The following is a 70072-nucleotide window of genomic DNA, read 5'->3' on the forward strand; positions in this document are numbered from 1 at the left end:
TTAAAGTGGGATCTCCCTGCCTGTCCCTCCACTCCTGAGGAATCCAGGGAGATGTTCCCACCACGGTCCTGCTGCTGCTGCCCTGGGAGAGGCTGAGTTGAGTCAGCACAGGAATGATTCCTGTGGAAATCAGGGGGAGGAAAAGCCCAGGTGGGGAGTTCTTACTTCATATTCTAATTGAGCAAAGCCAAACAAAGCCCCATCAGTGTTAACAATATCCTTTACAACAAAAAGGATGTGAATTTTCCATGCAAGACAAGCTGAGTAAAAGGGATATTATAAATCTAAGTGAAGCCCTCAGAGTTGAAAAAGATATAAATCTAATTAAAGGGGTATCAATCTAACAGAAGAAATACACTGTAAATCCAGCCAAAATGATCTCCATCTAAGGAAAGCAAAGGAAATGCACCAGAAACACCATAAATAAAATCAAGGTGATATGGAAGATGTAATGGAAGCAACCAGACCCCTAAATCAAGGGACAGAAATACAACAGAATGAGCTAAAACTAATTAAAGTGATTTATAAAATGGACATTTGGAGAAGAATCACAGCCCCCAGAAGATGGGAGGAGCTGCACAGGGACCAGGAGAGCTTCAGGAGCAGTAGGAACACCTGCAGCTGCAAAGAATAAAGCAAAGGTTGCAGAGGGTCAGGAAAGCTCCTCTCCCAGCCCAGCACCAAGTCCCAGTGGCTCCTGCCCCACATTCTGTGAGTGGCCAGAGAGCAAAGGGGGGATTGTTTCTGCAAATAATGAGTGGGAGCCCCAGAGTCCTCCAGCCCTGGGGGCTGCTCAGCTGAGGGTTTGGGGACCTTTCCCACCCCTCCATCCCCTCCCATGTTTAAAGGCCCCAAATCTGCTGGGTTTGCAGACAGAGACAGTCGTGGCTGGCTTTGTCTTAAACTGGAAAAATCTCACTGGTAGTTTCCATTTTCATCCACTTGCACACCAAATAAATCCTTAAGGGTCTTCTGGGTTTGCTTTAGTGATATAATAATTGACATAATAATTGAAATAATTGACCTAATACAGCCACAATACAAATAATTAATCAGCCTGTTTGTCTTTGGAGAGAATAAATTTCAGAAAATAGCCAGATCTGCTCAAAATTCTGCCTTCCTTTAGCTACAAGGAAGTATTGACATTCTGAATAATAAAACATCCTCAGTTCAGCTTTACAACTGTGCCTTTCCCTTCCAGTCCTACTCCAAAGCAAAGTGCCATATGTTTTATACTTACAATTCCAACATTTTCCTGGACTTGAAAGTCATTTGGCACTAGAGAATCTGAATTCATTTTTTCCAGGGTAAAGGAAAATATCCATTTTGTGGAAACTTACTGGAAAGCATCAACCCCCTCCCTGAGCCCCCAACCCCAACAATTTCTGTTAGAAATCAGCCCAGAGGGAAAGGCAAATATTTTTCTTGCAGATTTAGCTGGAAATATTTCCTGTGTTTTCCTGAAATATTTCTGCAGAATTCAGCAGCTGCTGGACTTACAAACCCACTGATCAAACTGCCATAAAACCCCAAGTTAATTAAAGTGTCTCTTTGCTTTGTCTGTGCACAGCTGGACACCCGTGGACATTATTCATGTCAATGTGTCTTAAAACTCATTGGAAATAGTTTTGTAACTTATAGGGGATTATATTCTTCTCAGAGTGATGGGGATCAGGTTGAAACCTGGTTGAGCAGCTGGAGGTGACCAGGACAGTGACCAAAGAAGTCACCAGAGCTGTTTGTACCCCAGCCCTGATCCAGGTTCCTCCAGCCAAACCCCCCAGAGCTCATTTCCTGCAATCCAGCACTGGGCAGACCATCTAAATCCAAGGCTGATTTAGCCCAGGAAGGAATGAGACACTTGGAATTAATGAATGAGCTGGAAATTGGGCAATAAGGCTGTGAGTAACAGCTCCAAGTCACGCACCAACCCCAGACCTCCCTCCCCATCGATGCCTCCTGCTGTCCCTTGATAACCCCCCAGTTATTTGGGAGCAGCAAAAAGCCTCAGCTCCAGCCTGTGCTGATGGAATAAATCACACAGGTCACCAGAGTTATCCTTCTGGGCCAGATTTCTGCACCTTTACACTGAGAAGGGTTTGACCTCTGCAATATTCCTGGCCTGAAAGGAGATGGGAGGGACAGTCCTGGTCTGTGGGGCATGGGGGGTACAGGATGTGGCTCTGAGGATTCCCAGAGGGCAAACCAAAGCTGGGTACAGGATCTGACTCTGAGGATTCCCAGAGGGCAAACCAAAGCTGGGTACAGGATCTGGCTCTGAGGATTCCCAGAGGGCAAACCAAAGCTGGACCCAGCCCTGGGCTGAGCAGATCCTGCCCCAGACTGCTCCTCACAGAGCCAACCAAAGCTGGACCCAGCCCTGGGCTGAGCAGATCCTGCCCCAGACTGTTCCTCACAGAGCAAACCAAAGCTGGACCCAGCCCTGGGCTGAGCAGATCCAGCCCCAGCTGTTCCTCACAGAGCCAACCAAAGCTGGACCCAGCCCTGGACTGAGCAGATCCAGCCCCAGCTGTTCCTCACAGAGCCAACCAAAGCTGGACCCAGCCCTGGGCTGAGCAGATCCTGCCCCAGACTGTTCCTCACAGAGCAAACCAAAGCTGGACCCAGCCCTGGGCTGAGCAGATCCTGCCCCAGACTGTTCCTCACAGAGCCAACCAAAGCTGGACCCAGCCCTGGGCTGAGCAGATCCTGCCCCAGCTGTTCCTCCCACTGCTCTGCTGAGGTGGCTGCTCTCAGCATGGCACAGATGCTGCAATGATCCTGGGATCAGTCAGCAAACAGGAGCCCTGAAGGCATGAAACACTCCCTGGACTGTCACCAAGGCCTTGCTGGTGGCTGCAGGAGGACAAGTGCTGTCCAGAGCAGCCTGAAGCACAGTGAGAGCTCCTCAGGGCCAGGCCATGAGCAGCTTCTCCCCTGAGCACAGCTCCTGACTAACCCTGGCTGTAAAGCTTTGCTGGGTGCTGCCAACAAGCCACCAAACCAGAGAGAGCAGAATCAAATCCTTCTTGTGCCTATTCCTGCAGTCCCTCCTGCTGCTCCAGAACTCTGCTGCAGCTCCCAAATCCTGTTCCAGCTCCCAAATCCTGTTCCAGCTCCCAAAGCCTATTCCAGCTCCCAAAGCCTATTTCAGCTCCCAAACCCTGCTGCAGCTCCCAAATCCTGCTGCAGTTCCCAAACCCTGCTGCTGCTCCCAAATCCTCTTCCAGCTCCCAAATCCTCTTCCAGCTTCCAAACCCTGTTCCAGCTTCCAAACCCTGTTCCAGCTCCCAAAGCCTATTTCAGCTCCCAAACCCTGCTGCAGCTCCCAAATCCTGCTGCAGTTCCCAAACCCTGCTGCAGCTCCCAAACCCTGCTGTAATTCCCAAACCCTGCTGCAGCTCCCAAACCCTGCTGTAATTCCCAAACCCTGCTGCAGTTCCCAGACCCTGCTGCAGTTCCCAAACCCTGCTGCAGTTCCCAGACCCTGCTGCAGTTCCCAAACCCTGCTGCAGTTCCCAGACCCTGCTGCAGTTCCCAAACCCTGCTGCAGTTCCCAGACCCTGCTGCTCCCAAAGCCTTCTCCAGTTCCCCACTGACATTATCCCAACACTGAGCTCCTGGAAACAGCCCACACTGCCTCATCTCTGTCCTCCCAGCTCAAGGTCCCCCTGCCTGATGTCCCCAGGGCAGGAGATGGAGCCAGGCCAAGGGACAGTGTGTTCCTCACTGAGGTCATCCTGCAGCTCTGCTGATGTGGCGTTTGGGGGATGGACCAACCCAAACTACAATAAATGATCTCTCTCCTCCTGGCCTCGTTTCCAGCCCTGCTGGGGCACTGATAAAGCTGCAGAAGCACAAGGCCAGCAGAGGAAACCAAACTGTTCCAGGTGACCCTTTACACACCCCTGTGCTGCTCCCAGACAGGGTGAAAAGCCACAGACTCACCAACCAGGCACAGCACCAGCACTGCAGATGAATATTTTGTGTATCCCTTCTCAGACTTTCCAATTTTCTCCCTGTTTTTCCTCTCTCTCCCAGTTATTCAGAGCAGGGGCTTCCCCCAGCCCTGCTCCCCAGGGCCCCCCATGCTGAGAAACTCTGTCTCTCCCCCCTTCCCTCCAGCCCAGCAGAGCTGCTGTGTCATTTTGATGACCCAACTCAGGCAGTTTCTCGGATTCTGGTGAAAAATCACAGCTGTTTGAGAGTTCCCTGTGGTTCTGCCTCCCCTCATTCTCCCTCCCCCCAGCAGGGAGGTGGGGGAAGCAAGAATGCAAAAGCTGGGAGGTTTTTAGAGCTGGGAATTTTTTTTCTTCTCTCCAGGGCTTCAAAGGCAAGATGCTTCTGCCTTCCCTCTCTGTGGCATGGGAGAGAAATCAGCAGCACTTCTGGAGCAGCTCTCCAAAACACCAGAATACCCAAATCCCAGAGCTCCCAACTCTCTCTCATCAAAGACCTGGGCTCGGAATTTTAAATACCCCAAAGGCTGGAGAGGTTTGGCTTGAGCTTTACTCTGGAGTTTGGGACGTGTCTTTCAGTCACACTGAGGAGTAAAACCAGAGTGTACTATCAGTCAGTGAGTCAGGGAAGCAGAAAAGCATGAAAAGCATGAAGGAAGACAGCAAGGGGGCACAAGAGCTGGAGGAAGACAAAGCTGCCAGTGGGAAGTCCCTTTTGTGAGCCCAAGGCACAACTGAGAGCTTGGCTAAGGACAAAACAAGATGCTCCTGCCTTTGGCTGCCCTGCCAACCACTTCCAGGCTGGGCAGTCTGCAAGTGGAGAGTGCCAGGCCTGAGAGAGCCCATCCTGCTGTTTGTGGGGCGCTGCTGGAGGGAAATCTGCAGCCCAGAATTAATTGAGCAGCTCCTCTCACTGCGGGAGAAATCCCATTATATTCCCCTCATAGCTCAGGGGGCAGGATGGTGAGAAAAAAGGAATTCCTGCCTGGGATGGAGCCACAGAAGGGGCAGGCACTCCTGGCTGTATTAGCAAGGAAAGGGATACCTTTTTCTGGAGATCAGAGGCACTAAGTAGGAGGGAGGGGGCACTGTGTGCTCTGCAGAGCTCCAAGGCTGTACCCTGGAGGGGCACTCAGAGGGGCACAGGTGCCAAACATGTTTGGGGCACCTTTAGAAGCAAAGCTGGGCTGTGGGAAAGACATCTCCCCTTCACTCCTTCCTTCCTTCTCAGGGACACCCCTTGCAGCTGCCCCTGGGGAAATGCCAGGAGGTGAGGACTGGCCCCAGCTGGGCAGCTCCAGGAGCCCATCCTGCTGCTCCTGAGGCGCAGGAGGGAGGAGTGTGGAGGCTGGGACATACATGTAGGGTCTTGCATGCTCATGCCAGCCCAGGATGGAGCAGGGGGGGCTGGGAGGTGCAGGGGGATGAATTCCCCTGGATGAGGAGCTCAGACAGCTCAGAGTGAGCACAGGGGCAGCAGGGGAGGGAGAGCCAGACATGGATTCCCCAGCCACGGGACTCAGCTGTGTCCCCCCAGCACCAGCCCAGGAGCCACGTGGACCGTGGAGCTGCTCCAGCTCTTCACTCCTAACCCTGCACTGCAGCCCTTCCCCATCACGTGGCAGACGTGGCTCTGCTTCAAGGGACAAAGTGCAGGAGTTTCTCATTAACAGGGAATGAATGAGCAGGGCCTGCCGGGATGCAGCTGCAGCACCTCCCTTGGAGGAGGGGGGAAGGAGGTGAAGAAAAAAGAAAATCAAACAGGCACAACTGAGCCAAGAGCTCTGGGCCTCCTGCTGTTGCCCCTACACTCCTTTGCCCTTGCCCCCTGCTGAACCCCCTGTGTGCCATGGGGGAGAGGACCTTGTCCTGCTGCCCAGGCCTTTGGGGGGAGCACAGCTGTGATGCCCCCCAAAACCTCTGTGCACACCCAACACCCTGCCCTGCCCTGCCCTGCCCTGCCCAGGCACCTTCAGCCCTTCCCAGGATGTCAGGAGTGGGGAGCAGGAACTAAACTGCCTTCCCAGGGTATTTAGGAGGAGAGAACTGGATAAGGAGCAGCAGGAGAGAGGGAAGTGGTTTCTCACTGTTTGCGTCACCCCCTGCTCTGCCCCCAAAAGAAATTTCCCTCAGGCAGCTCCCAAATAATTCACCCAACATTCCAAGGAAAAGGCCTCTTTTTTCCCACCTACAGTCTTGGCTGCAAAAGCAGCTTCTCACTCTACAAGAGGAAAAAAACCCATATTGTTGGTGAGAGCCCACTCTGCCAAACAGAGTGACCCACGTGGGCTGGGGCTGGGAGTGGGAGGGACACAGGGAGGGAATCAAGGGGCTCTTTATCTGGGGGCTGGGGGGGTGCAGAGGCAGCAGAACTGGAAAGGTCAAGTTTCAAAACAGCCCAAGGAGAGGGATCTTCCTTCTGGGGGAACTGGAGGAGGAATTAGGAGCAGTATCTGGTCACTGAGAGGATGGGAGAGCTACCAGCCATTCCTGGGCAGCAGCACATCCCCAGGCCCTGGAGATGAGGGAGCAGAGATGGAGCTGGCAGAGATGGGACACAACAGGACAGAAGGGAACCACTGAGGGTGGATAAAGTGGGCGCACTGTTTTCCTTCCACTGCTTTGGCTCAGCACCAGAGAAACCCAGTCCCAGGGAAGCTGTTTGGGATTGGTCATGGAGAGGAGAAAGAAGCTGCTTTCCTTTCACCCACCACACATTCCCTCACTGGATCTGAACTGAGAGAGGACCTGCCAACATCTGCTGCAGCTTCCCCATCCTCCCCTCGGGCAGTCCCAGCAGGATCATCCCTGCCTCGTCCTCCCAGCAAAGCCTCTGCCTTCCCCCAGCAAGGGCTGGGGGTGGTGGCCGGGGTGCCATCCCCTTCCCTTCCCTTCCCACCTCCTGGCAGAACCTCTGGTGGAGGGTGAAGGGCAGGTTGCCGGAGACAAAGCCCTGATCCTATTGCCATGGAGATGTTAATTCAAGCTGAGTTCAAAGGGAATTGTTGCAGCTAAAGCTCACAAGGCTGGCAGGAAAGCCCTGCTGTCAGCTGAGAGGGGCCAGCTCCTGTAAAAGGGGGAAGGAGGGGGGTCAGCAGAGGGGCCCCGCTCCAAACACGGGCTCCAAACAGGCACAGGGCTGTTCCCTGCCCTGGGGCAAAGCCTCCTGTTCCCTGCCCTGGGGCAAAGCCTCCCAGAGCCACAGCCACCAGCTGGGGGGCACAGCAGCAGGAGATGCCAGGCAGCACTCCTGGCATGGCTCTGGTGTTAATGCACCGTGCCAGAGCCAGGGCAGGGCAGAGGAGGGCAGGACGGTGCCCTCACTTGGCACAGAAGTCACTCAGGGTTTACACAGCCTGCACAGTTCAGGTTTTGGTGGAAGTGTTGCATTTGGTGTAATGATTAATCCTGGCAGGGCAGACTTGTTGGCTGGTATTAAACCTTGTGTTCAGACACGTGGTTCAGGGATTGCTTCGTCCCTGAGAGCTTTGGGTGAACATTCCCAGCCCCTCTGAGGATGGGTGATGAGCTGGGCATTATCTGGCACTGCTGGAGGGCACAAGGGCCCATATGGAGCCCCTGGAGAGGGGGCAGGTGTGCTCTGCCCACAACACACCCTGAGCAGTGACCCGTGGGGGGCAGAAAGGCAGAGGCCACGGCCCGAGGTGGACAGGAGAGAGTGCAGAGCTGCAAGGTCAACAAACACCTTTGAAAGAGGTGATGAAGCAACGAGGTGCCAACCCCCTCCCCTGCCCTGCAGGAGCACTTTGAACGTCTGCCCTGAGTCAGAGCAGGAGCAGACCTGCTTAGTGCAAGATCTGGAGAATTATGAGCAGCCCAGCTTAGGATTGGAAGACATTAACTGTGGTTAAAAAAAAAAAAAAAGAAAAAAAAAGGAAAGAACAAAACCCCAAAGTCAGGAAAGACTCTTCCAACTGAGTGAGGAGATCTTCCCATCTGCTCCTGCGGTGCCAAGAGGAGATGCAGCTCTGGAGCTGAGCTGCTCCTGCCAGCCAGGGCAGCGAGGGGAAGGGGGGAAGCTTTATCTGGAGCAGCAGCCCTGGAGGAACTTTGCCTGGCCAAGAGGGAGTCCTGTGCAGCCCCTGGCCACTGCTGGTGCCTTCAGGGTTGCAGAGAACTGCAGCAGCACAGTTCCCTCCCACTCCACCTTTCCCTCCTTTCCACCCCCCCTGCCCTCCCTGCTGCTCCTGTGCAGCCGTCCCTGTGCTGCAGGCTCAGAGCTGTGGCCAGGGCAGCAGCAAAGGCTGCCAGGCACTGAGTGCTGTGGCTTTCACATCCCACTGCTCCAGCAGGACTCGGGCCCTGACCCTCCTCTTCCTGTGCTTTCATCTTCCCCTGCTCCCAGGCTGGAGTTTGGGGCTGCAGCTGCTCCAAACCAGCAGAACTTCGCTAATGGACAGCAGGAATTGCTCACAAACCACTTCCCCCGGCCCCTTTTCAGTTGTGTATCCTGAATTAGGTGCTCTGGTGATAACGCTGAGGCGACACAGGACTGTTAAAAACCCTGGAGAAGGACTCCACTGTTCAGAACCAGAGGGAGGAAGGGCTTTTCCTACCTCCTCCCTCACCAGAGCGTGAGCTGTGAATTTTGTTTTTCCCAGGAACTTGGCAGTGTCCCTGTCAGACCTGTGCCTTCACTTGCCCTGCACTGAGCCCTTTTCCCCACTGCTGATTAAGCCCTTCTGAGGCAACACTGAGACCTGCCTTAATCTCCACCCCATGCTGATTGCAGAGCATCCCCAGTTCCTCCTTCCTTCCTTGCTCTGTTTGTTCTGCACCTGAAGAACTCGGGGCTGGTTGTTTCAATGCTCATTGCAAGGTTGGTCAGCCTGGCTTTTGACAGCTCTGATTCCTCTAAACTGCTGCTCTCTGCTGCTCTGGCCTGTCTCCCCACCCCTTGCAGGCATTCTGATGACTGTTAGCATCCTTTTGAGGTGGTTATTCACCCAGCTGGGGCTGGAGCCTGCCTGGGAAGGTGTCCTCACCCCCCACCTCTCAAACGTTTTGAGCTCTGGTTTGGTTTTTCCTTAGAAAAATCACAATTGCTCCTCTGAGCTCCTGAGTCCAATTTTCATTCCTGTGGATTTCTCTGAACCAACAAGGATGTGCCTGTTTGAAATCAAGAACCTTATTTGCAGGCTTTGTTTGCCTTTCCATGTCATTTTAATTGAATCAGCAGTTAATCTCTGAATGCAGGGCTGCTGTCTCAGTACGGTGCCCTCTCTGTTAGCAAAGCCCAGGCCAGGGCAGTACCTTTGCTCGCTGGTTCAGTGAACACTGGGGAAGAAATCCACCCTCTCTCCCATGCCAGAATATGTTCCCTACTGTTATGAGTGTCACTGATTTCTCAGCCTGAATAAGGGACTCACTCCCTGAGTAAAAACCCACTTTCTCAGTCTGCAGCAGGTGGATAATTTTGCAGGATTCTGTCCTTGTCCCAGCGTGACCCTGGGAAGGTGCAGCTCAGCCCCTCACAGTGCCAGGACCAGCCCAGCTTTCTTTCCTCACTGATCTTAAGCCTTAGAGATTCTTTTAACAGCATGTCAAGACTTGGAGGATTCTCACTCTAAAGCTCTGCATTGCCCCTTCTGCTCTGTGCACCTCCAGGGAACTGGAATGATTTCAGGTCTGGCCTCAGAGCAAGGTTTTCAGCTCTCCTGCTGTTCCTGCACCTCAGCAGAGACATTTTGCATCTCAGGGTGTAACATCCTCTGCCTGGAAAGCAGCACAGGCTGCAAATGCTGATTAAACACAATTCCCTGAACTAGAGAGCTGCTGAAATGAGGATTCAGCCCAGAAAAGACAAGGCTTTACCTTCTCTCTCACTTTTGATTCCTTCAGCTCCAAAAAACCCAAACTTAACCCCCAAGTAACTATGCTTAGATGGTAGTTGCTATTTAATTTTCCTCTCAGTCACCGTAACAGCAACTGCTGGGCAATTACCAAGAGCTGAAGTGGACAAGAGTAGAAAGCATCCTGTGCACCAGCACCTTGTGTTAATGTGTGGCAGGAGTGATAAAATGATACAGAAATTGGCTCCAGCATCATTTGCATCACTTCAAGAAACAAACCAAAGCAATCAATGCACAAAGGGGATTTGCTTTTCTCTCCTTCTAATCTGGATTTGAGTTCCTCTTTTCAAAACTCTGCCCTTTCACCTCCTGATGTTTCTCCCTGAGCTTTAAGGCTTTCTCCAGCCTGCTCAGGTGGGCACCAGGCCAGGCTGCTCAGGGATCCTGTTTGCTTAGCTCAGCTCTGGCTCCTGTCAGGAGCAGCCCTGCTGGCTGAACACACTGTTTGGGGCCATATGTGGTGTTATTTACATGGGGAAGGGAAGGAAAAATGGATCTTTGTGAAATATGAGTCTGGAGGGAAGAGGGGGAGAGATGGGAATGTGCCATGTGAGACAGACACCCAGCCCAGCCCCTGGAATTAGCACAGAGCTCCTGGAGAACAGCACAAACATCCTGGGAGGGTCTGCAGCAAACCTGCTGCTGGGAGAGTGGCTGGGCAGGCTCCTGGGGTTGCTGCAGGGAGGCTTTGCTACCAGCTGGGAGACTAATTTGGTTTCTGTTCTTTTCCTCCCCATCCTCTTTCTGTCTCTGAATAGGAGAGGAAAGAGGCCAAGGGCTCTGCTCCAGCCAGGCTAGCTGGGGTCACTCAGAGAGGAGGAAACGTCAGGGAGAGCTGAAAGGGCTTTCTTAGGCTGGGCCTGAGCTAAAACTCTGCAGAGGAGCACAGGAACAACTCCCAGACAGGGCCTGGCCTGGCTCCATCACTACCTGTTGTGATGTGGAGCAGCCCAAAGGGTGCTCTGAGTCCCACAGCAGCTGGGACAGGGAATGGACGAAGGCAGAGAGAGGGGCTGAGGAGATCAGGTGTCCTGGCACCTCTTGGCACAGCAGCTCAGGTGTTCTGGCACTTCTTGGCACAGCAGCTCAGGTGTCCTGGCATCTCTTGGCACAGCTCTGCTCCCTGCCTGGTGCCCACAGCAGCCCCACAGCTCTGTGAGCCCAATCTCTTCCCAGCACAGCCCGTGTCAGTGCCCAGCCTGATGAGAGAGAGCTGCTGTGCCACTGGAGGTGCCATCATCCTTCAGAGTAAGATGTAAACCCAACTGCCTGACAGCTTGGACTATAAAAACGCTCCCTTGGCATCTCCTGCCTGTGTTATCTCCCTCCCTCAGCCAATTCCAGGTTCGAAGCTGCACAGAGCAGCAGTGAGGAGCTGCCAGGCTTTGATGAGCAGTTCCCAGACACCTTCCCAGCCTGCCTGGGATGAAGCTGCAGCAGCAGCAGGTGCAGGGGGAGCTCCACAAAGGAGCTCTATTTACCTCTCACTTGTTCAAACAGCAGCAGGTACAAAAAGCCTCTCTCAGAAGCATCACTCAAAGCGGGGAAGTGGCTGATCTGGCAAGGAAATTGTCGTCGAGAGCAGTTTGCTGGGGATGTTTACACGGTGCTTCTGAGGGTATAATGAGTGTGCTGATAAGATAGGGAAGGATCCAGTGAGTTCAGCGAGGAGGGAAGAGGATGACAAGGAGCTGCTGCTGTATTCAGCCAGGAGTTTGGGAAATACCCTGCAGAGGGAATGGCATTCACTCTTGGAGCGTTTCTTTCAGGCCGTTTCAGGAGAAGGTCTTTCCAGGTCAGAGACACAGCACTGGAAGAGCTGGGATTTCCAGGATCATGGTTTTTTTTCTCCTGGGATGGAATCTGGGGTGTTTTCCATGCTGTAAACCCAATGATCCCTTCCCAGAATCTGGGGCATTCCAGCAGGGAGGAGGAGGGGAAGAGGAGCTGTTAACCCCTCAGGGAGCTGCTGCCAATCGATGCTGAAGGCGCAGTCCCTGCCAGGGAGCTGCAGGGCAGGCATGGCCAGGGGAGCAGCACAGGCACAGCTGCCCCAGCACAGGCTCCTGCCCTGCTCTGGGGCTGCTTCAGCAGCTCTCCTGCTCCCCAGGGCTGGGCTGCAGTGGCAGTGGATTTACCTTTGGCAAGGCACTGCAAAGGCAGGAATATTGTACCCAGTAAAGCTCCAGTCCTGTCCTCTGCCCCCACTGCCCTTTCTCACTGTGGGCACAGGGAAGGCCTTTCCTCCCAGGGACACCAGGGATGGAGCCAACCCCTGGGATGCAGCTCTGGGCAGGTCCAGACATCCACCTCAGCACCAAAGATGTGGGATGGAGGTGGCACCCCCCAGCTCTGCTCAGCCCCGGGCACCCTCTCCACCCTGAGCTGGCACAGGCAGGTGGAGGGCTCTGTCCTGGAGGCATTTTCCAACATGCCCAGGTTTTTGGGGCCCCTGACACTTGTGTGTGGGCCACGGAGGACATCTAGTGGCTGGCAAACCATGCGGGGTGCCCTGCCCCACCACACCCCGTCTGCTGGGCACAGCTCTCCATCCTCATCTCCCCCCTGCATCTCCCCTGCTGCCCCTCCTGTCTTGCCATGGCAGAGGTGGCCCTGGGTGGCAGAGTGTCCCCCTGGCACGGGGAGCTCACGCAAGAGGGCAGGATCACAGAGGGTACAGAGGATTGAAGCAAAGCTGAGCATGCCCTTCCCTGCCCCAGGAGGGAGCTGCAGCTTCCTCACCAACCTTCCTTCACCCCTTGGCTCCCTCCCTGGGTGCCAGCCAGCCCCAGGACGCTGTATTAGGCTGTGCTGGGACTCGATGGAGACTTGCACTTCCATGCAATTAGTGTAATGAAGGCCAGCGAGGGGAGCGTGCCTGGATCCCGGCGGAGCAGCAGCTCCTGTGCTGCCCATGCTCTGGGTGCTCCCTGCCTGTGCCTAGCCAGCAGCATCCCTCCTGCATACCCTGGCACTGCTGCCCATGCTCCAGGGGCTCCCTGTACTGCCATCAGCATCCCTCCTGCATGCCCTGGCACTGCTGCCCATGATCCAGGTGCTCCCTGCCCAGCCATCAGCATCCCTCCTGCACGCCCTGGCACTGCTGCCCATGATCCAGGTGCTCCCTGCCCATGTTCCAGGTGCTCCCTGCCTGTGCCCAGCCATCAGCATCCCTCCTGCATGCCCTGGCACTGCTGCCCACGCTCCAGGGGCTCCCTGCCCATGCCCAGCCATCAGCATCCCTCCTGCATGCCCTGGCACTGCTGCCCACACTCCAGGGGCTCCCTGCCCATGCCCAGCCATCAGCATCCCTCCTGCATGCCCTGGCACTGCTGCCCATGCTCCAGGGGCTCCCTGCCCATGCTCCAGGGTCTCCCTGCCCATGCCCAGCCATCAGCATCCCTCCTGCGTGCCCTGGCACTGCTGCCCATGCTCCAGGGTCTCCCTGCCCATGCCCAGCCATCAGCATCCCTCCTGCATGCCCTGGCACTCCTGCCCAGCTCAGAGCTGCCTGGGAATCCACCCCAGGATTTTACCCTCTTTCCCAACCACCCCACCTCCAGGGAGGCCTCGCTGCTGGGGCACAGGCTGTGCCAGGAGGCAGCGAGGTGGGAGGCAGGAATGCAGCAGCCTTGGGGCGCTTCCCAAAGCTCACATGCAGCTGCAAAGGAGTTCCCCAACCTGCCAGGCCACCCTGTGCTGCAGGGCCAGCAGGCAGGGAGGGTGGCAGTGCTGCCAGGCACACAGGGAGGGTGGAGATGTCTGGCCTCAGGACGTGCCCCTTGCCCTGCTCCCCTGCACCTCAATATGGGCACTTAACTCACCCCACAGGGCTGCTGCTACAGTGGCAGAGCTGCCACCAAGTCCAGAGGAGAGCTGGACATGGAAAACCCTTCCTGAGGGGCCATGGACAGGCAAGGATGCAGCAGATGGGAATACCTGTGCCACCAGGAAGCTCATTCTCTCCCCTGACTTTGAGTTAAGTCCTGCTATGGGGGTTCCTTGAGCTGCAAAACCCCTCAGTGGTTTGTTTTGGTGGGTGGGGAGCAGGGAAAAGCTTTTTCTGCCCCCAGCCCACACAGAAATGAAACCAAGAGCCCCCAGTGCAGTTGGCAGGATGGTGAAGGCTGGTCACAGGGTGGGGATCTGGGGGGCAGCTGATCCTCTGGGCTGTCCAGATGCATCTGGAGAGAGGCAGGAGCTCGGGCAGAGCTGGGGGAGCTTTCTCAGAGGTGAGGGCTGAGCTCTGCCATTCCCCAGTGGGGCTTGGGAGAAGATCCAAACAGGTGCTGCAGGACCATGAGCTCAGTGCCACTGACGTAAGAGCTGCTGTGCCCTGCCTGTCCCCACACACTTTCCAAGGCAAACAGCTGACATTTTCCATAGACACTGCTTTCCTTGCATGCCAAATTCACTCCCATCTCTGCAAGCCAGGGCTGGTGTCCACACGCTCCTGTGGGATTGCAGATCCCTTCCCAAGGCTCAGACACCGAGAGGGCCTGAGAGCAGCAGATGAGGGACCTGGGAGGAGAAGCTGTGTCAAGGACTGCCTGGTCCCATCCCACCTGGATGCCCTCAGCCAGCACCCTCTGTGCCTGCAGAGAGCAGCCCTGCTGGTCCTCCTTGCCACCCTGCTGGCCCTTCCTGCCACCCTGCTGGCCCTTCCTGCCACCCTGCTGGCCCTCCCTGCCACCCTGCTGGCCTTTCCTGCCACCCTGCTGGCCCTCCTTGCCACCCTGCTGGCCCTCCCTGCCACCCTGCTGGCCCTTCCTGCCACCCTGCTGGCCCTCCTTGCCACCCTGCTGGCCCTCCTTGCAGCCCTGCTGGCCCTCCCTGCCACCCTGCTGGCCCTTCCTGCCACCCTGCTGGCCCTTTCTGCCACCCTGCTGGCCCTCCCTGCCACCCTGCTGGCCCTCCTTGCCACCCTGCTGGCCCTCCCTGCCACCCTGCTGGCCCTCCCTGCTGGCCCTGCTGGCCCTCCCTGCCACCCTGCTGGCCCTCCCTGCCACCCTGCTGGCCCTCCCTGTGGCCCTGCTGGCCCTCCCTGCCACCCTGCTGGCCCTCCCTGCCACCCTGCTGGCCCTCCTTGCAGCCCTGCTGGCCCTCCCTGCCACCCTGCTGGCCCTTCCTGCCACCCTGCTGGCCCTCCCTGCCACCCTGCTGGCCCTCCTTGCCACCCTGCTGGCCCTCCCTGCCACCCTGCTGGCCCTCCTTGCCACCCTGCTGGCCCTTCCTGCCACCCTGCTGGCCCTCCCTGCCACCCTGCTGGCCCTCCTTGCCACCCTGCTGGCCCTCCCTGCTGAGCCTGCTGTTTCCACCTGCAAAGGGCATGGCATGACATGGTTGTTTTTCCCAGGCAGTTGCCACCACCCTGAACCCAGGGGGTGGGATTGGGCTGCAGAGGGATAATGCTGACCAAGGCCAGGCAAGCCCAGGCAAGGCATTCAGTGCTGCTCCTGCTGAGTAAGAGTGGGGGATGCTCCAACCTTCCCCCAGGTCTGTCCTGACCCTCAACCTGCCTCGGCTTCTCACGTTATCCTGAATTTGTTGCCCTGAGTAAGGGAGGCTCAGGCTCCAGATTCACTCCCTTATCTACATTTTATATTTATCTCAGAATTGTTCTGCTTTTTCTCCCTCTTTCTCCCTTCTTTTCCCACTATTTTCCCTCTCAGTCTCTCCTTCTTCACCTCTGTCTCATATTTCTTTTGCTGTCCTATTTTTTTCATTCTGTATTTACAGTGGAAGGGGAGAGGGGAGTAAATCAAGAGACACACATGCACACTCACACTCTCACACAGGGGCTGGATATTTGTCTTGTTCAGTCACAGGGTGAATAAGCACCCTTGTTCCAACATGTTTTCCCATTTAACTTCCCAGGGGCTTTTCAGGATGAGAATTCCTCTGAACAGCCACACACAAGGGCTGAGCTCACAGCCATCTGCTGTGTGTGGTGGCCTCATTCCTCAGGCTTCCCCCTCCCACTCCTGATTTCCAGGAACCCAGCAATGACAGGGAGCCCACCCACGGCCTCCCCACAGCCTCCCTGCAGCTGCCCAGGTGCTCAGCTGGCCCCTGGCAGGACAAAGCTGGGCCAAAGCCTCTCCTGGAGGTCCCTGAGCAGGGCAAAGCCATGGGAAGCTGGATCTTGGCTGCTGGGGTTCTCCACACCCATGGGATGCTCAGCCCTGCTGCCCTGGGTGGGTGATGCCTCCCCAGCCCTCTGACCTGTCCCAGGAGCCTGAGATCCAACTGGAGAGCTCCTGAGATCCAACTGGAGAGCTCCTGAGATCCAACTGGAGACTCTGAGGCTTTAGCAAGAGGTGAAGAAACATTTGCCCTCAGCAGTGAAGACACTGAGCAGGGCCAGAGCTGATACCACAAACCCATGACCTTGCCATCATCCCTGGACCATGAGCCAGCACAGTGGAGGGGGAGGAAGGACCTGCCCCCTCCTCAGCCTCACCTGCAGTGCTCTCTGCCCACCTGCAGTGCTCTCTCAGGGCACCAGTTGCCCTGTCCTGCCCTTCCTCCCTGCTGGGCTGCTTGGTGACCCTGGATGCCTTGGGAGGGACAAGCCACAGGTCCTGCACAGGGCAAGGAGTGTTTCTCCATGCACAGTTTTCTTCTCCCCTTGCCAGACCAGTGCCTGGAGGGAAGCTTGGCTTGATATTGCCAAATACAGAGGATTTCAGAGGATTTCATGTGTTAGGGAGTCTATTAATAGCTCTGTCCTTTTTCTTCTTTCCCTGCCTGTCCTTATTCTGCTCCTCTTTATCCACCTGTGTTTCCCCCCTTGCTCTCCAGGCACTGAGTCACACACAAACCATCAGCTCCATTTGCTCTAATCCCAGAGCTCAGCAGTGACCTGGATCTTTGGAAGGCTGCACTGAGAGGGAAGGTGGGAATGCTGCTGCCCTGGGAGGGCACAGAGGCTTGGAGAGGGAAGTCAGGGAACCACAGGACCACAGAGAAGGGAGGACCTTTAGAAAGACACCAAGGAGCAAGTAGAGATGTTCCTTCCAAGGACCTCTTACCACCCATCATGCAGAGCTTCCTGCAGCTCCATTAGCACACAACTCCTGCCTATCAAGCCTGATTTACCAAGTCTCTCCCATGACCAAGTGGTACCTTCACTCCTTCTCCCCCAGTCTAGGACCCCAGCATGAAAATCTTAGTCAGCACAACTCTTCAGAGGGAGCAAAACTGTCCCTGTGCTCAGAAACCTCCTCAGTGGCTCAGCTGCTGGGACTGTATCTCACAGACCAGTAAAATGAGCTCTAGAGGGGAAATCAAGTTTTCAAGCAAAGGGACAGGGACAAAAAGGTCTCTGGTTGGGGCTTTCCAGTCTCTGGTTTTCTGAGAGCCCAATCTTCTCCAGCTTTGGCAGGTTGTAGATTCCTGAGGCACAAGATGGAGATGGCATTCCCCTGCTTTGGAGAGTTCAGTGTAGAGAATTCTTTCCTGAGATACAAACCATGGAGAACTAGAACTAACAAAGGAATTCCTTCTTCTGGGGACAGCTGAAATGATGCTAAAAGTTATCATTTCCAAGCACCAGGGAAAACAGAGCACCCTCAAGGAGAGTACACAGAGATCTGGGGGCTCGAGGCTGTTGTTGGAACCTGCACCTCAGGGCCAAACCTTTGGGGGGAAGGAGGACAATGTGTTGCACTATCCAGATATCAATACATTCAGTTCTGCCAGCTGCAGAATAAATAAAACATAAATAAAATGGAATGTTTTATTCTGCCTCTACAGCCCCCAAACCATAAGATTATATAAACTATCCATTTCACATAAGTAATATCTCTGTTGCAGCTTGTTTTGTTCCCAAGGAACCCAGAGCACTTCAGGAGATTAGAAACAAGCTGAAGCAGAGGAGAATCACAATCTGCCAAGTCTGCACGTGGACCCACCCATGAAATCCCACCTGCACAGTTAGTGAGGCTGAAAACTGCCAGTGCCCACGTTCCCAAAGAGGATATGCCATCCCACAGCCCATGGTAGGGAACCTCCAGCAGTCCTTGCCAGTCCAGCTAAGGACTGTTCCTTCCTGGTCCCAACTCTGGAGCTGTGTTTAGTGCTGAGCAGGCACCTGAGAGGTGCTGCAGCCCCACCCAACTTCCCCATGGCAGCCTGGGCCAAGGGCATGAAAAGGAGGTGGAAAAGAAAACAAAAACTGAGAACCAATGACACAGAAACCAAGTTAATCATCAAAGTGGGGGCTGGGGGGAATCCTTCCTGGCCTCTGCAGGCAACAGGCAGAAGCCTTGAAACACAGGCTTAATTAATTAATTAAACCCCATGTGAACATGGTGCAACAAGCCTCGTAAGCACATTGAAGGCATGCAGGATCCTCTGCACAGTTATGCAACGTGTTGATGACTGTAGCAGGCTCAGCCTGAGTCCAGTTCATACTCTGGTGTCCAAGGCTGTTCCAAAGGCCATCCCTGAACTCTGCTCCTGTGATGCTCTTCTAATTTCCAGCCTGTGTTTCTAATGACCCAACTTACCCCACTGGATCTGGCAGTACCATTGTCCTCTCACTCAACCTTCCCTCTTCAGCTGGGACTCCTCTCCCTCTCCTCCACACTAATTTAATGCTGAGCTGTCATTTCCCACCCTCAGCCTTTTCAAAGTTGCAGACTCAGCCCAGCCCCTACAAAGGGGTCCCAGCCAGGCAGCAGATCCCCTGCAGTGGCTGTGCTGGTCCTGCCACTCACCCTCTCTCTGCTCCCTGAATCACCCTCGTCCTGCACCCTGTTCGTGTTACACAACAGCCCTTTATGGCCTTCCTGGAACCTGGTCCAACAATTAAGACTCCCCATGGTCCAGCTCATAGCCTGCAGGCCTAACTGAAGCCCTGGAAAGCTTGTCTTTGGCCAGCATGGTGCTCTGGAGGAGCTATTTGGATGCTCACACCACCCTAAACATCCAGGTCCTTTTATCTGGAGTTCAAACCCTGAGCAGAACTTGAGCAGAACTCAGTTCAGCGTGTGCCCAAACAGGAAAATGCATCCCCCAAGGATGATCCTCCTGAGTCAGTTTTCCTTCCCTTCATCCCAGTGTGATCCTCCTGAGTCAGTTTTCCTTCCCTTCATCCCAGTGTGATCCTCCTGAGTGAGTTTTCCTCCCCTCCATCCCCTGCTCCAAGACACACAGCTGATGGTCACAGGGGGGCAGTGAGTCCATACTGTCACCTGAGCTTCACTTTGTGCCATATAAATTGAGTCTATCTCATCCAAACTCAGCATGGGGAAGAGAAGGTGTGCTGGGGTGGCAGAAGGCTTCAGGGAGACCTCATTGGGCTGCTCTAGGGAGACCTCGCTGGGTCTTCCAGCACCTTAAGGGGCTTACAGGGAAGAGGGAGAGGGATGTTTCAGATGGGCAGACAATAGCAGGACAAGGGGCAATTGTTCTAAACTGAAAGAGAGGAGGTTTAGATTGAATCTTAGGAAGAAATTTTTTACCCAGAAGGTGGGGAGCTCCTGGCACAGATGTGGCTCCCTCATCCCTGGGGTTGTTCAAGGCCAGGTTGGACAGGGCTTGGAGCAGCCTGGGCTGGTGGAAGGTGTCCCTGTCCATGAGTTCTCAGGTCCCTTCCAATCCAAACCATCCTATGATTCCATGAAGTCCAAGCTCAGAGTATGTGCAGGGCTGCTCGAGGCACCCCTGCAGCACTGTGGTTGTCTGCCCTGTGCTCTCTCTGCCAGGAGAGCCCCACTGCTCTCCCTGCACGTGTTGCTGACTGAGCCTGATACCTGTGAGAGCAGCACGAAGGCCTGGACTCGTTCTGCCTGCTCTGCTGTATTGGGGACACCCTTTCCTGGGGTGATGTAGATCAGCTTAGTGGTGGTCAGAGGAGGCAGAGACAGCTCAGGTTGCAGGAGGATCACAAGGCTCACCTAAGACAAAGGACTTGATTTGAAGTAACACCTTCTCTTTTATCTACTCCTGTATCCAAGATGCCAGCACACCATTGGCCAGCAGTTCACCTCACACACATGGAAAGATCCTGCTGGTTACAAGGCATCTCACATCCTACAGGTGCCTCTCTGGTCCTTAAGGATGCACCATCAGTCACCTCAGACCTTAAGAGAGCCACACACACTGTCACCCCCACAGGCAGGAAAGTGTTTTCCAGATCTCATGGGATGGGAGAAGGGGCCTCACAAGGCACAGTCTGTGGCCTTTCCCCTTCATCCCAGAGATCCCAGAGCCAATTCTCCCAGCAGAACCAGTTCCTGGTACATCTTCCATCCCTTCATGAACAAGACACAGCAGCTCATGAACTGTCTGCCCACAGAGGCTGCAGAGCTGAAGAGCTTTAGGAGCCACCAAACCAAAGCATCATCTCAGAAGAGGTCCCCAAATCAGCTGGAAAAATGTGTGTCTGCTCCAGACAGATGTGTTTGGAAAGAGCAGATGTGGCTGCTGGGGGGTCCCAGTCTGCACCCAGAGAGGGGATTTGGGAGCAGAGGGTGGGATGTGCTGCAGAGCACGTGCACACACCTGAGCATCCAGACCAGTAGTGGGGACGTGCTCAATGAAGGGACTGTGACACTGTCACCGGACACTGGTGCCCCCCTGGGAGCTGCTCAAGGCATGGCCGTGGCTCAGGGGGCCCCACTGGCTGGCAGGTGGATCTCTGTGCCCTCGTGGAGCACAAACAGCCTGGTTGCACCTCAGCGTCACATTTTCTGGGCTGTGCACTTATTTTATAGAAAGGTGGAAGAAATGAGAAAGGGCTGAAAGTATGTAGGATGTGAAAGCAGAGTGGATTAGTGGGTAGAGCACAGTAATTAGCAGACAGGCTCCCTGCTCCCAGTTTGGTTGGAGTTGTTGTGAGAACTGGGGCCAGTGAATCATGGGCTGGTTGAGCTAATTCTCCCTGACTCTCCATGACTTCATCACTCGCTGCTGTTTGAAATTCTCCTCTGGAGCCTGTCTAAAGGAATGCCCCGGGCTTGGTTTAACTGTTTCTATTCTACTTACTTTGAAATGGACCCAATATTTTCACTTTTTCATCCTGGGGAGATTTGTTTTCCAGGCACCAACCCATGAAGGGTTTTGGGCAGCACATTGCACGGTGAGAACACTTTGGTACAAGCAACAAAACACCCAAGATCTCTGGTACAGTTGGGAAAATGATGTTCCAAACAAGAACAGTGGCATCATGGGATATTAAATATCCAATATTTTTCTAAAATCGGGGATTTAGAGGGGTCAAAATCAAGAATAGTAAGAGAATGATAAACCAAAAAGGCTGCACAGAAATTTCAGAGGGAAAAAAGCTCATTTTGCTGAAAAATGTGTTGGCTCCACAGGACGTGCCTCAGTTTCCCTCACTGCCACCTGGGTTAGCAACCCAGACCTATTTTGCAAAGGTGTTTTCAAGTTTAATTTGTGAACCTTTGAAAAGCATTTCGAGTTCTGGAGATGAAAGGCCCTGCAGATGCCGAGGGTGGGTGTGTGCTCTGAGTCACAGGCACAGCCAGGGCTGTGATGGGCCCTCACAGGGCACTGAGAGCAGCCCCGTCCTGTGCAGGCAATGGGGGAACCGGAGCAAACCTCACAGGGGGTGTCACACAAGTGGGAGATAAAGAGACAGCCAGGCTGGGCTGCACTTTGGCTTCTAAAGAGCCTGGAAGACGAGTGTGTGTCTGTGTCTCTGTGTGTCTGTGTGTGTGTCTGTGTGTCCATGTGTCCGTGTGTCCGTGTGTCTGTGTGTCTGTGTGTGTGTCCGTGTGTCTGTGTGTGTGTGTGTGTGTGTCTGTGTCTGTGTCTGTGTCTGTGTGTCTGTGTGTGTGTCCGTGTGTCTGTGTGTGTGTGTGTCTGTGTGTGTGTCCGTGTGTCCGTGTGTCCATGTGTGTGTCTGTGTGTGTGTCCGTGTGTCTGTGTGTGTGTGTGTGTGTGTCTGTGTGTCCGTGTGTCCGTGTGTCCGTGTGTCCGTGTGTCTGTCTGTGTGTCCGTGTGTCCGTGTGTCCGTGTGTCCGTGTGTCTGTGTGTCTGTGTGTCTGTGTGTCCGTGTGTCCGTGTGTCTGTGTGTCTGTGTGTCTGTGTGTCCGTGTGTCCGTGTGTCCGTGTGTCTGTCTGTGTGTCCGTGTGTCCGTGTGTCCGTGTGTCCGTGTGTCTGTGTGTCTGTGTGTCTGTGTGTCTGTGTGTCTGTGTGTCTGTGTGTCCGTGTGTCTGTTTGTCCGTGTGTCCGTGTGTCCATGTGTCCGTGTGTCCGTGTGTCCGTGTGTCTGTGTGTCTGTGTGTCCGTGTGTCCGTGTGTCCGTGTGTCTGTCTGTGTGTCTGTGTGTCCGTGTGTCCGTGTGTCTGTGTGACCCCACCTGCCGCACTGGGCACAGCTCTGGGGCTCCCAGCACAAAGAAGGATGTGCAGCTGTTGGGCCAAGTCCAGAGGAGGCCACCAAGTTGATTTAGGGGGACTGGAGCAGCTCCCCTATGGAAAGAGGCTGGGAAAGTTGGGGCTGTTCAGGCTGGAGGTTGTGTGGAGACCTCAGAGCCCCTTCCAGTGTCTGAAGGGGCTACAGGGAAAGCAGAGAGGGATTGCAATGACAGGACAAGGAGGAATGGGGTCAAACTGACAGAGGGGAAATTTGGGTTGGATATATGGAAGAAATCCTTTCCTGTGAGGGTGGGCAGGCCCTGGCACAGGTGCCCAGAGAAGCTGTGGCTGCCCCATCCCTGGAAGTGTCCCAGGCCAGGCTGGACAGGGCTCGGAGCAACCTGGGACAGTGGAAGGTGTCCCTGCCCATGGCAGGGGGTGGGAGCAAGGTGGTCTTTAAAGTCCTTTCTGACCCAAATCATGAGACTGATTTACTCCAGATTTGCATCAAGATCTAAAAATTCCTTAACAAAGCACCAGGAAAACAAGAGAAACCGAGGCCACCTTATCCCACATTAGACCTCTCCATGGAGATGTTTTTTGTTCCTTAAGTACTCAGTGCTGGTTGGAAAAACTTTGCTGAGTCTTCTCTGCACACGTGAGAACAGGAGCCTCCACCCTCCAGTATTTTTAATTACTTGGAGATCTCTGGGACTGTTGATGTTACAAAGAACAGCTCAGCCCAGAAGGCCAGAGGGAAAGAAATACATGTATGGCAGTCAAATTTTTCTTTTATGAAATTGGCTTTTAAAAAGTAGCATTGCCCTTTCCTGTGCCAGAGAGTGACTTGTGATTCATGAAAGACTGTGGCCCCATTAATAAAAAAATATCCATTAGAAATTACTGCAAAAGGTGTGGCCTTTCCCAACAACTATTATCCAAAAAATCTTCTATACTGAGGCATTTCTTATAGACAGAGAGCCACAAGGACACAAAGGCAATAAGAGGGGTTGGGTCTGTGAGCCAAGGGTACCAGAAGGAAAAAATCACTTTCTTTTCTCTCCTTTTGAACAACAAAGCCCTTAGAAATGTATCTGTAACCCAGGCACTTGCTGGGCCTCTCCTTTCCTATCAGATCCAGAATGCATCCTCTTCCTGGTCTGGGTCATCTCTTTTTCCTCCACACCTCACAAAGAGATGCCAACTGCAGACCTGGACTTTTCCTCCACTACTTACATCACTTCCAACAGGGTGTCATGATGGATATTTAATTATTACAGCTGAAAATCCCATTCTCCAGCAGCACCACCATTGCATTCTGTAAAAATGAAATTCAGCACAAGTCCTTGGCATGGTCAGTTCACACCCTGGGCATTATTCTCAGAGAAATCTCACTGAAATTCAGAGTATATTCTGAAGGGATGTGATACAAGATCAACCTCCTCCTTTTGAAGATGCTGGAGTTCACCAGTGCTTATAAAGGGCCTTTTTCTTCCGAAATGTTCTGAGATTCCAACAAGTGAACATTTCCCAGGAATCCAGCTAGTGGAGACAGATCTAGTTTTAGAAGTTTATCAGTTCTTTTTGCTTGCAAGAAATATTTTGGCCATTTAGCTGCAGAATAGTTCCTCTTCCAGGTGTGTTGCAGGTGTGTCAGAGCTCAGTGGACACTCATGGGAAGAGCTGCATGAGATACACCTGAAGCTTATCTCAGAACGGGGGTTTTGTTCTCCTGGTCGTGTTTGGACATTGCATGGCCTGGGGGAAGAGCAGGAGGAGCCAATTTTTGCTTCAGGCCAGCTGTGTTGTTCTGATGGTTGGGTTATTTCCAGGTCTAGGTGGATGGACCTTGCACAAACCCAACAGCAAATCAAAATAAAGATAATAGTGTTTTAACCCCAGTATTTAGCATATTTCCCCTCCCTGTCCTGCTGAACACAGAGAGCCCTCGGGGGAGCCCAGCTGAGGAATGCTTTATTCTAGGCGTTCATGTTAATTACAACCCTAATTATTCTGGTGCGTGTGGATGACCCAGTTAACAAACCCATCGTGGGCATCTCCTGCTCTTCCTGCCCCTGCCCATCTCTGCAAGGAGGGAAGCTCAGCTCCTGGCAACCAGGGAGCAGAAGTATTTTTGAAACAAGCCGTCAGACTGGTTGCTACATCTTAATGAAAATGATTTTTTTTAAGGAGACATTTCTATGTATATAAACAGCCCTTCCTCCCAAACCTGGTTAGACAAGAATGTTCCTGGGTGTGGACTGCCTTGTATAATTAAGTGCACAGCTGTAGCTCCTGAGCCCTCACCGTCTGCTCCTCTTTCCCCCTCCATCTCCCCAGCACAGCCTCAGAGTTCTGCTCCTCCTGGCAGGAGCTCCAGGTGCGTCACTGGGGCAGAAAGTTTCCTGCATTCCACAGCCACTCCGTGCTGAGACATCCCCAGGCAGAGAGAGGAACCTGCTTTGGAGGGGCTGAGAGGAGCTGGAGCGAGGACTGAGCAGAGAAACCACTTGCCCTGTGCAGACCATGGAAACGGGGAGTGCAGCGAGGACCAACGGCACCGCCGGCAAGGCGGAGGACGTGAAGAGCCCAACCACACCAAAAAAAGAAGAAGAGGCGAAGAAGACCACAAGCCCTGGTGGAGGTGAGAAAGAAGCTATAAAAGGCACGGGCGGTGCTGCGCTGGAGACAGGGCAAATCAAGAGCTCCCTCTTCTCTGGGAGTGACTGGAAGAGGCCCATCATTCAGTTTGTGGAGTCATCCGATGAGAAGAGGTCAACCTACTTCAGCATGGACTCGGCTGACTCCAAGAAGATGCAGTATGGCAGCGGACAGATAGGGGACATGAGGAGACCTGCCCTCTCCTTCCCAGAGAAAGGCGACCTCAGGAAGTCCCTCTTCTCCTTGGATTCCAAAAAGAGCTTCCTGCCCAGTGATGGGGAGGGGAGGAAGTCCTTGTTCTCTGGGGGGCAGATGGGGGACCTGAAGAAATCGTCTCTGCCTCTGGTGGAGACAGGGGACCTGCGAAGACCCTTCAACAAGGCAGACAGAGCAGCTGGGTCACGGCCCAGGGTGAAGCTCGAGGACGTTCTGTGTGACTCCTGCATCGACAACAAGCAGAAGGCTGTGAAGTCGTGCCTGGTGTGCCAGGCTTCCTTCTGTGAGCTGCACCTCAAGCCCCACCTGGAGGGAGCAGCTTTCCGGGACCACCAGCTGCTGGACCCCATCAGGGACTTCGAAGCAAGAAAATGCCCTGTGCATGGGAAGACCATGGAGCTGTTCTGTCAGACAGACCAGATGTGCATCTGCTACCTCTGCATGTTCCAGGAGCACAAGAACCACAGCACAGTGACAGTGGAGATCGAGAAGGCAGGGAAAGAGGTAATTAATGCTGCCTTTATTTCGTGTTCCCATCGGTCTGTGGGTCTGGAGATCACACCACAGCTTTTGCTCCCAGCCTGCAATCTCTGCTCAGATCATGTCTGGGTGTAATCCCGGGATGCTCTGGTGGTGGATGGGAAGTGTTTAGTGGAGAGTGATGTTGCCTGGGTGCTGCTGTGGTGGGGTTGTTGTTCTCCTGATGGCTGGTTACAGCAGCACACTGCTGGTGTTGTGTTGCAGACTGGATGGGGGGATGGAGAACCTGGTTTCCACCTCTGGTTGCACCCCTGACTTTCAGCAGAAGCTGAATCAAAGCCCCATGAGCCATGTTGTTGTTTTGTTGGTTTTTTTTAAACAACACACCAATTTCAGGTTTCTCAGGTTTTGACAGTGTTTGTGTAGTGTTACCCACAGCCAGAAGGTGGGCATCAGGTTCAGCACCTCCAGATAACAGGCTGGTCAGATCAGAGGCTGCTGAAGTTACTGGTGGGTACTGGGTGACTATTAAAAATTGCCAGCTCAGCTTCTTAGAGTGAGATTCTGGTTTTTTACTTATCTGTTTTGGATACCATAATGTTGAGTCACACCTATGGGAAGAGCCTTTTGAAGCTTAGATGAAGAAAAAAGCCCTGGTGCAAGCACAAAACATGCTCATTTCCCCTGGAGTGTTACTCCAGCAGGTTTAGAGGATGGACATCTAAGGAGATGTGGAACAGTGCTCAGTAATGAGATGCCTTTGCCCTTTGTTTGCCTGAAGCCTCACGCTGTTTGCTTTCTGGGTGGGTGGATGATTATTCCACAAGCTCTAGCAGAGATCAGGGTTTCACCACGTTCCGTGCTGCACATCCCCACAGGAAAAGCATGTCCTGGCCTATTCTAAGCAGACAGGACAGGAGAGGTGAGAGAAAGGAGACCCCTGAAATGATAACATAAACCAGTTTGCCTGGAGTCACACAGTGGCTCCGTGGCAGAAACTGGAAGGACACAAAGATCTGTGAACTCCTTTTCTTAGGCACAGCCCAAGCCAGTTCCCTGATGTGGAGAACAGGCAAATACAAGTATCTGCTGTCACAAATTCTGCAGTTACCCTTAACTGGAAGAACAGTTGAACTCTTTCTAATGAGTTGGGAAGATTTATCTCAGAAGGCTGAAATAGCATCTTATGTAGAGCTTATCTCTGTCTTCCTGTTTGGTCTGTCCTTGCCATATCATCTCCAACTTGGAGCTTTGCTGAAACCAGACAAAGCTCCTTCCCTGTCCCAGCCAGCCTTCCTTAAATTCCTGCAGGGCTTGCCAGCCTGCTGTTTGTTCCATAATTGCTTGTTCTTGTGGGTTTGCTGCCAGCTCTGAACATGGCAGAGTTCTACCATGGAGCTGGTCTGGTGTCTGCTGGGGTGGCCCAGTCCTCTGAGCTGTTTCTGCTGGAATGAGGTTCACAGTTGCTTCCTGAGGAAGCAAATTCACCAGATGCTTCTTCCCGTGGCTGGATGGATCTACAGCACCTTGCTTTTAAAGAGGCACCTCCAGCTGAGCAGCAAGGACTTTACCCACAATTTAAATGGTGTTTGATTTCCCCCTCAGAGCCTTGTGCCACTCCTCAGCTCCTGCCCTGTCTGTGCTGATGCTGCTGTTGCTGAGCCTGGAGATTTCAGGGCTTTATCAATAAGAATCACACAGATGTGCAAGTTCCTCCTGACAGCAAGTTTGGTCCTGTTGTAACTTGAGCGAGTATTCACTCAGACAAAAACAATTAACAGAAGAGCTGTTGCTTACAAGTGTTTATTCCTAGCCCTGAATTATTCACCACAGGTGGAGCCTTAGCAAGAACCACAAAGAGGATTGAGCATTTCCAGCCCTCTGTGTGTACCACCTCCTCTTATCAAGCCTTGCAAATCAGCTGAGCTGCAATGAGACCACAAATTGGAAAAGTGGCCAAGTGTGGCTGATGCTGATGCCCTTTGTGGAAGGGATAAGCAAAAAACCCTCAGCAGGTCATCCCTATCCCTGCTCTGTTTTCCAAGCAGCTCCAGGGTAGTTTTACTCCCTCCAAATTTGCTCACTATGCCACTGGCCTGGTGGCCACAATACCCTGTGCCCAGACACAGGGTTGGATGGCAAGGACTAACTGGTTTATGTGCAAGGATTCCCCAGTCCCTGGCTATTCTGTGACTCCAAAACTGGAGGAGATTCCAGGAGAACTGGTGTAAAATTAAGCCTGACTGTCACTCTCGGGCTCAGCAATTTGGTGGCACAAAACTGTCACAGAATCCGGTGGCTCAGGTCCATCTGTCCTTTTGCACTGCAGAATTAATGCAGGATTGGCTCCTTCAGGAGCATTTCTGTGCCCCAGGCCTGTAGGGATGAGAGATGCTGTGCTTTAGTGTTGGGAAAGGTCCTTCTGGAGAATTAGGAAACTCTGCTTGCTTCATGGTGCAGACAGAGCTTAAGAGAAGAGGAATGCAAACAAGCCAGAACACACACACCTACTAGTTAGAGCGTTTGGCAAGCAGGGGAGAGAGAGCCTGGGATCTCTGTCTCAGACAGACAGCACAGCAGCAGCTTCCACTGCTCAGGAGCCTGGGGTGAGAGTCACTCATCCCCCTCTTCCTGGTGTGCTTTGGCACAAGTGGAAGGCACAGGACTCAGACAGAGACATTTGTTCTGAGTTTCCACCCAGTGCTATTTGCGTATTTTACCCAGCAAACCTTTAATGCCTTCCCCAGACCCACTTTGCATTGATTTCCTGCTACAGATTTAAAGGAGAAGGAACCCCTGCACCAGAATCAGTACAAGAAACTGCCAAGAAAAAGTCTGGGAGGCTGAGAAATTACCCCTCACCCTTGAGAAGTGAGAATTACCCACAGCAGCTTGTACACTCCAATAAAACCCTGTGGCCAGCTTGATTTATCAGCACAACCAGAGCCCCCCTTGCAGGCAACATCCTTCATTTGGAAAGGGGATCCTTCATTCCAAACCTGTTTTACAGGCCTGTTCTCTAAAGGAGACAACTTCCCCTGTGCCTGCCAGTGCCAGGGCTGTACAGAACCTGCCATCACCTTCCTTGGTGCTCAGCATGGCAGGTCAGCTCTGCTGAACAGCACTTTAATTTTTTTTTCCTTTTTTATTTAATTCTTTACCTTTAAAGGAAAGTTCACCTTGTACCTGAGGTGCAGAATTGCTGTGCAGGATGGAGTTGGGTGTTCCTTGGCCCCACAAAACTGCTTTTAAAAGGGGAGACTTCACAGATGTTGAGCCAGGCTTAGAAGTGAACCATGCACAGAGATGGATCCAGAGGGATTTCCATCTGTCTTTGACTGACCAGAGAGCAAACAGGAGTGTATCAATATGGAATATCGTGGAAGCAACATGGAATATCCACATTCACAATATCCAAATTCCACTGATGCAACGTGGCTGTGAGACCTGATCTGCACCACTCGTGGTGACTTGGTGGACACAGCCTGTGACAGCTGCTCCTTCCCCAGGGCTGGTGCAGTCACCTGCAGGATGTTCTTCCCGGTTGGAAAGCTGGGAAAACCCCCTGCTGCAAGTTGTGATGTGAGTAGATTTGCCTGTTCACCTGCTTGAGGGCAGAATCCAGGGAAAACCCCCAGGTTTGCAAGCAAGGAATTCTCTTCAGTCTGTGCAGAGCCTTTGCTGGGCTCAGCCCCTGCAGAGCCTCCTGGCATTTTTGCAGGGTGTGGGCAAAGTCTCCAGATTTTTTGCCCCCCAACCCCTCCCTTTGCTTAGAGGGGACAGTGCAAGTGTCCAACCAGCAGGACTAATATCTCAAACAACTTGCAGCCTTCTCGTTTGAGCAGCACCTCTCCAGCTTCATTACTGGGTCTGTGGGTAATTAATGAGCCCAGCTCTGCCAGGCTGGTGACACAGGGTGTTCCCTGGCCTGGGTTCCCAGAGCATTAGGGCATGATGATGCTTGTACTGCTGCCTTGCAAAAACCAGTTGCATCATGATGCAGGACTCATAATGCCACATCTCCAGGTCCTCCACAGCACCAGGGCTGGGTCCTCTTGGGAATGTTTAGGTGCACACTCTCAACTTTCACTTAGGCTTCTTGGCTGGCCTAATTAACTTAGACTCTAATAGGGATCCAGTCTTAGCTCAGAGACTCTCAGTGCCATCATTTCTCAACTTGCTCTGCTCAAACTGAGTGGTCTAAACTTACATTTCCTCAAACTTTGTCACTGTTACTGTTATTTCTGCACTGTAGGGGTTCACCTACAGTGGGTGGTATTTGTATTATCCATCTCTGGGACCTTCTGAACCCCAAGTCTCATCAAATGGATTTGATCTGGATGCTCCATGGCAAGAGAATCAGGGTTTGCTGACCCTGGAAAATGTGAGAAATAGGACGAAAGTTCCAAGAGAAGTTTCCTCATAGAGGATGAAGTTGAGGTGACAGTCCCTTGGACCTGTAACTACCCTACTGAACATACAGTATGTGATATATTGGACTGCTCAACCAGCCAGGCCCAGACTGAACAGGGTCTTGAAAACATCAGCAAATGGACCCCTTATGCTGTGGTCCCTCTCCAGAGCACCCTTCTGCATCCTTATGCCCATGTCACCAGTTCTTGGACTATTCCAGGGTCTCCCTGGAGCTTTTTTTAACTATTTTTCTATGGTAAGATCAGCTTTGGGGGGTTTTTGGTAGTATTTTTTGCCTTTTTGTAGGATCCCACAATGCCTTCACCTCCCCTGCCCCTGCTGCTGTCTGTGCTGGTGTCTCCTCCTGCCACCAGAAGGGCTGTTCTAACCCAGGCCAGACCTGCATGAGTGTGGGATTTGCATTCTGCCTATTGGAGCCATCTCTGTAATTTCCATTTGCAAATCATAAATCTCACTCTAAATTGTTGTGTGGGTCTGCTCTTAAATAGTTGTTCCATCCCATCCCAGAGGCACCCACAGTGTCTTTCTGGGCAAAGGGATGTCATAACTGCAACAAGCTTAGTAGCACTTTTGAGCAAGTAATAGTTTCCCAAATTCCTTGGAGACCCATCTTAATTAAAAGGACTATAAAAGTATCATATTGTTATCACCACCTTCCAGCCATCACCTGATGTTTTTTCCCTGTTATCTTTCTCCTCAAATCCCTCGTGTTTGGGACTGTCTATGTGGCTGTGAAAGATCTGCTTTCCTCCAAAAAATCCCTCCAGTTCTTCTCTATTTGATTTCACTGACATTCTTCTGATATTTAGGGGTGAGGGGGGAAATAATTGCTCAGGAGATGTGCCTTTTACTTTGCTAACAATGAGTGCCACCTGCACGTAGCTCTGTGGCTCAAGAAAACAACTTGCATTTTACTGTCATTTCTCACATTGGTAATTGGATCTAAAATGTTTTTCTCTCATTGTATTCTCCTGCTGTGCAAAGAGTCCTGATGCAGAGGACATCTCACAGTGCATGAGAGTGGAAAACATCCTGGATTCCTCCAAGTCACTGGCTTGGAAAGGTGGAAATTATGATTAAGCTCCCACCTTGAGGCTTTGGATCAGGAGTAGAGCAAATGTTTTCCTCTTGAAACCAGTGTGGTTCCCTGAGGATCCTGTACCACAAACCCTTCCATCTGTCCCCTGACCCCTGTCCAAGATGAGGTTCAGCTCCTGACAGCACTCAGTTCACACCTGAGGGTTGTCAGGCTGCGTGGCTGATATTTGGAGGGCCAGTGCTCTCCCAGCTCCCAGCAAGGTCAGTGACAGTGTGAGGATGCGGCTCTTCTGAGAACATTTCCCTTTATAGTTCCCCTTTTCTTGTGGTTTATAAGGCAACAAAACAACTTTCAGATTGTTTCTGCTCTCTAAATAGAGATTTTCTAAATTGGGACAGCCAGAGTGGTTGGCTCTCTGAGGCAGCTGTGCCTGATTCCAGCTCAAGCTCTGCTGAGACTGGCACCAAGACAGGGGCCCTGGTGGGCTGAGCTTGTCTGAGCTGGTGGGCAGCTCCTTGTCTGCTCTTCATCCGAGGGCAACCATGATCAATAAAGACCCAGATTTGTTCTGGTGTGTTCCTGGATGGACAGCTGGGTTAGTTGTGTGGATTTATCCACCCTGTGTCTCCCTCGCCTCTGATTGTTCTAAACATGATTTTGGGTGCCACAACCATTTGCCCAAAGGTCCCACAGGAGCAGCAGGTTTGCAGAACTTCTCTGACACGTCCCAGTGGCAGGACCCAGGTGAGCTCTACAGGCTCTTGGAGCTCCTCAGCAGCTCTGGGGTGAGTGTCCCCCAGGCATTGCCTGTGGCTGCACCCCATGAAACACAGAAACTGCTTGAAATGCGTCAGCAAAGGCTCTGTCATGATGTGCTGGGCAGGACGTGGTGCCTGTGCAGGGCCCAGGGAGGGGCTGGCAGCAGGTGGTGGCACAGGGCACTGCTGCCAGCCAGCCCTGGGCTCACCATCAGCTGCAGAGCCACAGCTGCCCAGCAGTGTCTGTTCTGGGGCACAGGGCACTGCTGCCAGCCAGCCCTGGGCTCACCATCAGCTGCAGAGCCACAGCTGCCCTGCAGTGTCTGTTCTGGGGCACAGGGCACTGCTGCCAGCCAGCCCTGGGCTCACCATCAGCTGCAGTGCCACAGCTGCCCTGCAGTGTCTGCTCTGGGGCACAGGGCACTGCTGCCAGCCAGCCCTGGGCTCACCATCAGCTGCAGAGCCACAGCTGCCCTGCAGTGTCTGTTCTGGGGCACAGGGCACTGCTGCCAGCCAGCCCTGGGCTCACCATCAGCTGCAGAGCCACAGCTGCCCTGCAGTGTCTGCTCTGGGGCACAGGGCACTGCTGCCAGCCAGCCCTGGGCTCACCATCAGCTGCAGTGCCACAGCTGCCCTGCAGTGTCTGCTCTGCAGCACCAAATGCAAACGAAGCCCGGTGAAGTTGCTGAGCTAAGCCAAGCAGGTTGGCTGCACCTCCTCCCTCCTCCCTTTTGTGCTTTTTCTTTTTTTTCCAAGCATTCCCCTGCTTCATCACAACATGAAAGCTCTCAATTCAGAGCAAATTAATCCACGATCCTGTCCAAACAGAATTCCTGCCCGAGGCATCATCCTCCTGTTGCAACACTCGCCCAACGTCATTCCGTAATTGCCTGAGAACTGTTCCTGCTGCACAGGCACACCCTGGGCTGGGCCTGCCCTGCACTCGCAGTTTGGAAACAGCCTCTCTCTCTTCCCCTGCAGCTCATGACTCTCATGTGATGAGCTGAGGTGGGAGGTGGGTGCCTGTGCTGCTGCTCTGCTGAGGAGCTGGAGCTCCAACCCAACCAGCAGCTCTGGGCTGCTGTGCAGGGGCAGCACGTGATCTCCATCCCAGCAGTGCCAGGACCCTGCAGCTCCCAGCTCTGCCTCTCCTTGGGGCACAGGCTGCCTTGGAGTGGGCCACCCTCAGCCCAGCTCATGGGACTCCCTGCCCTCCTCTCCCCTCTCCCCACAGGCCGAGCTCTCGCTGCAGAAGGAACAGCTGCAGCTGAAGATCATCGAGGTGGAGGATGAGATGGACAAGTGGCAGAAGGAGAGGGACCGTATCAAGGTGTGTGGGAGATGCTCAGCTCACCTTCTTTTGCACTCTCCCCCAGCCCTGTCCTCCTTTCCTCCATTCCCCTGCCATGCCCAGCTCTGACTCACCCATCCCTTACCCGTGGCTCTCCCAAACTCACCCCTGCCAAATCTTGGCAACAACAACTCCTACTGGAGTCCCCTTGCGACATGTCCTGGGGGGGATGAAGGAGAGGCAGCACAGCCCTGTTACCAAACCACCCCAGGCACGTCCCTGCTGTTCTCCAGCCTGCAGAGCCAGGCACATCTGGAAACAAAGGTGTGCAGCTCCTCTTCCCACCAGACCACACACAAAACTAAACTGCAGGAAGGCTCTGGACAACCCAAACAGAGATAAGGCAGCACTTCCACCACCAAACACCTTGTTCATGGTGGAACAGCTCATTTCCATACTGATATAAGGCTCCTCTGTAATTCTTTCACTGTGGTAAGGGTTGGAATACAGCAATGGTTTTGTTTTTTTGGTTGATGCCCTAACTGAACAGAGCAGTGAAAACACTACTCGGAGACACCCCAGAAAATTTGCATATTATTAACAAACAAAGCCATTCTTCTCCCTTTCATGTGGTGCACACACACTGGCTCACCAGTTCTGCTTTTCATCTGCTTTATTATTATTATTATTACTATTATTATTTTTATTGGAAACCTGACCCAGAAATTTTGACTCTCAATGTAGTTACATCCACAGCCTTTCTGAGGAACATTTCACAGGGACCTCAAGGTCAAGTTTGTAAAAACTTTCAGCACCTTTCATGCTTGGAAATGGTAGGAATTCAATGTTCCAGTTGTTGAGGAGCCAGCACCACGATTTAGAAGCTTAAACAGCCTTTTAAAATATCACCTAAAAGTGCAGTTTATGAATGGAAATAAAAGACATGCTCCTACAGTTGGGCAGACATCGTGCCCTTTGGATTACATGCACATAATTATGGCAGGAACAACTACTGCTTGTCTTGGCACAGCTTCTCTGGTGCCAAGGTTTGCATACCTGGAGTCTCCAGAGCCTAAATGCTGAGAATCCTTGGCCATATCCCTCTTTGTGTCCCTCTCTGAGCACAGGACTCCCTGAACAGTTGAACATTTTCTTTCTCCTGTGCCTTTCCTGCCGCTCCTCTCTCTGCCCCTTCCCTTCAGAATTACACCACCAACGAGAAGGCCACGGTGGACCAGCACTTCAAGGAGCTGATCCGTGACCTGGAGAGGCAGAGGGATGAGGTGAAGGCTGCCCTGGACCAGAGGGAGAAGATTGCCTCTGAGAACGTGAAGGAGATCGTGGAGGAGCTGGAGGAGAGGGTGAAGCTGCTGCGCGAGGACAAGGAGAACAGGGAGCAGATCCACCAGATCAGCGACTCCGTGCTCTTCCTGCAGGTAACCAACACCTCCCTTTGAGTTCCTCTTTCCCCACTGAACTCAGCATTTGTCCTAAAATCCCATTAGTGTAAGATGTGCTGACCTTCTCCAGTTCCATGTGCACCTGTGCCAGGTGCTTGCCTTGGCATTTGAAGCTGTCTCTGCTCTGGCAGGTGAAGTTGGTTAAAACTTGGTTGTAATAATGCCAAGGTCATGGGTTCACTCCCACTGACTTGAGAGTTGGAGAGTCCAACTCAGAATAGTCTGGGATTCTGTGAGTGAACTTGGACATGCCAACAGCAGGTTGTTTTGCAATGACTACAACCCATGGACAGAGCATTTGTCTGCCCCCTCCATCCTTCTTGGAGCCCACCATCAGCCTGGGCCTGACCTCTCCTGCTCCTCAGTAACCTCTGCCCCCCCTTCCTGCAGGAGTTTGGGGCTCTGATGAGGAACTACGTGCCCCCTCCATCCCTGCCCACCTACAGTGTGCTGCTGGAGGGTGAGAGCATGAGCCCCTCCATGGGGCTCCTCAGGGATGACCTGCTCAACGTCTGCATGAGGCACGTGGAGAAGATCTGCAAGGCAGACCTTGGCCGCAACTTCATCGAGAGGAACCACATGGAGAATGGTAAACCAGCCCAGACTGTCCCTTTTCTCCTCCCCTCCTCCCCAAAGGCAGAGCCATGAAGTGTGATCAATGTGCTCTGTACAGTGAAGAAAGTAGGAAAAAGAGGGAGAAACACCTCCTGCAGGTGGAATTCCTTCTGGAATATCAGCTATCCTGCCACACCTATGTAGGGATGGAGCCAGCTGAATTTAAAGTATTTAAAGGGACCAAGGCATCCAAACCACCCCCTCATTCCCTGGCTGCTGTTTGATGTTATGGCTTCACATTATTTAAGGGTCCAGCCACCTCCTGTGTGGGTCTTGAGAGCAAGACTTTCATCTTGGGGCCATGCCCAGTGCCCCTTCCCTCCTGCCAGAGGCCAGAGGGACTCTCTGCCCCGTGCCAGGCCCCAACAAGCCCTTGCAAGTTTAGCACCACAGTTCCTACATGGAGGATCCCACAGATCCACTGAGGCACCTCAGTGCTCACCAGGGAGAAGGAGAAGGCAGGGACAGGGAGGTGAATGTGGCCCCTCAGGAGGGCAGTTTTGGAATCCTGTTTGTACAGAGTCAGCATGTGCAGGGGGTTGGCATGACATGAAGTTTTCCAAGTGCCTGTTCCAGCTGCTGCTGGCCTGGCTGGAACATGGAATACCCTGTGAGCAGCTGGCACTGAAAATCCAACATTGGAAAGTTCTGATTTCCTGTGGATCAGTGTCAGAAAACCAAACCTGGGCTGTGTGAGAGCTGCCAGAAGAGCAGATTTCCAAGGAGAAAGGTCTCTGTTTTGGTGTGCAGTTAAACTTCAGCCTCAGCTGGCCTAAGTCCCTCTGATCCCCTTGGGAGAGGTTTCTGCCTGCCCTGATCCAGGGGGCTCAGGGGACACGTAGGGCCCAGTGGTCCCCACCCTTCAGTGATGTTTAAGGTGATCTTCCTCAGGTGAATAGAGAGATCATGGTCATTATCACAGCACTGTAAGGAAGCCTCTAAGTTTATAACCCACTTCCTCTCAGTGTCTCCCAATTAGCTGTGAATAAAGGCTTATCTTGCATCAGGCTCACACCCAGGATTAGGAGGACAGGGAACTGCATGGGGCTGAGCAGCCAAGGGGCACTGCCAGCTCTCCCACAAGCAGCCCTTGTGACCCTGGGCATGTTACTTAATCCCACGAAATGACCTCCTGCACTAAGAATAACAGGGATGGGAATTAATAGTTCTCTCACCAGGCTGCTGTGGGATATAATCTGTTAGTGATTGAGGAATGCCAGATACCAGAACAATAAAGGTCAAGGAGCTGGATGTGTAATGTGAGGCTGAACTGTGCCCTGCTCTTCAGGAGAGTGTGTGACTCAAAGAGATGCAGGAATAAGCCCAAGTCCTGTTCATCCAACTCTGCTGCAAATCTGCAAGATCACTGTTCATCCATTCAAACCCACAGCACTCACTGCACATTCCTCCTGTGTTAATACACTGCACCACCCAGTGCTCTCATCCTTCAGTAGACAGGAATTACACGGGCCAGGTACTTCTGGAGCAGAAAACCAACTTTTCAGGAAAGTCAGAGATCACACTCAAGGTGCTCAGAGATCACACTCAAGGTGCTCAGAGATCACACTCAGGGTGCTCAGAGGTCACACTCAAGGTGCTCGGAGGTCACACTCAAGGTGCTCAGAGGTCACACTCAAGGTGCTCAGAGGTCACACTCAAGGTGCTCAGAGGTCACACTCAAGGTGCTCAGAGATCACACTCAAGGTGCTCAGAGATCACACTCAAGGTGCTCATGATGCACAGATAGATTTCAGAACTCCCCCTGCCCTTATAGGAGTACCAGAAGGTGAACATGACTTGTCTGTCAGCATTTGACCCTGCAACATTTCCTGCTTAGATTCTTAATACTCCACGTGCTGAGAAATTCGGCTGTAACTTGATACAAGGGGATGGCAAAGCAGATCAGGTGCAGAAATCCCTTCTGGACGTTTTGCTTCCTTCTTTGTTCACCTGGAGCTTTGCAGAATTTCCATCTGCTGAGCTGCCTTTTGCCAGTCCTGAGGCAAACACAGTTTGTTTGGCCATTTGTGCAGCCCAACCAGACTGTGCATATGCTCAGCTCTAATGCCTCAGGATGAAGAGTGGCTGTTCCTTGATCACTTGATCCCTTTTAATTGGGGTTTCCTCCGTGTTACTGGTGCCAGCAGCCCTCATGGGAACTGAAATCTGTGGAATTCAAGTGCCAAAACATTTCTGAGCAGGGCAACTAAGCACAGTGCCAGAGAGCTGGGAACTTCCAGAGGCTTTGCCAGGGATTTGATGGACACAGCTTGGAGTCTGCCTAATGAAAAGAGCAGTGGGATCCACTCAGTTGGGAGATGTGATTTAAGGTGAGGCTCAGAAGCTTCAGAGCTCTCCGTTCTCCAAGCCATGGTTACACATGAAAGAGGGCAGCACTCTGCAGCCAGGGACTGCAGGGAGATGGCTCCACAATTACTTAATGCATTTAATTAACTCAGACTCCCCCTGAGTCACTGCAACAAATTCATCTGCAACAGGCTTGATGTTCTGGTGTAAAAACCTTCCTGGGAAGAAATATTGTATTCATGGACTGAAACCTGCTTAATAGCAGACTCCAAAGGGAATCCACTCTCTTTTAGTTGTCATAACAGGTAGGAGAGTAGCAAGGAGACAAATAATCAGAGAGCAGCCAGGGAGTTTAAATAACACAGAAATAAGTTGGTGAAATAAAAGTTTGTTCAGTGACTTAAGAATCAAAGAATGGAACTATTTGAACATGTGAACCAAATTTACTTCCTTGCAGAGAACAACAGGCTTATGGCCTTTAAGGAAAGCATTTTTATGAGCAACTGTACTGATAAAGCATCATTTCCTGTGGATCAGTGTCAGAAACCCAAACCTGGGCTGTGTGAGAGCTGCCAGAAGAGCAGATTTCCTTCCCTTCCCATGAGATCTGAGCCAGCCACCCTTGCCCAGGAGTCTGGAGCTGTTTGCTGCTCAGCTTTAGCATCTTCCTCTGAGGACTGAAGGAGCCAACCCACTGAGCCCCCCCAGCAGTGCCTTTCTGGACCTTTTCACACCTGCAGCTGCAGATCAGGGGGTTGAAAGCCAGTCCTGTGCTCAGGTTAAACACACAAGGGGAGCCAAGGCCAAACTGCTGCTTTCCAAGGGGGGGCAGTTTTAGCCACACTGCAGCATTTTGGTAGGAAAATGCCACAACCCTCAAGTCTCCCTGTGGTTCTCAGCAGATAATGCATCTCCTGAGAGGCCAAAGGCTGCAGCTGGGCTGTGCCAGGGGAACTTCTTTCAGTCTCTGGGCAGCCCCAGCACTGCTGTAGCTCCCAGCCAATTAAAGAAATAGAGGAACTCTTTTTCAAAGAGCAGAACAGCTTGTCCAGGAGCCCTTGGGGAAGTAATTCCACTCTGTTCTCCCCTTCCCCCTCCTCCCCTCCCTCCCCAGGCCACTGAGCTGCCCCTCCAGCTCATGCCATGCTCTGCCTCTGCAGGTGACCACCGGTTCATGATGAACAACTACGAGTGGAACCAGCCTGACAACCTCAAGAGGTTTTCCATGTTCCTGAATCCCAAAGGTATGTTACCCTCAAGGTGATCAGGATCCCTCCAAACACAGCTCAGGAAAGGGCCTTTGTTGATGCAGTGCCCCAAAATTTGCTGTCCCTCAGACTTCCAAGATCCCTCCCTCTGCGTGTTTCTGCTGAGTCTTCTCTCCAGCTTACAGAGCTTAGAGAAGGTTTTGCCTTTTCATCTCAAACAAGGCAGCAAAGCAGAAGAGCTGCAGTGAGTGACCTCTGTCAAAGAGTGTACTTTGTGAATATACAGTTTTAAGATGTGTCACCGGGTTAAAGTCAGTGTTATTCTCCACCCAGAGCTTATCTCACTGTGTTATCAAGTGTGAAAGCTGCACTGGGCTTGCCTTGCATTAGGATTTTACTTTCACCAGCAAAGAGGCTTTTTCCTTACAGGAAAAGGACAGAAGAAGTGAGAAATGTGTCCTAAAAAAAGGAGGAGTCTGGAGTTCCTTTCTGAGCTCTGACAACAAGAGCCCTGGTGGTTTGCTGTGCCCCAGTTGTGGCATGAGCAGCACAGGATGAGTCCTCAGAGTGAACAAGTGTTTACAACACATGGCACTTGGGCATTTCTAAATTAGCACCAGGACCCCCAGAGTGAGGAGCTGGAAGTGCTGAAAGCCCAGGGAAGGAGGAGCAAAGCACCAGGAAGGGTAGCACAAACCAAGGACCCAAATTTCAGCCCTGCCAGGGCTTGCCAGATGTTCCCAGCTGCTGCTCCGATGGTGGGCAGGGCAATGCCAGCAATTAGCAGTGGCACTGCCCTGAGGGCACATCCCTGCTCTGTGTTGGGGTTTCCTGGGGACAACCTGACTCCCAACACTGAGCCCTTTGTCTGCAGTTCCCCTTTGCCCTTCTGCTCAGCTCTCTGCCCACGCCTGGCAGCCCTGAACTAAGAAACTGCTGGGATTTGAGCTGAATCTATAAGATTTTAAGCCCTGTTTAAATTCAAGGAGACTTCCACTGCTCTTGTCATTAAAGAGAGAATCATAATAAGTGGCTTCAAACTGAGATGAGGTGTAGATTAGATATTAGGAAGAAATTCTTTACTCGGAGGGTGAGCAGGCCCTGGCACTGGGTGCCCAAGGAGCTGTGGCTGCCCCATCCCTGGAAGTGTCCAAGGCCAGGCTGGATGGGGCTTGGAGCACCCTGGGCTGGTGGGAGGTGTCCCTGCCATTGGCAGGGGGTTGGAATAAAATGATTTTTAAAGTCCCTTCCAAGCCAAATAATTCCATAATTCTATGATAAAACATTTGCCTGCAGTGAGTGTCATAATGAGGCAGAGGGGAGACATAAAATGTTTCAAACGCTGCCTAAAAGCTGGAGGAACAATCTGTTCAACTGCTTGATGCTCCTTTCTGTCCTCTCCCACTAAGCTTTCTTCTCCTGATGCTGCAAACAGTTTGGCCAAAGCCAGGAGGAGGTTGGAAAGATCATCTTGTGCCTTTGGAAGTCTTTGAATGAAGACTAGAAGGGACTCAGGCAGACAGAGAGGGAGAGAGAACTGTGCAAATAGAAACAGGGCTTAGCCAGAGGAGCAGCCCACAGGATGGCAGCATAGCAGCTCACAGGGTTCACTCCTTGTTGCTGTGCTGGGAGCCCAGTGTCTCACAGAGGGGGTCAACAGCACCCCTGTGATGTCCTGGTGAAGCCCTGGAGCACGTGCCTGTCCCAGTGCTGAGACAGCCTCTGCTCCTGCAAGAAATATTCCTCCACTTGGGTCTCCTGAGCTCCAAATCCAAGCTCTGTGCGCAGATCCCTCTGCAGAATAGTCCTGTTGAGTAGACAAACCTGAGCTGGTAATTTCCTGCAGCTCAAGACAGCTCTGTGGCAGGCAGAGCTGTGCTCTCGGAATGAGGAGTCTGTCCACCATTCCTTAGGATCCAGGGGGCAAAGCCCAGGCTTTCCTCTGCTCCCTGCACCCCGATTTCTGGTCTGGGGCTGCTCCCAAATTGGTGGGGACTGTTTCCCAGAGCAATGCCAGGCCCAGGCCTTTGAGGCAGCTCCTCAGGAGCCAACTGCTGAACTGGATGCTCTTGTTTTGCAGCCAATTTCAACCCACGGTCATGGGAATTTTCCTCCTTCCAGGCGACTGAGGAAACACTTGGTACGGGTAATTCCGGCGGCAGTGGGAGGCTCTAACCCCCGTGCCACAGCTCCTGGCTGACTAACCACCCTCCTGCTGCCCCCAGCTGTGCCCTCCCCTGGCCAGCACTGGCTCCCAGAGCCCTCTCAGCTGGGTGACCAGCACCGGCTGCACCCAGCAGGGCCAGGCTCCCAGTGCTGTGTGTGCAGGAGGGAAAGGCAACCCTGGTTCTCCCTGCTCAGACAGTGAAAGGAGGTGGAAAACAAAGGAGCCACAAAGTCCTGAGGTCCCTGAGCAACCACAGTCCAACATCCAAAACACTTTGTGGACTTCAACTATACCCAGCCAGTGCCAGGAGCACAAGGGCTGCTTCTCTCCAGCCCACAAACACCTTCACTTAGTCCTGAAGTTCTCAGGACTGAGAGGACATGCACTGTCTGTGCAGCACCAGCATGATGGGGAGGGGTGCCTTGAGCCCCGAGAACCAGCAGCAGGGAGCCATGCCTTTTCTTCCCAAATCCTCTCTTCCTCTTTCTCATCTCTATGTTCCTTCTTTGCTTCATCCATGCTCAGAGGGTCCAGCCTCAGCCTTCCTTCCACTGCCACCCTCCCTGGGGGAGCTCAGGTGACTCACAGCCACACCTAAGCCATTCCTGCTTTCCATGCCAGGGGCAGGGCTGTCTCCCTCTCATCTCTCTGCTCTCAGATTCAGCCTGGCAGCCAGGCCTGACCCCGAGGAGGCCACGAGGGGAAGCCTTGCTTTAATTTCAGCGGGCTTTGAATAAAACCTCGACTGCTTGGAGGCAAAGGAGCTTTGGCAGAGACAGAGTCATTACTCCTGACTCTGGAGATGCACTTGACCTGTGAGGAAGCTGCTGCTCTTCAGTCACACCTGCACTCTGGCTCTCCCAAGAGAAAGGCTCTGCCCTGCCTGGAGCACTGGGGTCATTCACACTCACACCCCAGATCCCCTCAGCTGACAAAAAGGGACAAAGCCATTCACTCCCACTGCCCCAAGCCAGCTGAAGGCCCTTCACAGGGGGGTTTGGACATGCTGAGGCTGCCCACTGCAGCCTGGCACACCGTGGAATAACAGCACCTCTTCTGTCTTCCAGTAGGCAATGGTACTAAGCTGCCTTTTCAGTTCTCCTCGGTGGGACAGAATCCGCCCGGTGACTTCAGCAAACAGTCTGACGGGAGCCTCTTCACCAAGACCGGTACCAGGAATTCAGCCTTTCCCCCTTCCCCCTGCCCCTTTTCCAGCTGCTGAGACACTTCACCCTCTTCCTGCTCCCCCAGAGAGGGCCCAGAGCCATCCTGCACCTTGGCCTGGCAATCTCTTGGGTACCTGCACATATTTACCTGAGCGACTCTGCTGACCCACAGCAACAGGGGTTTATTAAGGGGTGTTAAAAATGCTACCAAGTTTTATCTAGTGAGGAGGTGAAGGGGGTTTAAATTTTGTAATGGGCAGGGATCAATTTTAGATGATCTCAGAGGCACAGGGACCAGGGAGAGGAAGGTACCAGGGAATGATGTTCATGGCCATCTGCCCCTCCAGCTTCACCAGTGTTTTCCTGACACAGTAAGAGACACTGAGCACAATCTTAAAAAAATATACAGTAGCTGCCTGTCCTCCTTCACCTGAACCACAATCCCACATTCACCATCTCACCATCTTCTTTCCATGAGTTCAAGGTGAAATCCAAGAGCACCAGAACCTGCCAAGGTCTGATTAATTTGCAGCTGGAGCTGGTGGGGAAAGGCCATTGTCTGCTGCCCTGGAACTGGTTGTGATACAGCAGGGCTGGTGCTCCCTTGGAGTCAGAGCAGAGCTGGTGTGGCAGAAGGGGGTTAGTGCTCATCACACTGCCTGAGGTACTGCCATGAGCCCCAGGCCTCAGCTCTTTGCACTAATTAAACAGCCCATAGTGCTCTTTGCAAGAGCCAGAATGCTGAGTTGGGGATTTGGCCTCAGTTTAATTGGTCTCATTGCATTCCACCTCCCTGCATTCCTCAGACATTTTAATTAGCCAGCCTTTCTTTACTCCCTTTTCCTAACTGATGGGTGGTGGAGTAGCCATCTGTCTGATGGCTGTGGTGTCCCCTCCCAGCACTGGCTGTGATGTCCCTGCCCAGCACTGGCTGTGGTGTCCCCCCCAGCTCTGGCTGTGGTGTCCCTGCCCATCAATGGCTGTGGTGTCCCTGCCCATCAATGGCTGTGGTGTCCCCCCCAGCTCTGGCTGTGGTGTCCCTGCCCAGCAATGGCTGTGGTGTCCCTGCCCAGCACTGGCTGTGGTGTCCCCCCCCAGCACTGGCTGTGGTGTCCCTGCCCAGCAATGACTGTGGTGTCCCCCCCAGCACTGACTGTGGTGTCCCCTCCCAGCACTGGCTGTGGTGTCCCCTCCCAGCACTGGCTGTGGTGTCCCTGCCCAGCACTGGCTGCATTTCATCATTAAGCACTTCAATACTAATGATGTGGCACTTGCAGCCCTGCTGCTCACACTGCCAGGGGACATGGGCACAATGTGGCACTTGCTGCTCATGCTGGAACTGCCCAGGGGACATGGGCACAATGTGGCACTTGCTGCTCATGCTGGCACTGCCCAGGGAACATGGGCACGATGTGGCACTTGCAGCCCTGCTGCTCACACTGCCCCTGCCCAGGGCAGGGTGGCAGGGAGGGACAGGTGTGTAACAGGCTGTTTTGTGTTGTCACAGCTTACCCTTCCATAGTGAGACATCAGTCTGCAAAGGTGACGCCACAGACGTGGAAATCCACCAAACAGTCTGTTTTGGTAAGAACTCTGCCCTGGGGGTGAAGGTTGGTGCACTGCCCAGCAGGAGAGCTGCCTGGCACAGGATGCCTGGCACAGGGATGGATGGGGCCCTTGGAGAGGGGAAAGCAGCAGCTCAAGGCAACAGCTCCCAGCAGGGCTGCAGATCATCCCCCTCCTCCACAGCTCTGGGCTGGAGGGATAATCAATACTGCAAAGTGACATTTGGGGAAGATTTTGCCCTGAAATTTGGTCTATAAGCTTTACAAATACCAGCAGCACACGTGCTGCTGCCTGGAGTATTTTCCTCCCTGCAGGGTGATCACACACTCTGGGGAGTCTGTGACTTCTACAATGTGTAAATGACACCAAAGACAACCACACAGAAGTATCTTCCTAATTATGTCCTCCAGTGGGCAAATACAATATCAAAGATGAGGGGTCAGAAATCACTCAGACATCTCTAAGTCACTCATTTTACACTGTTAGCACCAACCAGGTAATTGTAAGAGGGAGAGGACAGTGATATTCTAGGTCTTGTAATCTCAGAGGTTCAAGGTTAACAAACAGTTAATGCACTGCCACAGAAGCACTAAATTAATCTATTTTTCCTTAACATCCATTCACACTGTGCTGCATTAAGGTCTTGCATGATCTGAATTAAGATTGTCAAGCTTCTGCCCCTCCAGATGCAATCCATTTTTTTTTAATTTCTGATTGTTCATTTGTGAAAGATTATTTACTGATGCCTGGAAATAAGACTTGTAAGGAGCAGAGGGTCAAGAATTGAGAGCATTCCCACCCTGAAGGAAAGCAGAGGAAATACACAGCAGTTAGAAAGTGGCTGCCTAAGGATTGCAGGGAAATTTGACAATCCCTTCTGTCTCATGTCTGACCACTGCCTGTGTGAAAGATCATCATCATCACCATGGGAGCAGAGAGGGGCTCTGCATCAGGGACTGCAGTGACAGGACAGGGGGAATGGCTTCAGACTGACAGAGTAGGTGTAGGTTGGATATTGGGCAGAAAATCATTACTCAGGGGGTGGGCAGGCCCTGGCACAGGTTGCCCCATCCCTGGAGGTGTCCAAGGCCAGGTTGGAAGGGGCTTGGAGTAACCTGGAAGGTGTCCCTCCCATGGCCCATCCTCTCCTTAATCCCCACAGAGGAAACCTGGGTAGCTTCTTCCACACAGTCACCAGAGGTTTTTTGTCTCTCTTCCTTTCTCATGCACTTATTTGTAATGACCATTTTATTTTTATAACCTCTATTCACCAGATAGCCCCAAACCCAACAACTGAGCTGATAAATATAAGCATTTAAAAGTACCAAAATAGAAATTCATGCTCTGGACTGCAGTATCTCTGCAGGAGCATTTATGGTCTATTGGGCCAATAATCTACCTTTTAAAATAGTCTTAAATGTGTATTTAAGTAACATACATTCTAAAAGGTCTGTAAATATGAATTTTCACAAAGGAGTGTGCAGTTTAAGGGGGAATGTCTTTTTAACCCCAGGAAGTTCTTTTAAATGAAGGGCCCTCTTCCATATCTTAATTATATTGGAAATTACAGCCATAAAATGAAAAGAATTTCAACAAAAAGGAGCATTGAGCAGGAGGTGTTGGGCACTGAGCAGCAAGATGGGCTGGGTTTGCTCTGCCCATCCTCCTGCTGTGCCTCATATTTACCAGTGCTGCACAAAAAGGGTTTCTGGGAGGTGTGTCCCACACTCTGCACGTGGGATCTGGGCAGTGGATCAAACCTGAGACAGACTGGACATCACAAACCCCAGCAGCTCCTGATTGCCATGGTCACTTCTTCAGTGGTGGGATGTTTTCCCACCCAGGCTGGAGGTCCTGCCTTGGGCAGGGCACTGGTCACAATGAATGAACTGTTGTGTTTGCAGCAGGAGCCAACAGGAACCTGCACCACACACCTTTGCCACGTGGTGCTGATAAGAAAGAAATTCAGGGGTGGGTCCTGATGAGACAAGACACACTCAGGGATTGCAGTAAAATGAGCAGGAGGGACAGAAAGCAGCAATTCCTGTGGGATCTGTCTCTCAATTGACACAAACACTGAGTGCTGGGCCCTCCCAAAAATGAAAAATACACCCCTGGGTGAGTGTTTCGTGCACCAGAGCTTGGGCTTGGCAGCCAGAGAGCACCAACAAACACCCTCCAACCTGCATAACTGTGCCAGCTTTAGGTGTGAAAACTCCCCTGAGCCCTCAGGTTAGTGAGCAATTAAAACACCCTGAGAGCAGCATAAAAAGAAAGGTGACGTTCCTCTTCTCCCCAAACCTCTCCTCAAGCCATGAGTCACAGGCTGAGATTTGACACGGAATGAGGGCCAGCAAAGCCTGTGGATAAATCAGAAAGCAAAGCCATTTCCTTTGGATCTCTGCAGCACCTCCAGCTGTGCTGCCCTGCAGGAGGAAGGGCTGAAGGGCAGGGCAGGAGGCTGAGATGTGGGTGCTTGGGCTGCCCAGGAGGGAGAGGTGAAGGCGGGAACAAGGAGGAAGGTCAAACTCACATCCCCAAATTCTCCCTTGCAGTCACATTATCGCCCCTTTTACGTCAACAAAGGCAATGGAGCCACTTCCAACGAGGCACCTTGATCTGAAGATTAGGGGAGAGCAGCAGCACTTGGAGTGAAGACTCAGCTGCGGATTTTCATGGATGTACCTGCTACTATATTAACCTTACTGCTCTAATCTCTGCCAGGGAGAGGGAAGGTGCAGAAGGGAACAGCCTTTCCTAGAGGAAACAAGGACTCTTCCAAATCACCCAATTGCCTTGAAAGCTCCACAGGCCTTAACAATGCCCCCCCTCTGCTGCCCCCTCCTCGCTGCTGCCTGGTCCCTCTGCTGCTCTGCCTCTCCTGGGAAGCACCTGCATGCTTGGGTAGCACCCCCTGCCAACCAGCTGTGCCCTTGTCCCCACTGTGGTTTGGGAGCTCCCAAGCTGGGGGGCCCAAAGCTCTGCCCACAATGGACAGGTCCCTGCCAGCCACTGGGAGCAGTGACAGGCTCGAGCTCTTCCCACTCCTCTCCACCCTGTCACCCACCCTCTCTGGGCACACCCAGCTCTGCCACCTGCCTGGATCCCTGCAGGTCCCACCAGGCTTCCTCAGGGTCCCCCAGCAGCTCAGCTCTGCTCCTGACCTGCCAAAAAGCCACCACGGGATCCATCCTGAGCTGCTGCAGCCCAAGGGCAGCTGCTGGTGGAGAGCAGAGAGTCTTTCCATCCCATTAAAGTGCCCCTCCAGCCACCTTTTCAAATTAAGAAATAAAAAGAAAATCCATCCTCCTAATACAAGATTGATTAGATGCCACAGGTGTTGGGTGCTTTTCTGTTTTGTAGTGATTTTTTTTTAAATTCCCCTAAACCAAAATTGATTTATATACTGTAGTTGGTGTATTTTTTCTGCAGTGGGCAATAAGGATTAGTACCACGGCTTTTTGCTCAGGATAGTTATTTTTATTTGTCCCCTGGACAGATGAATCCCATCAGCACCCAACCTGCACACCGTGGTCTCACTGAGGTGACTGTCCCTCTCCATGGACAGGCTCAGGGTTGGATCCCTCAGTGCCAAGTCAGGGGGAGCAGACAGCCCATGGCAGGGCCAGGGCACTCACACAAGGAGGGAGCAGGTTTTGGAATGGCTTTCCCCCACCTTTTCTTGCCCCAAATGCTTCCAGCACCTTGCTGAGAGAGGTCCCACCTGTCATTCCCTGGGGATTATTTCCTGGCTGATCCCTGTGCAAAGATCCTGCTTTTTAATCCAACACCTCCTACAAAACTCCTGAGGCTGAATGTTGGTTGCTCCAGAGTACCTGAAATGTCACTTCATAATTCATATTTTCCTTAATGACCAGAGGGGGCAGGGGCTGGTGTGGGTGGGGCAGGATGTGAAGAAAGGGAAACTGGGATGGAGTTGGTGGGCAAAGCAGTGAAAGGTTTGAGTATGTGTGTGACAGGAGCAACCCCTCCAGGTCTCGCTGTTTCCCCTGGGAGCAGGTTCCAATAATCACTTGGCTTCCAGGAAAAGCTTCCACCACCTCCTTTTATGGATGGTGGGCATGATCCCTCCTCCAGAACTTGGATTTTAGAATCCCCCCTTCCTCCCTGCCCTAAGGAAGGCTGTGTGGTGCCAGCTGGGCACTGCCCTTGCCCAGCACACAAGTGACCAGCCTGGGGACACAAATGGCCCTTTCCTCCTGCTGTCCCCTGTCCTGCCCCACCCCTGCAGCCCCCACAGCTTGTTTGCTGCCCGTCCTCCCCTCCAGACCCTCCCAGACCTTGCACACACCACTTTCCACAACGAGTGGAGCTGCTCCTCATTTGCATCAGCCTGGGAGGGTGCCAGGACCCCCCAGCCCCCTGCCCAGCCCTGGGACACCTCTCAGTGCCAGGGATGTACCAGCCAGGCTTGAGGTGTATTGTGCATGAACTGTTTGTGTCATGTTTGTCTTGACCAGCAAAGCAAGAGGAATTTCACCTCCCCAGCCAGGACTCGGCTGTGCTGATGTAAACGAGGCCCTTCCCTGTGCTGCAGAAATAAAGGACAAAGCTCCATGTCTGACCAAAACAAACCAGGCTGAGGCCTGTCCTTGGTGTCTGTGTGCTTGGGAGAGGGAGGTTAAGCCTCTTCAAAGTACTCTTTATGTGGCAATGGCTTTGCAGAGCCCATTTTCCCACCTACTGGATGTTTTTTCACTGCTTTGTGGATATTTTAAGTCAAGGTCAAAGAAAATTCCCACATCCTCAAAGGACAAAGCTGATGGATGCACCTCTGATACTACACCCTGAGAATAGTACCCTGCAGGTGTGCCCAGCTGGGGCAGTTCCCAGGCTCTGGTGCCACTCAAACCCTTCCCTGCAAAGGCAGCTCTGGAAGCCCCTCAGCCTGTGGCTCTTCCCTGCCAGAGTCAAACCTCTCCAGTTCCCACTGCAGGAGGACACTTGGTCACATGTGCAGTGGCCAAAATGGGGCTGTGAGGGCACATGCTGGGCTGGGCACTGCTTTGCCCCAGCACAGACTCCAATCTCCCACTGAGGTTGGTTCTGGGCACCAGTTGGACCCTGCACCCACTTGAGCCCTCTGGGGTCCTCTGAGAGAGAAAGTAAAACCCTCTTGGGCTGCTAAAGATGCAGATTCAAGACCAGACTCCTGTAGAGGTGGCCCTGACAGCTGCTTAAAAGAGCAGTTGTACCTCTCAGTCTGTGGGGACAAGAAGAGAAGCAGGCAAGGATTATTCATTTACCCCAGGCAGGAGCTTTCCAGAGGGTGCCTGGTGGATTTTATCTCCCAGGGACTGGGTACCAGCAGTTTTTCCCCAGTCATTGCCAACACTCATTCCTGAAGAGCAAGGATATCACCAAGACACTTGAGAAGCCAGTAAATCCTTCTTGTTTACCCCACATGGGAGTTAGCAGAGAAGAGAGCTCAGCTCTTCCCCATCAATTCCACTCACTGCCTCCATTACTGTTATTACTGTGATTAAAAAGCAATCAAAGAAAAATCTTCTTCCTGTCCTGAAACTGCTGCCAACATCTCAGTTCCACCATTTAAGCATGAGAAGAGAAGTTACAAGCACACCCTGCCCTCCTGGGCTCCGTGGCACTGGGAAATGATGATGGAGCTCATCCCCTGAGCAGTGAGGCAGCGAGCAGGGTCAGCAGTGTGGGGAGGGAGCAGGGAACCCCCCAGGGGAATCCAGGGAATCCAGGCAGAGCAGCTCCAGCCATGCTGCAATGAGCTCCACAACCTGGAGAGCATGGGCTGAGCTCAGCACCACTGCACACCCTGATGGAAGCCCAGCATGGCCCATCTCCCCCTGCTCAGGCACAACAGAGGGTTGGATCTTGGCCAAGGCATCAGCTCTGCATCCCAGGGACACCCCTGAGGGGTGCAGAGAGCTGCAGAGGGGCAGAGAGCATTTGGACCCCCAAAGCTGGGCTGTCACAGCAAGGCTCAACAATCTGTCCAGGGAAGGAGGTGGCTCTGGGCTGGTCCCAGGGAAGAAGGTGGCTCTGGATCTGTCCCAGGGTCTGTCCCAGGGAAGGAGGTGGCTCTTGGACAGTCCTGAGGTCTGTCCCAGGGAAGAAGGTGGCTCTGCATCTGTCCCAGGGAAGGAGGTGGCTCAGGGTCAGTCCCATGGTCTATCCCAGGGAAGGAGGTGGCTCAGGGTCAGTCCCAGGGTCAGTCCCAGGGAAGAAGGTGGCTCTGCATCTGTCCCAGGGAAGGAGGTGGCTCAGGGTCAGTCCCATGGACTATCCCAGGGAAGGAGGTGGCTCAGGGTCAGTCCCAGGGTCAGTCCCAGGGAAGGAGGTGGCTCTGCATCTGTCCCAGGGAAGGAGGTGGCTCAGGATCTGTCCCAGGGTCTGTCCCAGGGAAGGAGGTGGCTCTGGATCTGTCCCAGGGTCTGTCCCAGGGAAGGAGGTGGCTCAGGATCTGTCCCAGGGTCTGTCCAGGGAAGGAGGTGGCTCTGGATCTGTCCCAGGGTGTGTCCCACTGAAGGAGGTGGCTCTGGGCTGGTCCCAGGGAAGGAGGTGGCTCAGAGGCTGCCCCAGGGTCAGTCCCTAAGAAGGAGGCAGCTCAGGGTCAGTCCTGCCGGCAGGTGTCAGCGCTCCATCGCTGCCGGGATTGGTCCCTTGAACACCCAGAGTGTGACCTCGACCATCGCCGTTTGCCCCAGGAGTGGGTGGCACCCACTGTCACCTCGGTGCCCTCCAGCCTGTACTCGGCTCTGCTCCCTGTTTATAACCCTGGGCTTCCAAACGGGAACGATGCCCAAGGGAAATGCCAATAACGTGGGCACAGACCCTCTCCTGGGGTGTGAATTCCCTGCAATATCCAGCTCAGAATCAAGGCAACCACCTCCAAAATATCCTCCTCTAATAATCCCCTCAGCTCACTCCTTGACTTCTGTCACCAGAGCAACACGGGCCACTGCTTTATCTTTGTACATATTAGCTATAAAGTTTTAAAATGAACAATTCTTCAGGGGCATAAACAAGAATTACAAAATCTAATTGCTTGTGAACCTTTAAATTTCGGTAATATTTTATAATGACATAAATTTGCCACTCTCTTGCACAAAGATAACACGGAGATAAAGTGTTTGAATTTGCTAATTAGCAAGCATAAAATACAGGGACGTGTTCTTAATGAAACTATTGGGATGTTCAATCAAAGACTGTGAGAGCTCCTGAATTTTCATCGCCAAGAGTCTGATCTTTAGACTTTTAGCTCTTCAAGCTACAGACCTTGATATAGCCCCTTAGAGGTTAATATTTCCCTTAACCTGGAAAAAAAAGCCCAGCATTTGGGCCAGATAAAACATGCATGGGTAGCTGTGGTAATTAATTTGCACATTTTAGTGCTTTTAAACTACTAATCTTACACACCTCCAGCAAGCCTCTGTCTAGTCCTGGAACAGTTGCCACGTGCTGATGGGCAAAGCTTCTTATATATGAGAGGAATGAAGGAGAAACGTTTTGTCCTTTCTGTTTCTTGTTTTTACTGGATCTTCAGTGTTCTGTAAACAGGAGTTTTCAACACTTTCTGTCTCCCTGAGAAGGGAGGGAAGCACCAGGAGACAGGCACAGCTCAAGGGCAGCAGCTTTGCTGGCATTGCTGATCCTCAGCCCTGGGCTCTGGGTGCGTTTCAGGGAGGATTTAAAGCAGATTCTGCCAAACTCAGACTGTTTGTTGGCTCTGCCAGAGCCTGATGCCTTTATGGCAGTGATACCCCATTCCCTTGGGCTGCAGTGTTGGACACCTGTGCCTGGCACCCTAAACCTGGTTAGTCTGACTTTGCCTAACCCTAGGAAGAACTTGCCCAGTCCTAGATGTCCCCAAGTCTTGCTGAAGTTGGGGTGGCCTGTCCCAAACCATCAGGAAGGGTCTGCTTTGCTCTCAGGAGCTGCTCATCAACTCCTGCAGCAGCAGCAGCAGCTCACACTGGTTTGATCAAACAGCCCAGCACCAGAGTTACCTGTAAACTTCTTTTGGGTCTCTCCAACTCCTGTGCCACAGCACAGCTGCCCTGGTTTCACAGGGACACTCACAGAAGGAAGGGGCTTTTGGGGGATGCTGAAGAGAGACCCTTCTCCATCCCCTTCAGGAGTCCAGCCCTGCCTCTCCTGCTCAGCAGCTTGGCAGACCCCATTACCTTTTCACATGCCATTTGGCTGCTGTCAGAAGCAAGAAAGCTCCTTAACAGGGAAACCTTTAAAGGCCACAGCCTGCCTGTGAGTGCTCTTTACGTGGGGCTTCCTTCAAAGAAAAGATTTACTTCCCATTTTCTCCTCCTGCTCGGGACCTCCAGGGGACGATAGTTCCCTAGCCCTGCTCTCCTGCCTGCTTATGGATTCTGTGAGTACTTCCCCACTGCAAATCCTGGAGGATTTAATATCCACTCTGTAATCTACTGGCACCAACAGGCATTATCTAACTAAACCTTAAATTGAAAATGCTCGTCTCTTCATTTCCCTGAGCCGTTGTGCCAAAGGGAAGCTCTCCGAGTCCCACGTCGTTTAGTCTCACTCTAATTAAAATACACCACTCAGCTCTTCCTGGCATGACACTCAGCTGGCTTGCCCTGAGTGTCAAAGGCATGGCAGGGCCTGTGTGGAGCTGGCAGGGGGCACAGCAGTGCCCAGGTGTGCAGCCTGGCTCTGCCTCGTCACACCTGCCCCTGTCCTGGCTCCCCACGCAGCAGGAGCACCGTGTGTGGGATTCCAGCCTCTCCTCTGCTCTCATCACTCAAGTTTTGGCTCTGCTGGGGCTGAGCATTGTCACTGAGGGCATCCAACTCCTTATTCCAACCCATTACTGAGTGTCAGCCTGGAGAAAACTGCTCAGAGTCCTTTGGGTTCTGTGAGCAATGGGAGCTGATTCCTGTCCTCAAAGCCACCCTGGAGCCAGCTCAGTTCCCAGGCATCAGATGGCAAGGAGAGTGGCTCCCTGGCTGGGCTGGCACCACACGGGGCTGGGCTGGCAGCACATGGGGCTGGGCTGGCTGGGGTGGCCACAATATTCCTTTATAATCTCCCATTTTATTAAAAGAAGGTAGAAAGCCTCAGTGCCATCAGGCCCGTTGCAGGTCTCAGGTTTCCACATGGCTGGGTATGGATCCCTCTCTGCAGTGATCAATCCCCACTGACACACAGCAAATGGGAAAGGGAAACTTGCAGGGGGAAATCACTCACGAGGTGCAAGAACAAAGGTGGTGTGTGAGGGAACTGCAGAGCAGGTCCAGCTGGTTCAGGAGCCCATCTGACAGTACCACCTGGAACACACCAGGAGACAGATGTGGGTAAACTGCCCTTGGGGAGAGCTATTTCCTCATGACCCCATCAGTTAGTACTTAGCTTATGTCCTTAATTAATACCACTTTCAGTATTTTTAAATCCCGTTAAGTCCATACCTGACGTGGCTCCCTATTAGGAGAACAGCTGAGCATCAGCACCTCTGGTGCCTTTATCTCCCCAGCACTTACAGCAAATGTGAATCCTCATTTTGCAGCCACGGGGAACAGAAGCAGAGAGTGAGATCTGCTTAAGGTCAGGAAAGCAGTTTGTGGCCAGGCAGGACCCTGAGGTCCAACCTCCAGCCAGGAAGGGATTATTGTCCTCTGATAGATCTAATCCCATTTTGAATCCACTGTCCCTTTGCTCAGGTCCATGGACAGAGAGTTCCACAGGGCAGTCACATGATAACACTCCAAGAGCAACGTGTTGTGCAGACATTTCAGCACACTGGAAACCATTTGGCACAGGCAAGCTGTTATTAGTGCAGGGAACATGGGGTGAGAGCTCATCTCCCTCCCAGCTGAGGAGCCTGCAGGCAGCACAGAGCCATGGGCTGGGCTGGGGTAAAGGGACCTTAAATGCCATCTCCTTCCACCCCCTGCCATGGCAGGGACACCTCCCACCTGCCCAGATTGCCCTGTCCAACCTTGGGCACTTCCAGGGATGGGGCAGCCACAGCTTCTTGGGCACCCTGTGCCAGGGCCTGCCCACCTTCACAGGGAAGGTATTTTTTTCTAATATCTAATCTAAAAAGCCTCTTCTGGAAGCCTCAGCCTGGCCAAGGAAGGCAGAGGACATGAGTGGTGTAGGGATTTCCTCTACCCTTTTGCTCCAGTGCAGCACATTTATTGGGACAAGAATCACAGAGGCTGAGAGGTCACCTCTTGATCAGAGTGAGGGTGTTGGCAGAGCTTGGGGACACCTGCAACATTCCTGGGATTGATCTATAAACTCACCATGGAAAAACTGCATCAATATCAAAATATGGTTAATAAGATTAATATTTTATGTGCAATGCTTTGGAAAGGATGGAACAATGGAGTAACACACATGATAAAAGAAGCAGAGGAACCTAAACAGAATAATGGATTTTTCTGGGGGGGGAAAAATAGTATGAGAAAATGAAAATTTTCCCTTTTGAAACACTTATTATTTGATATACTTTAAAGAAAAATAATTTCAGGGAGAAGTAATGACTGAATATTCCCAAATCCATTTGCTTCTGCTACAAGAACAGCTGCACAGGAAGTAGAGGAAATAATCAAGAACAAAAATTTCATCCCAGCACACTCTCATGTTCAGAAGGCATAGGGGACTTTTGCCCTTCATAACTAACATGATAACTTTGTGTTTTCATTACCCAGAGAAATTATTAATGCCTTTTGAACCTCTCTAGATGCTCCACTTCCATCACATCTAATGCAGCAAGTTTGACTGAAACATGTAGAATTAAAGAAAAGGTCTGGGACAGAGGAACTGGCTCAGAGTAATGAAATAGTGAGTGAGATCACAGCTCTGGAGCTGTTCAGGGCTGGTTGGAGCTCTGAAGGTGTCCCAGCCCATGGCAGGGGTTGGAGCCAGATGATCTTCAAGGTCCCTTCCACCCCAAACCTTTCTGTGGTCTCTTGGGGCACAAATAAAACTGCAGAGCTCGTCTGTCAGGCCTGGAGGAGCAGCCCTGGGGGCCCTCTCTGATTCTGCAGCACCAAATCCTGAGCCTGCAGAGGGACCTGCCAGGATGTTCCCACCTGGGGCAGCCAAGGGACTCCAGGACTGTGTGCTGGGGGGTGGTGAGATCATCACAGCTCTCAGGAGCACAGGGCACCACCTGGGATCAGATGCTGAGAGAGTCATGGCCACAGCTCAGTGATGCCAATTCTTAGGAGGGTTTTAGGGGAATATCTTCTCATTTCGTAGATTAGAGTGAGCACAGTCACAGTTGCTTGGCTAATGAGTGGTAATTTGTTAAAGGAGCAATTATTTCATTAACTACTCCACACTTGCCTTGGCAAAGGGGAGGAAGGGGCCAGACTCTTCAGCTCCCAAGACACTCCTGTCACTTGTGGTGAGAAAGAATTTCTCTTTCTGTGCTCATGGCAGATGACTGAAACACAGCGAGGGCAAGTCCCTGTGCCAGCTGGAGCAGCACACAGTGATGCCCATGAGCTGCCCCGTCCCAGCCTGCCCAGATGTGATGGCCACACATCTGGGGACCCTTTTTGCCACCCACTAAAGACAGTCCCTGCCCTCAGCACCTCCCTTCTGACTGCCAGGCAGGTTTGGGAGAGCCCAGCCCCAGGCAGGGGTGAGGCTCCTCTCCAGGACAGCTGAATATCCAGCAGGAATCACAGGAGCTCTCTGAGGAGCAGCAGCCCTGCCCTGCCCTGTCCTGCCAGCCAGAGGGGTTAACCCCAATGCACACACACACAGCTGGGCAAATCACAGCACTGGGCAGAGACTTCATGGTGCCACTTAATGGCTCAATGTCTTCGAGGCTCCCAGTGCACCCAGTGCTGTCCCTTTGCTGCTGCTGCAGCCCCGAGGAGGAGAAGGAGGAGGAGGAGGTGGAGGAGGAGGAGGAGGAGGAGGAGGTGGAGAAGGAGGAGGAGGAGGTGGAGGAGGAGGAGGAGGAGGAGGAGGAGGAGGAGGAGGAGCTGCATCCCAGGCAGAGCTCAGAGGGCAGCCCCAGCCAGCCAGTGCTCACAGGAGCAGGACAGAGCAGGTCTTCCTGTGCCTCACACCACAGCTACTGAGGGTCAGGAGGTTCTGAAGCAATGGCAGGGGCTCTTAATGGCCAGAGAGAAAAGGAGGGCATGGGGCACATCGAGTTTTCTGCTCAGTTCTTCTTGTCTTGCCTCTTTTCCTTTTCACTCAGAATTTCCTCGAGGGCTGCAGTTCAGCTGCTGAGCTTTTTCCTGTCTGGAAACACATCCCTGGTGGGCTGGAAAGACAGGGCTGGAGCTCATGTGGACATTCCCTTTGGTGCAAGAGTCTGACTCCTCTTTAAGATAACTCTGAGTCTGTATTTCATAGCAGAAGGGAGAGGTGCTTTCTATTTAAAGCAGGTGGGTTAAGAGTTCAGGCAAGGAGGATGAAAAGAGATGATGGGAGGAAAGGCTCTTGGAGATGTAGGGCTTTGAGAGTGGCCACTTGGCATCCGAGAAATTAAAGGGCAATTTGTGCTAAGAACTATTCTGACCCATCTTAAATCAGTTCTTTGGAGTCTCCCCTGAGGTACCACAATAATTTCCTTCAGCTTTTACTCAAAGGCCAGACTCTCCTCTAGGCAACTTCTTTTTCACGGGTTGTTTTGGTGATCTTAAATGGCAATTGCATTACCAGTAAGACCAGTTTCCTTTATTTCTGCCAATCAGGGCGTTACAAACCCTGTTACCTGCCACAGAACACAAGTTCCTGCCCGGGGCTGTTATTTCAGCAGCTTTCAAAGCCCCAAGTCCCACTTAAATTTGATGCAATGCCCAGACCCCAGCTGGGCTGAGGCTCCCACACCTCCTGCAGCAACTCCAAGGGCCTGTTTGGCCTCAGCTCATGGGTCAGAGCAGGATGAGCCTCATCCTGGGTCACCCTGAGCACGTTTCTAAGGGAGTCTCTGCTCAGAAGGTGCCTGTGTGGCTGCGCTCTGTGAGTCAGAGCATTTCTGTGCCATTCTGAGGGTGTTTGTGCCTCCAAACACGCAGTGCTGGGACCCAAATCCTTGGGCACACAGGATGGACACGTGTCCCTCTTGTCTGTTATTCCTTGCTCCATTTTCTGCAAGCAGCACTCATTAAACTGTTCTTCCCAGGCATTTCTAGTTCTCACTCAAAACCCCCAGCACGTCTCCCTGCTTGTTTTCTGCAGTGTGGGGCTGGGGGCACCCTGGTTGCATCTATTCATATTTCATGTCTTTCAGACATTAACTAGTCCCCCCATGTCCATGTCAGGTGCAGGGTGTTCAGAGAGATCAGCCTGCTGATCATCTTTGAGACCTTTCCTTCCCCTCTCATAATTGAGTGATGCTGTACCTGCCCTCCCCCTTTTCAGCATATTTGAGAAACAAAACCACTGGTTTGATTTGCATGCAATTTTTTTCCCCTTTCCTAAGAGACCACAGAGATAAACCTCCCAGTCCCAGCAGCAAATCAAGAAATCCTGCAGTACAAATAACTAAAAATATCTTTTACAATAGTCGTCTTGGTATTTACATATTTGCTCCCAGTGTCCCCATCTAATTAGAGTGTGAATTCCACATTCTCTTCCTCTGGCAGAGAGCTCCATTGTTTTCATGTTTTGGGTCTGTGACTGACTGCAGGGCTGTGCTGGAATCCCATTTATGCCTTTGGAGGAGGAGGAGGCAAAGCAAAGAGACCTGAATCCTCCAGTGAGAAGGAGCCTGTTTGCAAAGCTGAGGATGCCAACACAGTCCATGCCATGGAGCCTCTGGGCAGGGCTCTAATGTGGGGTAAAGACCAACCCTCTCATTGAATTCACTGTTGAACTCGAGATCAAAGATCTTTCTTTGAAGATATTTTGCCAGAACCAGGAACTGGGCAATGGCAACAAACCCAAAGAGGAATTACTGGGCACCAAACCAAACACCACCACTGGCAAAATCTGTAGATTCAAGTGGAAACATCAGACAAATCACAAGCAGAGGCAGGAGGAGTTTTCAACAGGCTCTGTAGGGACCTGGGTTGTCCCCACATGGAGAGCTGGAGCTGCTGCCCCCACTTTGTGTGGCACAAAGCCAGGGGGAAGAGGATAAGAGGGTCCTACATGAGCTTTTGTGCAGCCTGAAGCAAAGGCAGGACGTGGCTGTTGCTCCAGGGCTGGATAAAGGATGGGCTGGCAGAGGTGCAGCCCCAGAGACACTGACCCATGGGGGGCACTGGGCATGGAGCTCCTCAGCTGGAGCAGGAGCTGGTGGTGGCCAATCTTCGTGGATCCAGGGGTTAGGAGCAGCTTGGGCACAAACCAGCCCATGCCCAGCCCAGCAGGTGGGGCTGCAAGGACCACACCAGCTCCCACCAGGGCTCAGCAGAGAGCTGGGGGGTTCTGCCAGCACCAGACAAAGAACAGAGAGAGAAATGCCTGGAGAAGCCCTTAAAATAACCCTGAGCCTTCCTCTCCATGAAGCCAAGTGACTGGATCTGCCTTCCTGGCAGCTGAATCTGTCCCAGTGTCAGGGTCAGGCTTATTGCTGTTGTACCTTCTCAGGTGAAACAAGTAAAAGTATATTTTTTTTCTGTTAGATGACTTGGTTTTGACTAAGGGTGAAGGGCAAGGGATGGGTTAGGGATGGAAAGATTTTTGCCCAATGCATTTGCAGCATTTTCTCTGTGCTGGGAGTTCTCTGCCCAATTATAGACCTTGTTTAGGTAGATTGAGGCCTTGCTGACCCCTAAACAAGGAAAGGAGTTTCACAGTATAAGAGCCCTGATATACTTTGGGACTGTTTGGTCTTCAAGGAACACAGAGCCATGAAACACCAACACTCCTCACGCTGCTCTCCCTCTGAGGGGAATTGTAAAGGAGGCAGCAGCATTAATTATTGATCCCAAATAGAATTAATAAAGAAAGAACATTTACTACAGCTGATAAAATGTTCCATGTGATATCTTTATCCTCAGGTCAGCAGCAGAAACAAGACAACAGCAGGGAGCCCCCTTTGCCAAGTGAGATGGGAGTCTTTGTTTCTCACAAGGAGCTGCTGAGGGTACAGAGGGAGTTTCCAGCCTGAAATCAAACTTGGAGTCATGGAACATCCTCAGCTGGAAGAGACCCCCAAGGATCATGGAGTCCAAATCCTGTCCCTGCACAGACACCCCAACAATCCCATCCTGTCCTGAGAGTGTTGTCCAAACCCTCCTGGAGCTCTGGCAGCCTTGGGACTGTGCCCACTGCTCTGAGGAGCCTGGTCAGTGCCCACCACCCTCTGGGGGAGAACCTTCTCCTGAGATCCAACCTGACCCTCCCTGACTCAGCTCCAGCCATTCCCTGGTCCTGTCCCTGGTCACCAGATAGAAGAGGTGGGTGCCATGCCTGTGATGTCACCCCTGACCTCCCCAGGCAGCAGCAGGCACGAAGTGGCCTCTCTGCAGGTAAATGACCCCTCTGCTGAGGAGGCAGCTGTGGCTGGGAGGGTTGGATGGGGCAGCTGAAAGCCTGGGCAGACTCGTTGCTGCTTGGTCAAACACCCCAATGTGCCAGGGGAGCTTTGAGGATTGGGGGATGCTGCCTCTCCCCTGGCCACAGTTTGAGCAGCAAAGCTCTCAGGGGGTTATTCCAATTCAAGGAATTCAGGCCCAGTTGGTCTCACTCCTGAGGCTCAGATGGTTTCTCTTTAGCTTGGCTGGAAGCTGCTTCCCAAGGCAAAGCTTCTCCAGAGACTCCACTCACTGTGGACACCTTTGACAAGGACACACTTTGCCCCCACCCTCTTGGTGTGCAGACATTGCCACACACACACAAATCTCATCAGTGTGCATAAATCTACATAAATTAGCACCCCCCCAACCATCCAGTAAATCTCTAATCAGCAGAAAAGAAGAGATTAAAGATAAAGCACTAGATCAGATTGCATCAAGTCTGTGCAATTCTCTGAGTTCTGTTGAAGTTGTTCTGATTGCACCTGATTCTCCCACTGCCTCCAGTCAGGATGTTTTATGACCCAGTTGCATTTATTTGTACCCACAAACTAACCTGCTTTATAAATTATAGCAAAGGGAGGGGGCATTTTCCCTCCTTCCAGAAAGCTTTACTTCATCAAAGTTAATTGTAATCGGCCGTTAGCTCCCATAAATAATCAGATATAGTGCTGAGACACAGAATAAATCCACCCAAATTATGCTAACAGGGAGGATTTGGGGAAACTTTAATCAAAGTTTGGATGTGGAACTGCAATCAGCAAAACACTGCCAGGTTTTGAGGGCCCCTGTTCTCACACACCTCCTAAAACCAGGGAGCAGTGGAAGGCTCAAGGGTTGGGGTGGAGATCCAACCAGCAGGGCCATGGTCTCCTCTAAGATCTTCAGATCTGTATTTGTATCATCACAGCAGCACATGAGACTGCACCTGCCTGAGCAACAGGCTGGGGGGATTTAGGAGCAGGAGAACAAGGGGTTGGTTCTGGGTGTGGTTTATAACAACCTTCCTGTTGCACAAAGAAGAACAGCAGAGACTCCTTGGTTGGGCTTCCCCACCCTGGGCTGCAGCCCCAAACACCAGCTCAGTTCCAACCATCACTCCCAAGAGCTCCATTTTCCACACCAGCTCCAATTCTCTCCCATGACATTTTTGATGTGCCCCCAAAGCCAGGGTGGTCCCTTCCCTTCTGTGTGTCATGGGGCAGAAATGGGGTTGTTCTGGGCTCTGAGGAAGGCCCATATTCCCCCAGTCCTTCCTGGTTGTGTCCTGGGGCAGAAATGGGGCCTTTCTGGGCTCTGAGGAAGGCCCATATTCCCCCAGTCCTTCCTGGTTGTGTCATGGGGCAGAAATGGGGTTGTTCTGGGCTCTGAGGAAGGCCCATTTTCCTCCAGTCCTTCCTGGTTGGGTGATGAAGCCACCAGTGCATCCTCCTGCTGCCAGTGCTGCCCCAGCACTGGGGAACTGCCCACACAGACAACGTTCTGTGGAGTGGATCCTGAGACCTGGAATTTCATGCCTTATGTTGTCAGGGAGTCACAGCAAACTCAATTAAAAGTTGGGACCAGAAGGAAGACACAGAAAACAACAAAGAGAGAGATGTGTGTACCCATATATATGTCTGGGACAAAATGATGGCTGAGGCCTCCCTGTGCCCCAGCAATAGGAAGTGTCTGCTTTTGATGAAAAACAGGGCATTGAGAATGTGCTGAGGGAAACCAGGAGCACGACTGGGAAGGAATCCAGCTGACAAATTGCAGGGAGAAAAGATCCTTCCAGGCACAGGAGACAACGAGTCACAGCTCTGATTGAATGGACTTGTTAATAAAAATACACCACACAGAAAAATGAAACAGAAAACCAATCCTTTCAAATAAGATTTGAGTCCTGGCTTAAACCTGTGACTTCATTTGTGAGTTCCTCTGTCCTTGCAGGCTCAGCAGGACAGCAGGAGGAAAGCAGAGAGGAGTGAGAACAGACTGAAGAGTGTCATGTCCCTCCCCAGGTGTGACACACACAGTGATGGAGCCACCACAGTTTTAAAACATCTTCTCCCTCCACCTGCTTTTAAACTGCACTTTGTTTTCCTGCAAGTGGGAGTGGGAGCAGCTTCTCAGCTTTGGGATGAACAGGCCAACTCTGAGCATCATTAGCACCAGTTTCAGGGGCATGAGTTAATTGTCAGGTTTGGAAACACCTCTGGTGTCACGTGGGGAATGTCAGAACTGGGCCATGAGATGGGACAAGGGGAGCTCAAAGGCTCAAGGAGGCGTGAGAAGGATGTAGATGGTGTAGAGGCATCTCCCAGTGCTGATGAGAGAATTCCCTGATGGAACAGAAGCACCAGGGAGGGCACCAGGGACAGCTGGAATTTATACCCAAAGCTCTGCTGCTCTGAACACATCCCACTCTCCCTGGTGAGTCCCACTCGTGGCTCAGCCCTGGGTTTCCCCCTGCCCATCCCTTTCCTCTCCCTGACCCACAGGGAGCTTTGCCAGCAAGACCAGTGACCAAAGCCAAGGGGGTAAGAACCAACAGCAATCCAAGTGCATTTCCAAATGTTCCCAAAGCATTGGATTCTGAGGCCGTTTTTCAGGCTCTCACCCACTCTCAGCTCCTGCTGCCAGGGCTCAGTTGCCACCTGAGCCCCCTTGGCACGTTCCTTCCCAGAGGAGTTTGATGGAGCAGAGATGAGGGGGGAGAAGCTGCAGAGTCTCTCAGTGTTTCAGAGAACTCTCCTGGAGGAAAAGCTTTGCCCCTGCAATCCTTCATCCATGGGCTGATCCTGTGCCAGCTCCCAGTGCCCCCAGCTCCCTGAACCCCAATTCCCAGCTGTCCTGGCCAAACTGGCATCACTCCTCCTGTCTGAGTCCATCAAGGCTCCCAACCCCTGCCCACCCCAGCTGTCCTGTCTTCATTCTGCTGCTTGGGCTTCTCTTTGCTGCCTTTTTCAGCACAGGAACATGGGGAGCAGCACTGGAGGGCCCACAAGTTGTTTGAAGGAGTCTCTCCTATATTTGCCACCCCCTGGAGTTAAAATATAATGAGCTCTATAAATAATAAATAAATCAGCAATTCTTTTTCATGTCTTTAGAAAGGCTGTTCTCTAAGGCTACACAGCTTTTAGAATTTTTAATGGAAGAGCAAGGGGGGAGCCAGAGAGTTTTTCTTCTTGATTTTGAAGATAAACTCATGATTCATGGAGGTGAAGCTTTAAGGAAAGTTAAAAAAAAAAATCAAGGAAATCTGATGAAATCATCTCTTTCACTTCACTGTAAAGACAGAGGAGAAAAGTGGACTAAGTTTTGCTTGGAACCTGCTAAGGGAAACATTTACTCCCACCAGACAAACAGATCAAGCTTTTTTAGTGCATCTCTATGTGGCAATTTGAACAACTCCTCTCCATGTAACCCAGTGTTTGAAAATATCAGCTCAGTGTCTGACACATCTCCAAAAAGGGAGGCACTAAATGGGGAAGAGGAGCCTGATCTGTGCTTATTATCTTGGGTCTTGTGAGTCTTTCTGTGTTGGGAAAAGCACAAACTGCCTTTGGGGTCCCTCAGCTCAGTGTGCAGGGCAGTGGGTGTTAATAATAGAAACCTCCTCATATCCAGGAGAGGAGCCCAGCAGGTCAATTCAGCCCAAATATCCTTGATGAAAGCAGCAAAGCTGAGCTGAGGAACAGCAGCAAAATCCAGGATCTCCCCCTGGGTCCTGCCTCAGCAAAGGCTGCTCTGCTTCCCTCCTAATGAGGCATCTCCCAGTGCTGATTAGAGAATTCCCTGGTGGAGCAACAGCACCAGGGAGGGCACCAGGGACAGTGGAATTCATCCCCAGAGGATGAAGGCAGAGGGGAGCAAAGGTGGGGCAGGGGGTGGCCTTGCACAGCCCTCAGTGTTTGCAGTGTCTGTGTTTGCAGCAGCTGCTGCCCCCAGGGAACACCCCAAACCAACACAGACCTGGGGGGTTATTTCTCAGAGTGTCTCCTCAGATCCCCCTGGGCCAGCAGAGCTTCTTTGCTTTTGTTTCCCCAAGAATCACAACTAATCCTGCAGGATAATATTAATGTAATCAATATGATTATGCCCACGAGAGAATGTCAGCCACTGGAGACCAGCACAGCCAAAGGGATCCATAAACAAGGGCAGGGGCTTATTTTTGGATTTGTTTTGTTCTTCTGTCACTTTCTATCCACTTTCCCCTGTAGTGTGTAAAATAAAAATAGATTTTTGGGTATTACCAAAGAAAGCCAGACTTTAGTTAAGGGTAAATACTAAAGAGAAACCCTGGCTTGAAAATCTGCTCTTCAGGCAGTGGAAAAACATACCTGAAGTTCTGATTTCCCTGTTGAGCCCCAAGAAGTGCTGCCCAAGCTGCCTGTCAGTCAGTGGTAGGATGTCTAATTACCTGTACATCATCTAATTGCCTGTCTAATTACCTGTACCAGATTACCAAGCCAAGCCTGTTGCTGCTTGGTGGATGGTGTGGGCAGAGCAGGACCTGAGTGTGGCTGTCCCAGGACATCCTTTGATTAGCAGAGCCCACAGGGTTCATTTGGCAGCATTTCTGTGCACTTGAGAAGTCTTGAGACAAACACAGAGCAAGCAAAGCACCTGAGATACTGAAAACACTTCCCACCAAACCCTAATTAAGTGATTATTGAGTGCTCCCACAGCCATACCTGGATGAAAACTTGAATCCTGTGCTCATATTCTGAGACTGTATTTGTGGAGTGAGTCATTTCCTGCCAATTTGGGGAGACCTGGGGTTTGCTTTGAAGGTGTGGAGTTTTGTTTCTTGAGAGCTGCAGAATGCAGAGCTGGCAGGGGGGATTGGTCTCAGATAGAGCTGTGCCTGCATTTTGGGTTGCCAGGCAGGTTCCTACAGTGGCCCCAGGGCTCTCAGAGCAGCTCCCAGAGCAGCTCTCAGCCTGCAGGTCTCAGTGCAGCCCCAGAAAACTTCTGTCAGAGCTCCAGTTTTTGGAGGTCAGCATCTCCCAGTCTGCACCACCAGCCCATGTCTTCATTTCCTTCAATCTCCCACTCCTGTTTCTTCTAAAAGCTCCGAGATGGTCCCCAGAGGCCATACAAGGAAACAGGAATTGAACCAAGATTAAAATGCTGATCTAGAGCTGCTGATGCCCCTCAGGAGTTACACAAACATTCACTTGGAACGAGGCCCATCTGGATAACAGCAAGAAACGTTCAAGAACAAACTTTGAAGGTTAATCAACAGAGCAGCCTCCTCTGCCTTTTACACCCTCTTTGTTCCCACCCCTGTTCCCCGGGCTGGAGACCTCTCTGCATCCCTGGCAGTGGTCACAGGGCTTCAGCCAGGTGAAAGTTGCCCCTGCTCTGGGCATTGTCTGAGCCACTGATGGGCTGAGAGAGCTCTGGATGCTCTTCCAGGACCTGATAGTGTCTCCTGGGGGACTGGTGAAGTCTCCTCACCCCCCTGAGTCTGACCTTTCCCAGGGGCTGAAGGGTTATGGCACAGCTGGGAATTCAGTGCCATTTGGGAAGGGCTGGACTCCAACTGTGCAGGAGCAGGGAGAGCTGGTCAGGAGAACAGGAGAACTTCACTTGTCCTTGAACAGCAGCAAAAACTTACAGGCCAAGTTTCATTTCTGCCAGGGGAGATGCCCCTGGCACAGAGCTGTGTGTGTGCCACCACCCAGCAACCTCCCCTGGCTCCTTCTAAGAGCAGGGAGAGCAGGACACTGAGTGTGTGGTTCATCTCCTCCTGAGTCACCCACAGCTTTGCCTCGGATGGGCTGTGGTGCTCCACTCCCTCTTTGCTGGGCTCAGCCTCTCCATCCCCAGGCAATTCCCTCTTTCCTTCCCCAGTTCATCACATCCTCCTTTAATGCCTTCTTTTTGTCACAGGGCTTTGTGTGTGTGTTAAATCTGGGCAGGAATGTGTTTGAACATCCAGCCAGATTAGCCTGGGATTTATTTATTCTTGCTGGGACGTGCTCCCCAGCCCCTTGCTGACATTGTAGTAATTGTTTCTCTTTCTTTAGCCTTACTCACAAGGCAGGGGGTGGGTGTGAACTGAAGGAAGCCTCGTGTGTCTTGCTAACATGTTTTATCTCCCCTTTGATTCCTCACCACCCTGTTGCTGCACAATCCCCCCTTTGATCTGGTAATGCTGGTGCTTCTTGGCTCCCTCATTAGCTGTTCTTCCCTCTCCAGGAACATCCTGATTTCCCACTCTCTCCTCCTGGATCCCTTCTCTCCCTGCCCTGCCAAGGTCACCCTCCTCAGTGCCCACACCACTCCTGGTCTCACCCCTTCCCTCTCCTGTATCAAAGTGTTCCATTCCAAGGTATCCACTTGCCTGGGGTCATGGGGAGACCCCCCTCTGCCTCCAAACTCTGGGTGTACACACAAAGTCCATGTGTATGTGCTCAGGGTGGCTGCTGGGGTGAATCTGGGCCGGGTTTGCCTGCAGTTGATGCCCAGCAGCCCTCCCACAAGAGCTGGCACCACCTCCACCTGCACCCTGCTCTCCAACACCTGCCCTGTGTGGGCTCCATGCCCCTGTCCAGCCAATCCCTGCCCTGGGGTTTGGGAACAAAGAAGTTGCTCCTCATGTTCCCTGTGCTGGTGAAGCCCTGGCAGAGGGTGATAAACCCTGGCTGGCTCCAAGGAGTTTGTGATGATCACTGCAGGCTCCACCACCCCCCAGAATCTTTGTTTTCATTGCCATTTCCATTGCAGATGAAACCAGAAGTGGTGGTGGGAGGTTGGTCCTCCAGCCAAGCTGACAGGAGCAGCTGGTTTGGTTTCCTCATTCCCTCTCCTCCCTTACCTCTTGGCTGCTGAGTTACTGATGTGTCTTCCAAAGACAAGGGGCTGCCAAGCCCTAAGATGATTATTTTATCATTTGTGTGGCACTTTTGGAGCTTTCTTATAGTCCAGACAAGCAACTGCAAATGTGCACAAAGCCCAATCCTTGTTTCCTGTCACAGCTGTCCTGCAAACAGCCTTGCAGAGGAACCAGTGAAGCAGCAGCTTTACCTGGGGCTGCATCTGAGGCCCATCATGATGAACTGTCCTTGTCCCTTGCCTCGTTGCTGTCTGTGTTCACTCTCTGTCTCCTGGCACAGTTAATTTAAACTGTCTGAGGAAAAACCCATCCTTCTGCTAAGTCCTCATTCCTCTCTCATCACCAGAGGGATTGAACTACACCTGAAGCTCCTACACAAAACCACTCTACAAGGGAGATAATTGTCTAATTTACAACAGCAATCCCATTATAACAACATCATCAACTCTGGTATAAATGGGCCCAAGATCTCTGTATTCAGATTCTCCCTTCCTCATCTTTTTTTTTTTTTAATTCCCTGCCTCATCAAAGCCAGGAATGTGCTTTGGGGACCACTGCAGATTTCAAGGCTGCTTTAACACTTTAACTGCTTGTGACAGGGAAAGGACACTCAGTAACTAAGAAAGTGCTGATTTCATTCCCATCCATAAAGACTGAGCAGAGGAGAAGGGGATCTGAGTCCTGGGGTCGTCCTTCAGGATTCAGAAAGTCTCTCCCCCTTCAGCCAGTGCTTTTTGGTGAAAGGAGAGCTTTGCCCTGGCAGGTGGTGCCTGTGGGTGCCTCCTCTCTCTGCAGTGACACAGAAGGGCCAGCTGAGCCTTCCCTGGGGCCAGACCTGCAGAGCAGCAAGGGCAAGGCTGGAGAACTCTCCTTCTGTCAGGACCTGCCTGGCAGAGCCCAAGTGAAGCACAGCAGGGCCCAGCCAGGCAGAGGGAGCAGCAAGGGAGGCTGCCAGGCTCCATTTGCTGCCCTGGTGAGTGAGTGCCCCTGCAGAGCTGGGCACGGTGCTCCCTGCAGGAGCCTGTCAGAGCCCCGGGAGCTGCTCTGGCATCTGTGCTGGCAGGGGCACAACATTTCACTTCCATGACACTTGCTTTCCTAATATTTTAATCATGCTGTTAACCTCGAGTCTGGGGACACACAGGCTGCTGCCCCCCTGCCCCTGTGCCTGCCCTGCTGGGGCCAAGCCCTGCAGCCTCTGCCACTCTGCCACATCCCACACAGCCCCTGGCTCGTGCGTCACAGGGCACGTCACGCCACCCCCCGAGGGGCCAAGTCCTCCCCCACTGAATTCACTCAAACAACAGAGGAAACAAGAAGCAAAGTCAAGGTGAAGGCAGCCAGGGCTGCAGGACTCCCCTCTGCATCCCTGCAGGCCCCCAAGGGCCACCACACGCTGGTTTCCAGCCAGTCCCACACCGAGTTCTTACAAGTGGCTGATAATAAATGCAAGATTCATACAGTCATTTATTGCCTATCAAAGTTCCTGCTATTTCTATGACTTGAGAAACTTTTGACATGTCCTGGATCTGTTTTACTTGGTTCCCACAGTTTAGAATCACAGACTGGTTTGGGTTGGAAAGGACCTTAAAGCCCATCCAGTCCCTCCCTCATTGTCAGGGACAGCTCCCACCAGCCCAGGTTGCTCCAGGGGAGCAGGAGCCAAAGGGACCTTAAAGCCCATCCATTCCCACCCTCCATGGGCAGGGACAGCTCCCACCAGCCCAGGTTGCCCCAGGGGGGCAGGAGCCAAAGGGACCTTAAAGCCCATCCAGTCCCACCCTCCATGGGCAGGGACAGCTCCCACCAGCCCAGGTTGCCCCAGGGGGGCAGGAGCCAAAGGGAATCCAAAACATTTCCATCTCCAGCTCCACAACTGAGGTGGGTGCCTGAATCCTGGCTGAGAGAACAACCTGGAGAGCCCAACAGGCATATGGACTCTTTATATTGAAGCACATCACAAATTGATAAGGAAAAGACCCTTTAAAGAGCTCAGGGAAACAGGACATTATGTTGTCCCAAGGAAACAAAGCCTCCTGAGGACACTGGACATGACCAAGGCCTTCCTGGCCATCTGTGGCAGCACAAAGACCTGGTTCTTGGCTACCTCTTGTTTAAAGGGAATATAAAATCAACTTCTTCACTGTGTATCTGCAAATCTATTCTACAAAAGCCTTGCTTGCCCACACATGGGTGGGCAGGAGGGAGGGTACATGTGACACCATTAAAGTCAAAGTCCTGCCATTAATGCCCTTTGGTTCTGTGCATGAAATGACTGTGATTTCAGCAGAGTTCCTGAAAAACTGGAGCAGATCTCAGGCACTTGTGCAAGCATTGATTCGAGGTCTCTGAGTCAGGACAGGGATCTGGAGAGGGGATGAATACCAGCACATGCCAGGGCTGTGGAGGCACTGGTGGAAAGGGCACAGGAGCCAAGCCTGGCTCAGCACACCAATCACAGCCTTTCTCAGTGAAATGTTTGCCTTTTCTTCTCTCCATCCCCATGTAAATAGCTACAAAGTGGCCTCAGCTGGATGTACAGGGAGATGATTGATGCAATCAGCTCCCATGTAATTAGTGACCAAAGCAATAAGGGCAGGCTCGTGGTGGTCCATTGGGGCCCCAATAACCACACAAACATCATGTACAGTCCCATTGGCACACACTGCACTGAGAGCTCTGCCCGTGGGTAGATGATTAAGAGCCATGAATAGTCCTGAGGGCTCTCTTTGCTGTTCCATGAGGCCTTTTGAGGGGATGCCAAAAGCTGATTGCTCAATGCCACAGTTCCTCTTTGGATCAGAAAGGCCACACAGAAATGTATCAACTCTTACTTAAATCCACTGTGTAATTCCTGCTCTTCTCATTCATCCCATTTTGCATCACTGTATTTTTTCATAATATGGGCAAGAGCTTCATTTGCTGAAGCCAAGCAGGATACCACAGAAATCAATAGCATGATGATGAATTCCCTGTGGCTCAGGATCTGATTCCCCATCTTTTATCTGAATTACTGCATCGATCAGTGGGAAAAATGAATTACAAATAAAAATACAAGACAATTAAATGCTTTACAATTAGCACCAAGCCTCAAGAAAAATGACTTGAAGATAAAGGGTAGAACTCAGGAGTCAGCTTTTGTTCCTACTTTTTTTGAGGGATATCAATCCTTGTGTTCCAGTGCTCAGAGCAGCCTCTCTTTGGGGTGTGTTTGGGAGAAGTTTCTCCTGAGGACACAGTCCCAGTTACCCACTGCTGATCTCCCCTCCATCATCTGGAGCCACTTTTTGTGAGAGGTCAATATATTGCTTTGGTAGACCAGTGGTTGATCTCTGAGGTTCTTTCTCTGGGAAGACAGGCTGCAATACCAATCATCTCATTAAAAACTTGATATAACCCCATTGACTTCAATGGGAATGGGGAAATTTGGAATAATGTCCTGCACTGGGCTCATCCAGCCTGGAAGGGCCATCAAGGGTGGGGTATTTCAGGAGGGGCTCCAACACTGGGCAGAGGAGGACAGGGGGCACTTGGGATGCTGTTTGGAGAAAGTGTGACAAGAACATCCCTGCCAAAAAAACCCAGTTGCAAATTAGGGCCATAAATCTCTGCATTTGCTGCTATCACTGAGGAATTGTGGGTGTGGGAAGGGGAGAGAAAGGGCAAGGGAAGGGACAGTTGGATTTCTTACTTGGAAATCAAGGCATCCACCAAAGGCAGAGATGTTTGGGGATAGGTGAGGTTTAACCTTCAGGCTCAGCTGTGGGAACACACTGGGCTGGCATCAGCCTTGGAAAGCAAAGCCCTGGAGCTGAGTTATCCACAGGCATTTATTCCCAAAACATGAGCACCTCCAAGTCTGGTAACTCACTGCAGGTTGATCCATGGCCAGAGGTCACTCTCAAATCTTCATTTCTGTCAGGTAATTCAATGCATCATTGATTTCAATCGAGGAGATGCTTATTAATAGGATTTAGTGTATGGGACTAAGAGTAGCAGAAAGACCATCCAGGCCATCAGAGCCATCCAGGAAGCTGCAATAACTCAGCCCCTCACTCCAGAATGCTCATTAGGTGCTTGCCACCATTGTCAAAGTTAACAGCTTGCTCAGGACTTTGGGGCTCTGCTGCAGCTCTGAGGCTGTGAATGATGTGAAGATTTCAAAGGCCTCTGTATTAGAAGAGATTAAAAATATTAAGACCAGATTAGTTCAGGGAGGAGGCGAATAAAAGGCGACATGATA

At 52.2% G+C, this 70072-nt stretch overlaps 1 protein-coding gene across 5 annotated transcripts; it reads left to right on the forward strand.

Annotated features, from left to right (window-relative positions):
• Nucleotides 1-24379: 24379 nt before the first annotated feature.
• TRIM29 (tripartite motif containing 29) lies at nucleotides 24380-48128 on the forward strand. 5 transcript variants are annotated; one of them, XM_071576076.1, is made up of 9 exons: nucleotides 24383-25546; nucleotides 32988-33083; nucleotides 34247-34480; nucleotides 34895-35093; nucleotides 38587-38670; nucleotides 40715-40774; nucleotides 41872-41970; nucleotides 43475-43551; nucleotides 46089-48128. In XM_071576076.1, exons 1-9 carry the CDS (start codon nucleotides 24692-24694, stop codon nucleotides 46149-46151), a joined length of 1767 nt encoding a protein of 588 aa, XP_071432177.1. In that variant the 5' UTR covers nucleotides 24383-24691; the 3' UTR covers nucleotides 46152-48128. The 5 variants fall into 5 exon arrangements, with proteins under 5 accessions (XP_071432180.1, XP_071432177.1, XP_071432179.1 ...); XM_071576075.1 differs by having other exon boundaries at nucleotides 24385-25546; nucleotides 41869-41970; XM_071576079.1 differs by lacking the exon at nucleotides 41872-41970 and having other exon boundaries at nucleotides 24380-25546.
• Nucleotides 48129-70072: the final 21944 nt, after the last annotated feature.

The sequence above is a fragment of the Pithys albifrons genome, chromosome 23 (assembly GCF_047495875.1).
Source record: "Pithys albifrons albifrons isolate INPA30051 chromosome 23, PitAlb_v1, whole genome shotgun sequence".
Lineage (NCBI taxonomy): Eukaryota > Metazoa > Chordata > Aves > Passeriformes > Thamnophilidae > Pithys > Pithys albifrons.

What these genes read in the sequence shown, in the direction of transcription:
- TRIM29 (XM_071576075.1), top strand. Translation starts at nt 24,692, where the DNA reads ATGGAAACGGGGAGTGCAGCGAGGACCAACGGCACCGCCGGCAAGGCG. An exon ending in TCGAGAAGGCAGGGAAAGAG is followed by an intron (nt 25,547 to 32,987) that starts GTAATTAATGCT and finishes CTCTCCCCACAG; the next exon opens with GCCGAGCTCTCGCTGCAGAA. An exon ending in GGCGACTGAGGAAACACTTG is followed by an intron (nt 40,775 to 41,868) that starts GTACGGGTAATT and finishes TCTGTCTTCCAG; the next exon opens with TAGGCAATGGTACTAAGCTG.